The sequence below is a fragment of the Ranitomeya variabilis genome, chromosome 2 (assembly GCF_051348905.1).
Source record: "Ranitomeya variabilis isolate aRanVar5 chromosome 2, aRanVar5.hap1, whole genome shotgun sequence".
In the NCBI taxonomy this organism is placed as follows: domain Eukaryota; kingdom Metazoa; phylum Chordata; class Amphibia; order Anura; family Dendrobatidae; genus Ranitomeya; species Ranitomeya variabilis.
This window is the reverse complement of record NC_135233.1, coordinates 1,071,348,579-1,071,420,667: the sequence shown is the minus strand read 5'-3', so window position 1 is coordinate 1,071,420,667 and position 72,089 is coordinate 1,071,348,579. Positions and strand designations below refer to the sequence as shown.

The window sequence follows — 72,089 nt, the reverse complement described above, 5'->3', positions numbered from 1 at the left end:
ACGTGGCTGTGCTATATACTACGTGGCTGCTATATATTACGTGGCTGCTATATACTACGTGATAGCTATATACTACGTGGCTGTCTGTTATATACTATGTGGCTGCTATATATTACATGGGCTGTGCTATATACTACCTGGCTGTGCTATATATTACGTGGCTGCTATATACTATGTGACTGCTATATACTACATGACTGCTATATACTACGTGGCTGCTATATATTACGTCGCTGTGCTATATACTATGTGGGCTGTGCTATAAACTACGTGGCTGTGCAATATACTACGTGGCTGATATATACTACGTGGCTGCTACTGCTATATATTACGTTGCTGTGTTATATACTACATGGGCTGTGTTATATACTATGTGGCTGCTATATACTACATCGCTGTGTTATATACTACGAGTATGTGCAATATACTACGTGCCTGTGCAATATACTACGTGGCTGTGCTATCTACTACTTGGGCTGTGTTATATACTACATCGCTGTGCTATATACTTCGTGGCTGAGCTATATACCACGCAGCCGGCCGCGACCAATCAGTGATATTGCCACGAGATTTAAACACCGCTTCGGTGATTAGTCATGCCCGGCCAATCGCGACCTATCAGTGAAATGCAGTCTGGCCGCGAATTGGTGCAGGATTTCAACCATGCTTCGCTGATCAGTGATATTGGCGTGGAATTTAACCCCCACTCACAGCATGACGTACATACATGTTCTAGAATACCCGGTGCTTTAGAATCGGACCACCATCTAGTACCATTTATAACCACTCTCTGCTTTCTATCGCCAGTTACTTACCCATTTAGGCTGGTTTCACACTTGCGTTTTGATCTGCAGTGTTTTTTAAAAAAACCGCATGTGGTGAAAAAATGCATGAAAACGCATGCAAACGGTGCGTTTTTGGGGCAAAAAAAAATCGCGGCAAAATGCTGCGTTTTCCCGCGTTTACATGCGTTTTTTCACGCGTTTGCGTTTTTGAAACGCATGCTGAGAAGTGTGTGACAGCTGCCAATCATCAAAATCAACTAGAAAACACACTATTAATAGAATTAGCTAGGGTTAGGGTTAGGGTTAGGATCCCTAGGGTTAGGTTTAGGGTTAGCTTTTTATTAGAATGTCCTGGTCACCAGGTCACTGATAAGCCACCCCCCCACCATCAAGGTGATAAAGGGATCCAAACCCTAACCCTAACCCTACCCCTAACCCTAAGGATCCAAACCCTAACCCTAACCCTACCCCTAACCCTACCCCTAACCCTAACCATAACCCTTGGGATCCTAACCCTACCCCTAACCCTACCCCTAACCCTTGGGATCCTAACCCTAACCTTAACCCTAACCCTAACCATAGGGATCCAAAACCCTAACCCTAACCCTACCCCTAACCCTACCCCTAACCATAACCCTTAGGATCCTAACCCTAACCCTAACCCTACCCCTAACCCTAACCATAGGGATCCAAACCGTAACCCTACCCCTAACCCTACCCCTAACCCTATGGATCCTAACCCTAAGGGTTAGGATCCCTAGGGCTAGGGTTAGGGTTAGTATTCCTAGGGTTACTAGGGATCCTAACCCTAACCCTAACTGTTACCCTAGGGATCCTAACCCTAACCCTAAGGGTTAGGATCCTAACCCTAACCCTAAGGGTTAGGATCCCTAGGGTTAGGATCCCTAGGGTTACTAGGGATCCTAACCTTAGGGTTAGGGTTAGGGTTTGGATCCCTATGGTTAGGGTTTTCTTGTTTTTTTTTGTTTTCTTGTGTTTTTCTATAAAAACGCATGCGTTTTTAACGCAAACAAACGCATGTGCTTAAAAATGCATGCGTTTACATAGACAGCAATGCATTTTTTTGCCGCGAAAAAACGCATGCTTTTTTTGCGGCAAAAAAACGCCGCTAGAAATTACTACAGGTTGCATTTCTGCAAATGAACGCACGCGTCAAAAAACGCATGCGTTGCCGAAAACCCGTCAAAACGCATGCGAAAAAACGCATGCGTTTTTAATGTTAAGTATAGGGAAAAAAAGCATGCGTTTTTTTGCGTTTTTAGCGCTAAAACGCAGCTTACAAAAACGCAAGTGTGAAACCAGCCTTACACATTTTCCCCCAGATCCAGCATTCTCATTTTGTGTATCAACCTCTTGTGTAGCACAGTATGAATCGCTTTGGAAAAATCAAGATATACTACGTCCAATGACTTGGTCTAGTCTATAGCTTACTTCTTCATAAAAACTAATTAGATTGGTTTGACAGGAGCAATTCCTCATAAACCCATGCGGATATGGAGATAAACAGTTATTCTCATTGAGATAATCCAGAATAACATCCTTCAGAAACCCTTCCAATATTTTACCAACAATAGAGGTTAGACTTTACTGGCCTATAATTTCCAGGTTCACTTTTAGAGCCCCTTTTGAATATTGGTACCACATTTGCTATGCGCCAGTCCTGGGGAACAGACCCCGTCGCTATAGAGTCCTTAAATATAAGAAATAATGGCTTGTCTATTACATTACTTAGTTCTCTTAGTACTCGTGGATGTATGCCATCCGGACCCGGAGATATATCTATTTTAATCTTATTTAGCCGGTTTCGCACCTCTTCTTGGGTTAGATTGGTGACCCATAATATAGGGTTTTCTTTGTCCGTCAGCATTGCACCTAGCATTTCATTTTCCACCGTGAATACCGTGGAGAAGAAGGTGTTTAATATTTTAGCCTTTTCCTCGTCATCTACAACCATTCTTTCCTCACTATTTTTTAAGGGGCCTACATTTTCAGTTTTTATTCTTTTACTATTGATATAGTTGAAGAACAGTTTGGGATTAGTTTTACTCTCCTTAGGAATGTGCTTCTCTGTTTCCTTTTTGGCAGCTTTAATTAGTTTTTCTGATAAAGTATTTTTCTCCCTATAGTTTAGAGCTTCAATGGTGCCTTTCTGCTTTAGCAGTTTAAATGCTTTCTTTTTACTGTTAATTGCCTGTCTTACTTCTTTGTTTAGCCACATTGGGTTTTTCCTATTTTTTGTCCTTTTATTCCCACAAGGTATAAACCGCTTACAGTGCCTATTTATGATGTTCCTAAACATTTCCCATTTATTTTCCGTATTCTTATTTCTGAGGATATTGTCCCAGTCTACCAGATTAAGGGCATTTCTAAGCTGGTCAAACTTTGCCTTCCTAAAGTTCAGTGTATTTGTGACTTTCTGACAAGTCCCCCTAGTGAAAGACAGGTGAAACTGTACAATATTGTGGTCGCTATTTCCTAGATGCCCGACCACCTGAACATTTGTTATTCTGTCAGGTCTATTAGATAGTATTAAGTCTAAAAGTGCTGCTCCTCTGGTTGGATTCTGCACCAATTGTGAAACAACATTTTTCTTTGTTATTACCTGTTGCCTTTATGGGTTTCGCAGGTCTCTTTTTCCCAGTTAATATCCAGGTAGTTAAAGTCCCCCATAACCAGGACCTCATTATGGGTTGCAGCTTCATCTATCTGCCTTAGTAGTAGACTTTTCATGATTTCTGTTATATTTGGGGGTTTGTAACAGACCCTAATGAGAATTTTGTTACTATTTTTCCCTCCATGAATTTCGACCCATATGGAATCGACATCCTCATTCCCTTCCTAATATCCTCCCTTAAAGTAGACTTTAGACAAGACTTTACATAAAGACAAACCCCTCCTCCTCTCCGATTTTTGCGATCCTTTCTAAACAGACTGTAACCCTGTACGCTAACTGCCCAGTCTGTTGTGAATTCCGCTCTTGGGCTCCCTCCGGTGGCTGTAAGTGGCACTATTATGAGTTCTGTTCTTGGGCTCCCTCCGGTGGTTATAAGTGGTACAGCTGCTCCTTGGATTTAGCAGTCAGCAGCTGCTTCCACTGATTGTCTATTTGGGCTCGGCTATTTAGCCTGGCTCTATCCTTCAGTTAGTGCCAGTTGTCAATGTTCCTGGTTGGATTCACATCTCTGCTTGGATTTCTCTGCTATGCTGACCAGATCATCAAAGATAAGTCCTGACTTGGTTCTTTGCAGTCCATATGTTGTGGACTTAATAGTTCAGTACATTCTATGTTTTTTCTAGTCCAGCTTGTCAGTATGGATTTATTCAGTTAAGCTGGAAGCTCTGGAGAAGCAGATTTACCCTCCACACCTTTAGTCAGGTGGTGGAGATTTTTGTAAACTCTGTGGTGGATTTTTCTAGTATTTTAATACTGACAGCACAGTATTCTGTCCTGTCCTATCTTTCTAGCTAGATTGGCTTCCTTTGCTATATCCTGGTTTCATTCTGTGTATGTCATTTCCCTCTCCACTCACAGTCAATATTTGTGGGGGGCTGTCTATCCTTTGGGAATTTTCTCTGGGGCAAGATAGCTTTCCTGCTTCTATCTTAAGGGGTATTTAGTCCTCCAGCTCTGACGAGGTGTCTAGGGAGTAACAGGAACATCCCACGGCTACTTCTAGTATTGTGTTAAGTTCAGGGTCTGTGGTCAGTAAAGGTACCACCTCCTACAGAGCACGTCCCATGTTGCTCCTAAACCACCAGATCATAACAGTACAATTGGCCAACAATGAGTTAAATGCATCTCCAAAGAAGGAAAAAAAAGTTCTGAGCCATTTTTTTTTCTGCAGTTTGTTATGTCTTTTTTTCCCTCTTAATCTCTGGGTGGTTCAGGATTTTGGCGCTGGCATGGATGTTCAAGGTTTGTTTTCTCGTGTGGATCAACTTGCTGCAAGAGTACAGAGTATTCAAGATTATGTCGTCCAGACTCCGGCTTTAGAGCCTAGAATTCCAACGCCTGACCTGTTTTTTGGGGACAGATCCAAGTTTTTGAACTTTAAAAATAACTGCAAATTGTTTTTTGCTTTGAAACCCCGTTCCTCTGGTGATTCCATTCAGCAGGTTAAAATTGTCATCTCTCTGCTGCGTGGTGATCTCCAGGACTGGGCATTCTCCCTTGAATCAGGGAATCCGGCATTGCTTAATGTAGACGCATTTTTTTCAAGCGCTAGGATTATTGTATGACGAACCTAATTCAGTGGATCATGCAGAAAAAACTTTGTTAACCCTGTGTCAGGGTCTGGAAGCGGCAGAATTATACTGCCAGAAATTTAGAAAATGGTCTGTGCTAACTAAATGGAATGAGGATGCTCTGGCAGCAATTTTCAGAAAGGGTCTTTCTGAAGCCGTTAAAGATGTTATGGTAGGGTTCCCCACGCCTGCTGGTCTGAACGATTCTATGTCTCTGGCCATTCAGATTGATCGGCGCCTGCGCGAGTGCAGAGTTGTGCACAATATGGCATTATCCTCTGAGCAGAGTCCTGAGCCTATGCAATGTGATAGGATTTTGACCAGAGCAGAACGGCAGGGATTCAGACGTCAGAATGGGCTGTGTTTTTACTGTGGTGATTCTGCTCATGTTATTTCTGATTGCCCTAAGCGTACTAAGAGGGTCGCTAGGTCTTTTACCATCAGTACTGTACAGCCTAAATTTCTCTTATCTGTGACCTTGATTTGCTCATTATCGTCATTTTCTGTCATGGCATTTGTGGATTCAGGCGCTGCCCTGAACTTAATGGACTTAGAATTCGCCAAGCGTTGTGGTTTCTCCTTGCAGCCTTTGCAGAGCCCTATTCCTTTGAGGGGCATTGATGCTACACCATTGGCCAAGGATAAACCTCAGTATTGGACACAGCTGACCATGTGCATGGCTCCAGCACATCAAGAAGATAGCCGTTTTCTGGTGTTGCATAATTTGCATGATGTTGTTGTACTGGGTTTTCCATGGTTACAGGTACATAATCCTGTGCTCGATTGGAAATCTATGTCTGTGACTAGTTGGGGTTGTCAAGGGGTTCATAGTGACGTTCCTTTGATGTCTATTTCCTCTTCCCCCTCTTCAGAAGTTCCTGAGTTTTTGTCGGATTTCCAGGATGTATTTGATGAGCCCAAGTCCAGTTCCCTTCCTCCACATAGGGACTGTGATTGTGCTATTAACTTGATTCCTAGCTGTAAGTTCCCTAAGGGCCGACTTTTCAATCTGTCTGTGCCAGAACATGCCGCCATGCAGAGTTATGTTAAGGAGTCTTTGGAGAAAGGGCATATTCGTCCATCTTCGTCACCATTGGGAGCGGGATTCTTTTTTGTTGCCAAGAAGGATGGCTCCTTGAGACCCTGTATTGATTATCGCCTTCTTAATAAGATCACGGTCAAATTTCAATACCCTTTACCTTTGCTTTCTGATTTATTTGCTAGGATTAAGGGGGCTAGTTGGTTTACTAAGATTGACCTTCGAGGGGCGTATAATCTTGTTCGTATTAAACAGGGTGTAGAATGGAAAACTGCATTTAATACGCCCGAAGGCCATTTTGAATACCTTGTGATGCCTTTAGGGCTTTCTAATGCTCCATCTGTTTTTCAGTCCTTCATGCATGATATTTTTCGCAATTATCTTGATAAATTCATGATTGTATATTTGGATGATATTTAGATTTTTTCCGATGATTGGGAGTCTCATGTGAAGCAGGTCAGGATGGTGTTTCAGATCCTTCGTGATAATGCTTTATTTGTGAAGGGGTCTAAATGCCTATTTGGAGTTCAGAAGGTTTCTTTTTTGGGTTTCATTTTTTCTCTCTCGTCTATAGAAATGGATCCTGTTAAGGTCCAAGCCATTCATGATTGGATTCAACCCACATCTGTGAAGAGCCTTCAGAAATTTTTGGGCTTTGCTAATTTTTATCGCCGTCTCATTGCCAACTTTTCTAGTGTGGTTAAGCCCCTGACCGATTTGACGAAGAAAGGCGCTGATGTGACGAATTGGTCCTCTGCGGCGGTTGACGCCTTTCAGGAGCTTAAACGCCGATTTACTTCTGCCCCTGTGTTGCGTCAGCCGGATGTTTCTCTTCCTTTTCAGGTTGAGGTTGACGCTTCTGAGATTGGGGCAGGGGACGTTTTGTCTCAGAAGAATTCTGATGGTTCTTTGATGAAATCGTGTGCCTTCTTTTCCAGAAAGTTTTCGCCTGCGGAGCGCAATTATGATGTCGGCAATCGGGAGTTGTTGGCTATGAAGTGGGCATTTGAGGAGTGGCGACATTGGCTTGAGGGAGCCAAGCACCGCGTTGTGGTCTTGACCGATCATAAGAATCTGATTTACCTCGAGTCTGCTAAGCGGTTGAATCCTAGACAGGCTCGATGGTCCCTGTTTTTCTCCCATTTTGATTTTGTGGTCTCGTATCTTCCGGGATCTAAGAATGTTAAGGCTGATGCCCTCTCTAGGAGTTTTTTGCCTGATTCTCCGGGAGTCCTTGAGCCGATTGGCATTCTCAAGGAGGGGGTGATTCTTTCTGCCATCTCCCCTGATTTACGGTGGGTGCTTCAGGAATTTCAGGCTGATAAACCTGACCGCTGTCCAGTGGGGAAACTGTTTGTTCCTGATAGATGGACCAGTAAGGTAATTTCTGAGGTTCATTGTTCGGTGTTGGCTGGTCATCCTGGGATTTTTTGTACCAGAGATTTGGTTGCTAGGTCCTTTTGGTGGCCTTTCTTGTTGCGGGATGTGCGTTCTTTTGTGCAGTCCTGTGGGACCTGTGCACGGGCCAAGCCTTGCTGTTCCCGCGCCAGTGGGTTGCTTTTGCCTTTGCCGGTCCCTGAGAGGCCTTGGACGCATATTTCCATGGATTTTATTTTAGATCTTCCTGTTTCCCAGAAGATGTCTGTTATCTGGGTGGTTTGTGATCGGTTTTCTAAGATGGTCCATTTGGTACCTTTGCCTAAATTGCCTTCTTCCTCTGATTTGGTTCCCTTGTTTTTTCAGCATGTGGTTCGTTTGCATGGCATTCCGGAGAATATTGTGTCTGACAGAGGTTCCCAGTTTGTTTCTAGGTTTTGGCGGTCCTTTTGTGCTAGGATGGGCATTGATTTGTCTTTTTCTTCGGCGTTTCATCCTCAGACAAATGGCTAAACTGAGCGAACTAATCAGACCTTGGAAACCTATTTGAGATGCTTTGTGTCTGCTGATCAGGATGATTGGGTGGCTTTCTTGCCATTGGCCGAGTTTGCCCTTAATAATCGGGCTAGTTTGGCTACTTTGGTTTCGCCTTTCTTTTGTAATTTTGGTTTTCATCCTCGTTTTTCTTCAGGGCAGGTTGAGCCTTCTGATTGTCCTGGTGTGGATTCTGTGGTGGACAGGTTACAGCAGATTTGGACTCATATAGTGGACAATTTGACGTTGTCTCAGGAAAAGGCTCAACGTTTTGCTAACTGCCGTCAGTGTGTTGGTCCCCGGCTTCGGGTTGGGGATTTAGTCTGGTTATCTTCTCGTCATGTTCCTATGAAGGTTTCTTCCCCTAAGTTTAAGCCTCGATTTATTGGTCCTTATAAGATTTCTGAGATTATCAATCCGGTGTCTTTTCGTTTGGCCCTTCCAGCCTCTTTTGCCATCCATAATGTTTTCCATAGATCTTTGTTGTGGAGATATGTGGTGCCCGTTGTTCCCTCTGTTGATCCTCCTGCCCCGGTGTTGGTTGAGGGGGAGTTGGAATATGTGGTTGAGAAAATTTTGGATTCTCGTTTTTCTAGGCGGAGGCTTCAGTATCTTGTCAAGTGGAAGGGTTATGGCCAGGAGGATAATTCTTGGGTTGTTGCCTCCGATGTTCATGCTGCCGATTTGGTTCGTGTCTTTCATTTGGCTCGTCCTGATCGGCCTGGGGGCTCTCGTGTGGGTTCGGTGACCCCTGCTCAAGGGGGGGTACTGTTGGGAATTCCGCTCTTGGGCTCCCTCCGGTGGCTGTAAGTGGTACGGCTGCTTTTTGGATTTAGCAGTCAGCAGCTGCTTCCACTGATTGTCTATTTGGGCTCGGCTATTTAGCCTGGCTCTATCCTTCAGTTAGTGCCAGTTGTCAATGTTCCTGGTTGGATTCACATCTCTGCTTGGATTTCTCTGCTATGCTGACCAGATCATCAAAGATATGTCCTGGCTTGGTTCTTTGCAGTCCATATGTTGTGGACTTAATAGTTCAGTACATTCTATGTTTTTTCTAGTCCAGCTTGTCAGTATGGATTTATTCAGTTAAGCTGGAAGCTCTGGAGAAGCAGATTTACCCTCCACACCTTTAGTCAGGTGTTGGAGATTTTTGTAAACTCTGGTGGATTTTTCTAGTATTTTAATACTGACCGCACAGTATTCTGTCCTGTCCTATCTTTCTAGCTAGATTGGCCTCCTTTGCTATATCCTGGTTTCATTCTGTGTATGTCATTTCCCTCTCCACTCACAGTCAATATTTGTGGGGGGCTGTCTATCCTTTGGGAATTTTCTCTGAGGCAAGATAGCTTTCCTGATTCTATCTTTAGGGGTATTTAGTCCTCCGGCTGTGACGAGGTGTCTAGGGAGTGACAGGAACTTCCCACGGCTACTTCTAGTGTTGTGTTAAGTTCAGGGTCTGTGGTCAGTAAAGGTACCACCTCCTCCAGAGCACGTCCCATGTTGCTCCTAAACCACCAGATCTGTTGTGATTTTGCTTTTTGCTCCCTCTAGTGGTCATTAGTGATTTGACTCTGGAGCATCTGTCTTTTCCTATATCCTCACCTGGGCCGTTAGTTCAGGGGCGTTGCTATATAAGCTCCCTGGACCTTCAGTTCAATGCCTGGCATCGTTGAAATCAGAGCTAATCTGTTGTGCTCTTGTCCTCTGATCCTGGTTCCTGTTTTTCAAGCTAAGTCTGCTTCTTTGCTTTTTGCTTTTGTTTTGTTTGGTATTTTTGTCCAGCTTGTTCCTATCTGTATCCTGACCTTTGCTGGAAGCTCTAGGGGGCTGGTGTTCTCCCCCCGGACCGTTAGACGGTTCGGGGGTTCTTGAATCTCCAGCGTGGATTTTTATAGGGTTTTTGTTGACCAGATAAGTTATCTTGCTATATTCTGCTATTAGTAAGCTGGCCTCTCTTTGCTGAACCTGGTTCATTTCTTTGTTTGTCATTTCCTCTTACCTCACCGTTATTATTTGTGGGGGGCTTGTATCTTGCTTTGGGGTCCCTTTCTCTGGAGGCAAGAGAGGTCTTTGTTTTCTTCTCCTAGGGGTAGTTAGATTCTCCGGCTGGCGCGAGTCATCTAGCGATCACCGTAGGCATGATCCCCGGCTACTTCTAGTGTTGGCGTTAGGAGTAGCTATTTGGTCAACCCAGTTACCACAGCCCTATGAGCTGGATTTTTGTATCTTGCAGACTTACACGTTCCTCTGAGACCCTGTCCACTGGGGTCATAACAGTATGCCAGGCCAGTATTAAATGTTTAATGCATTGCAGAAGTGGGATTATAAGAAAGAAAATTTTGAGTTTTTTTTTTCCCTCTCTCATTTTTTTTTTTCTTTTCCCCTTTACCTCAGAGTGGCTTAAGCTTGCTGCAGACATGAATGTCCAGACCTTGATTACAAGTGTGGACCAGCTTGCCGCTCGTGTGCAGGGTATACAAGATTATGTTACCAGAAATCCTAGGTCTGAACCCAAGATTCCGATTCCTGAACTGTTTTCAGGAGACCGATTTAAGTTTAGGAATTTCAGGAATAATTGTAAATTATTTTTGTCCCTGAAACCTTGTTCGTCTGGAGACTCTGCTCAACAAGTAAAAATTGTTATTTCATTCTTACGGGGTGACCCTCAGGATTGGGCTTTTTCGTTGGCGCCAGGAGATCCGGCATTGGCTGATATTGATGCGTTTTTTCTGGCGCTCGGTTTACTTTATGAGGAACCCAATCTTGAGATTCAGGCAGAGAAAGCCTTGCTGGCTATGTCTCAGGGCCAGGACGAGGCTGAGGTGTATTGCCAAAAATTTCGGAAATGGTCCGTGCTGACACATTGGAACGAGTGTGCACTGGCCGCTAATTTTAGAAATGGCCTTTCTGAGGCCATTAAGAATGTTATGGTGGGTTTTCCCATTCCCACAGGTCTGAATGATACCATATCCCTGGCTATTCAAATTGACCGGCGGTTGCGGGAGCGCAAAACCGCAAATTCCCTCATGTTGTTGTCTGAACAGACACCTGATGTGATGCAATGTGATAGAAAAACCGCAAATTCCCTCATGGTGTTGTCTGAACGGACACCTGATTTGATGCAATGTGATAGAATCCTGACTAGAAATGAGAGGAAAATTCATAGACGCCGGAATGGCTTGTGCTACTACTGTGGTGATTCTACACATGTTATCTCAGCATGCTCTAAACATATATCTAAGGTTGTTAGTCCTGTCACCGTTGGTAATTTGCATCCTAAGTTTATTCTGTCTGTAACTTTGATTTGCTCACTGTCATCTTATCCTGTCATGGCGTTTGTAGATTCGGGTGCTGCCCTGAGTCTTATGGATCTCTCATTTGCTAAGCGCTGTGGTTTTATTCTTGAACCATTAGAAAATCCTATCCCTCTTAGGGGTATTGATGCTACGCCATTGGAAGGCTATGTCAGTGTCTAGTTGGGGCTGTCGTGGTATTCATGAGGATTCCCTGCCTGTGTCTATTGCTTCTTCTACGCCTTCGGAAGTTCCGGAGTACTTGTCTGATTATCAGGATGTCTTTAGCGAGTCCAGGTCCAGTGCATTGCCCCCTCATAGGGAATGTGACTGTGCAATAGATTTGATTCCAGGCAGTAAATTTCCTAAGGGAAGACTGTTTAATCTGTCGATACCTGAACATACCGCTATGCGTTCATATATCAAGGAGTCTCTGGAGAAAGGACACATCCGTCCGTCTTCTTCCCCTCTTGGTGCGGGATTCTTTTTTGTGTCTAAAAAGGACGGATCTTTGAGGCCTTGTATTGACTATCGGCTTTTAAATAAGATCACTGTCAAATTTCAGTATCCTTTGCCGCTGTTGTCTGACTTGTTTGCCCGGATTAAAGGTGCCAAGTGGTTTACCAAGATAGACCTTCGTGGTGCGTACAACCTTGTGCGCATTAAGCAAGGGGATGAATGGAAAACCGCATTCAATACGCCCGAAGGTCATTTTGAGTACTTGGTGATGCCTTTTGGGCTCTCTAATGCCCCTTCAGTTTTTCAGTCCTTTATGCATGACATTTTCCGGAACTATCTGGATACATTTCTGATCGTTTATCTGGATGATATTCTGTTTTTTTCTGATAATTGGGACTCGCATGTGGAGCAGGTCAGGATGGTCTTTAAAATTTTGCGTGAAAATTCTTTGTTTGTCAAGGGCTCAAAGTGTCTTTTTGGTGTACAGAAGGTTCCCTTTTTGGGGTTCATTTTTTCCCCTTCTGCTGTGGAGATGGACCCAGTCAAGGTCCGAGCTATTCTTGATTGGACTCAGCCCTCGTCAGTTAAGAGTCTTCAGAAGTTCTTGGGTTTCGCTAACTTCTACCGTCGTTTTATCGCTAACTTTTCTAGCATTGTGAAACCTTTGACGGATATGCTCAAGAAGGGCTCCGATGTGGTTAATTGGGCTCCTGCTGCCGTGGAGGCTTTCCAGGAGTTGAAACGTCGGTTTACTTCGGCGCCTGTTTTGTGCCAGCCTGATGTCTCGCTTCCCTTTCAAGTTGAGGTGGATGCTTCAGAGATTGGAGCAGGGGCCGTTTTGTCGCAGAGAGGCCCTGGTTGCTCTGTTATGAGACCTTGCGCCTTTTTCTCTAGGAAGTTTTCGCCTGCGGAGCGAAATTATGATGTGGGCAATCGGGAGTTGTTGGCCATGAAATGGGCATTTGAGGAGTGGCGTCATTGGCTCGAGGGTGCTAAGCATCGTGTGGTGGTCTTGACTGATCACAAAAATCTGATGTATCTTGAGTCTGCTAAACGCCTGAATCCTAGACAGGCCCGCTGGTCATTGTTTTTCTCCCGATTTGACTTTGTTGTCTCGTATTTACCAGGTTCAAAGAATGTGAAGGCCGATGCTCTTTCCAGGAGCTTTGTGCCTGATGCTCCTGGAGTCGCTGAACCTGTTGGTATTCTTAAGGATGGTATTATCTTGTCAGCTATTTCTCCTGATCTGCGACGTGTGTTGCAGAGATTTCAGGCTGATAGGCCTGATTCTTGTCCACCTGACAGACTGTTTGTGCCTGATAAGTGGACCAGCAGAGTCATTTCCGAGGTTCATTCCTCGGTGTTGGCAGGTCACCCAGGAATTTTTGGCACCAGAGATCTGGTGGCCAGATCCTTTTGGTGGCCTTCCTTGTCTAGGGATGTGCGGTCATTTGTACAGTCCTGTGGGACTTGTGCTCGAGCTAAGCCTTGCTGTTCTCGTGCCAGCGGGTTGCTCTTGCCCTTGCCTGTCCCTAAGAGACCTTGGACACATATCTCCATGGATTTCATTTCTGATCTTCCGGTGTCTCAGGGCATGTCTGTTATCTGGGTGATATGTGATCGCTTCTCCAAGATGGTCCATTTGGTTCCTTTGCCTAAACTGCCTTCCTCTTCCGATCTGGTTCCTGTGTTTTTCCAGAACGTGGTTCGTTTGCACGGCATCCCTGAGAATATTGTGTCAGACAGAGGATCCCAGTTCGTTTCCAGATTCTGCCGATCCTTTTGTAGTAGGATGGGCATTGACTTGTCGTTTTCGTCTGCTTTCCATCCTCAGACTAATGGACAGACGGAGCGAACTAATCAGACTTTGGAGGCTTATTTGAGGTGTTTTGTCTCTGCTGATCAGGACGATTGGGTGACCTTCTTGCCGTTAGCTGAGTTTGCCCTTAATAATCGGGCTAGTTCCGCCACCTTGGTTTCGCCGTTTTTCTGCAACTCTGGTTTCCACCCTCGTTTTTCTTCGGGTCATGTGGAACCTTCTGACTGCCCTGGGGTGGATTCTGTGGTGGATAGGTTGCAGCGGATCTGGAATCTTGTGGTGGACAACTTGAAGTTGTCACAGGAGAGGGCTCAGCGCTTTGCCAACCGCCGCCGCGGTGTGGGTCCCCGACTACGTGTTGGGGATTTGGTGTGGCTTTCTTCCCGCTTTGTTCCTATGAAGGTTTCCTCTCCCAAATTTAAACCTCGTTTTATTGGTCCTTACAAGATATTGGAAATTCTTAATCCTGTATCCTTTCGCCTGGATCTACCTGTGTCGTTTGCTATCCACAACGTGTTTCATAGGTCCTTGTTGCGGCGGTACGTTGTGCCTGTGGTTCCTTCTGCTGAGCCTCCTGCTCCGGTGTTGGTTGAGGGCGAGTTGGAGTACGTGGTGGAGAAGATCTTGGATTCTCGTCTCTCCAGGCGGAGGCTTCAGTACCTGGTCAAGTGGAAGGGCTATGGTCAGGAAGATAATTCCTGGGTGGTCGCCTCTGATGTTCATGCGGCCGATTTAGTTCGTGCCTTTCACGCCGCTCATCCTGATCGCCCTGGTGGTCGTGGTGAGGGTTCGGTGACCCCTCACTAAGGGGGGGGGGTACTGTTGTGATTTTGCTTTTTGCTCCCTCTAGTGGTCATTAGTGATTTGACTCTGGAGCGTCTGTCTTTTCCTATATCCTCACCTGGGCCGTTAGTTCAGGGGCGTTGCTATATAAGCTCCCTGGACCTTCAGTTCAATGCCTGGCATCGTTGAAATCAGAGCTAATCTGTTGTGCTCTTGTCCTCTGATCCTGGTTCCTGTTTTTCAAGCTAAGTCTGCTTCTTTGCTTTTTGCTTTTGTTTTGTTTGGTATTTTTGTCCAGCTTGTTCCTATCTGTATCCTGACCTTTGCTGGAAGCTCTAGGGGGCTGGTGTTCTCCCCCCGGACCGTTAGACGGTTCGGGGGTTCTTGAATCTCCAGCGTGGATTTTTATAGGGTTTTTGTTGACCAGATAAGTTATCTTGCTATATTCTGCTATTAGTAAGCTGGCCTCTCTTTGCTGAACCTGGTTCATTTCTGTGTTTGTCATTTCCTCTTACCTCACCGTTATTATTTGTGGGGGGCTTGTATCTTGCTTTGGGGTCCCTTTCTCTGGAGGCAAGAGAGGTCTTTGTTTTCTTCTCCTAGGGGTAGTTAGATTCTCCGGCTGGCGCGAGTCATCTAGCGATCACCGTAGGCATGATCCCCGGCTACTTCTAGTGTTGGCGTTAGGAGTAGCTATTTGGTCAACCCAGTTACCACAGCCCTATGAGCTGGATTTTTGTATCTTGCAGACTTACACGTTCCTCTGAGACCCTGTCCACTGGGGTCATAACACAGATCATAACACCAGTCATAGCTTTTATCTAACCATGTCTCGGTTATGTCATAGTTACTTGTAGATATTTCTGCTTCTAGTTCTTCCATCTTGTTTGGAAGGCTTCTGGCATTTGCGAGCATGCAGTTTAGAGGATTTTGTTTTGGTACAATCTCCTCCCTGTGGATTATTTTAGACATTTTCTTACCTCTCTTCATAGTATGTTGTCTTGGGTCTTCTTTGCCACACCTCATATCCTTCATCAGTATATTTTCTGGCTTCACGTTCGAGTCTGTTTTTCTTCCCATCCCCTCTTCTTCTAGTTTCACGCCCTCCTGATGATTGTAGTGAGTCTTCTGGCGAATGTGTGTTTCCCAGGTTTGTTGAGGTGTAGTCCATCTCTGGCTAGGAGTCCTTCGTACAGGTAGTTCACACCGTGGTCCAGGAATCTGAATCCTTCTTGACTGTGCCATCTTCTTAGCCAGTTGTTCGCATCAAGGATCCTGTTCCATGTCCTGGTCCCATGCCCATCTATTGGAAGGATAGAAGAAAATACTACCTGTGCATCCAGTTCCATTACTTTCTTCCCAAACTCTTCAAAGTCTTTTCAGATTGTCGGTAGGTCCTTCCTTGCCGTGCCATTGGTGCCAACATGTATCAAGCTTAGGAAGATGACAGTCCATTCAGGTACAAGGCCAGTTGAACTGAAGGTCACAACCTGGCTTCTCTGAAAATCTCCATGGAGCCAGGTGACCAGCAGGTCCCAATCCTGGCTTTTCTCCAAACATATCCATGAATTCATGATGGTCAATAGAGCAGATTTGTATTCCTCCAGCCGGGGCTGAGGTCTGCTAAGCTGGCATCCTGTAGAATAATAAATCTGTATCCTTCGTGATGGAGCCATAATGTATTGGCTGCTGTCCTGTAGAGACTCTCTGGATGTCTTGGCTGAATCTCTATCTCTCTACACAGAGGCATATAACCTCTTTTTATAATTAACAAGTGCACTTCATTCAGTATTTACAGGTAATGCTGTGCTACCCTAAGGGCAGCACAGTGGCTCAATGGTTAACACTACAGCCTTGCAGCGCTGGAGTCCTGGGTTCAAATCCCACCAAGGACAACATCTGCAAGGAGTTTGTATGTTCTCCCCATGTTTGTGTGGGTTTCCTCCGGGTACTCCGGTTTACTCCCACATTCCAAAAACATACTGATAGGCAATTTAGATTGTGATCCCCATTGGGGACAGATATGATAATGTATGTAAAGCGCTGCGGAATATGTTAGCGCTATATAAAAACAAAGATTATTATTATAAGATCAACTTGCATTGTTTGACTATGCAATCTATTTGCATAGATTTTCCTCCTCTGTTTTGAATGCCAACAAACCGGCTGTCATGGACAATGTATAATTAGCATATCAGCAAACATCACTAGTCATCCAGGATAAGAGCACTGTATGTTACATCAAATGTCAACTTACAAAACAATATTACAGGCTTACACAAGGAAAAGTCTGTTTTCTTGACCAACCAGAACAAAACACATCTATACTCAATGGCTTGCTAAAAAGATGTCTGGTTAATTAAGATACAATGCTGTGTCTCCACATTGCTCCCCTTAGATCTTAATTAGACAGATGTGATAGGATTCCGATCATCCATCTCCACTTATTGGGAACAGTCCACAGCATGTCTTTAAGCAGTCACGAATGTAAGAGGTCTCACCTTTATGACAACAAAACTTTGTATTATCCAGTTTCTTCAGAGCATATTCCATGCTCTCATTGCATAAATAATCTCCACATGTAATTGAGGAGAAATGACTTGTATCCATTGTGTCCACACATGGCGTCCTCCGCATCCTGTGGTTCCTGGATTGAATCCCATTCAGTCTGTTGAAGCTGGCACAGCTCCTGTAGTTTCTGTTTCCTGTTAAGGTCATACATCTATTCTGGTCTTCTTCCCAAGGCCGAGTTGGTGGGGTTGGACATAGTGGCATCCAAAACCTGTAGTGTATGCCTCACCAATGGTCAGCTGGGTCTGTCTGCATACCTACCTGGTTGTGAAGCCTTGGACGGTATCTGAGAACACCGGTCTTCTGCAGCTCCCTCTGTTCTGCCGGGCTGTGTAGTATCCCACTGCTGCCACCATAATGTGGAGACACAGGGGTCAGAGGGGTCAGCTAGCCAAAACCACATGGACCAGGGAATGTCCCACTGAACGCCCGCTCTCCTTTTAACGTGATGTAATGCTACTTAGACAACACAGGTTTAGAGTAAAACAGTGTGGCAATACTTTATTGAACTTCAAAACAGACAGGTAACATGTAGAACAGTCCCCGCAAAATACCCTAAGATGATGCACATTGCAGAGTCTCACCCTTCCACTGACTCGCTGGGATAATAGAAGCTGTTTATTCAGAGCCTCCAGGGGCGACTACCCCACCTGTGGCATGTACACAGAGAAGGTAACGACAAGATTAGGAAGACGACAGTCCATTCAGGTACAAGGCCAGTTGACTGAAGGGTCACATCCTGGCTTCTACGAACATCTCCATGGAGCCAGGCGACTGGTGGGTCCCAATCCTGGCTTTCTCCAAATGTATCGATGGATTTGCGATGGTCAATGGAGCAGATCTGTATTATCATCAAATATTAACTTACAAAACAATACTACAGGCTTACACAGGCAAAAATGTGTTTTCTTTACAAACCAGAAAGAAACACATAAATTCAAAAGTCAACATATAGTGTTGTGAATTTGGATTCTGGGCTCCCCCGGTGGCCGCTTGTGGAATTGGACTTGTCATCCTCTTTCCTGTTTCACCTGGTTCCATCAGTAGTGGGTGTCGCTATTTAGCTCATTTCTCTGGTGGTTTCTTGCCGGTCAACAATGTTATCTGATGCCTCTCAGTGCTTGTTCCTGCTTCTGACAACTACTAGATAAGTTGGACTTTTGTCCATGTTTCGTTTTGCCTATTTGTTCCAGTTCACAGCTGAAGTTTTGTTACTGTGTCTGGAAAGCTCTCGTTGATCAGGGATTGCTACTCTGGCGTTATGAGTTAATGCCAGAGTTTAAGGTAATCTCTGGATGGTGTTTTGTTAGTGTTTTTCTGCTGACCATGAAAGTATACTATCTGTCTTCTGCTATCTAGTAAGCGGACCTCAAATTTGCTAAGACTATTTTCCTGCTGCGTTTGTTGTTTCATCTGAACTCACCGTCATTATATGTGGGGGGCTACTGTCTTCTTTGGAATATTTCTCTAGAGGTGAGCCAGGTCTTATATTTCCCTCTGCTAGCTATTTAGGTCTTAGGCCAGAGCTGGGCACCTAGCGATAAATAGGAAATGCTACCTGGCTATTTCTAGTTGCGCGGCAGGCTTAGTTCATGGTCAGTATAGTTCCATCTTCCGAGAGCTTGTCCCTCTATAGTCTTGCTATGATCTCTGCCTGCAGAGATCATGACAGTTTGACCGGCCACTTAAGTGTTAAAGACCCAGGTTGAGAAAGGAGAGTTATAAGAAGTCTGCTGGAATTTTTTTTTTTTTTTTTTTTTTTTTTCCAGTTTGCCTTGCTGCAGTCTTTTTTCTCTCTCTCCTCCTAATCTCTGTATGGCTCTGTGTGCACCTGACAATAATGGATCTTCAGAGTGTAACTGCGGGTTTGAATAATCTCATCACGAAAGTACAAAATTTACAAGATTTTGTGGTACATGCTCCAGTATCTGAGCCGAGAATTCCTTTGCCGGAGTTCTTCACAGGGAATAGAGCTAGCTTCCAGAATTTCCGAAATAATTGTAAGCTTTATTTGTCCCTGAAGTCTCGTTCAGCTGGAGACCCTGCTCAGCAGGTTAGGATTGTGATTTCCTTGCTCAGGGGTGACCCTCAAGATTGGGCCTTCTCATTGCCAGCAGGGGATCCTGCGTTGCGCGATGTGGATGCGTTTTTTCTGGCCTTGGGCTTGCTTTATGAGGAACCTCATTTGGAACTTCAGGCAGAAAAAACTTTGATGGCACTATCTCAGGGGCAAGACGAAGCTGAGGTTTACTGCCAAAAATTCCGTAAATGGTCTGTGCTTACTCAGTGGAATGAGTGCGCCTTGGCGGCAACTTTCAGAGAAGGTCTCTCTGATGCCGTTAAGGATGTTATGGTGGGGTTCCCTGTGCCTGCAGGTCTGAATGAGTCCATGACAATGGCTATTCAGATTGATAGGCGTCTGCGGGAGCGCAAACCGGTGCACCATCTGGCGGTGTCTATGGAAAAGACGCCAGAAAGTATGCAGTGTGATAGAATTCTGTCCAGGAGCGAGCGACAGAATTTTAGACGGAAGAATGGATTGTGCTTCTATTGTGGGGATTCTACTCATGTTATATCAGCATGCTCTAGGCGTACAAAGAAGCTTGATAAGTCTGTTTCCATTGGCACCATTCAGTCTAAGTTTATTTTGTCTGTAACCCTGATTTGCTCTTTGTCATCCATTGCCACGGACGCCTATGTTGACTCTGGCGCCGCTCTGAGTCTTATGGATTGGTCCTTTGCCAATCGTTGTGGTTTTGATTTAGAGCCTTTGGAGACTCTTATTCCTCTGAAGGGGATTGACTCCACCCCATTGGCTAATAATAAACCACAATACTGGACACAAGTAACCATGCGTATCAATCCGGATCACCAGGAGATTATTCGTTTCCTGGTGCTGTATAATTTACATGACGATTTGGTACTGGGATTGCCATGGTTGCAGTCTCACAATCCAGTCTTGGACTGGAGAGCAATGTCTGTGTTGAGCTGGGGATGTAAGGGTATTCATGGGGACTTACCTTTGGTTTCTATTTCGTCGTCCATTCCCTCTGAAGTCCCTGAGTTCCTCTCTGATTATCAAGACGTCTTTGACGAACCCAAGCTTGGGTCGTTACCTCCGCACCGTGAGTGCGATTGTGCCATAGATTTGATACCGGGTTGCAAATATCCAAAGGGTCGTTTGTTTAATCTGTCTGTGCCGGAACATGCTGCTATGCGGGAATATATAAAGGAGTCTTTGGAAAAGGGACATATTCGTCCATCTTCTTCTCCCTTGGGAGCTGGGTTTTTCTTTGTCTCAAAAAAGGACGGCTCTTTGAGACCATGTATTGATTATCGGCTTCTGAATAAGATCACTGTTAAGTACCAATACCCATTGCCATTGCTTACTGATTTGTTTGCTCGTATAGAGGGTGCTAAGTGGTTCTCTAAAATTGATCTTCGTGGGGCGTATAATTTGGTGCGGATCAGGCAGGGGGATGAGTGGAAGACCGCATTTAATACGCCCGAGGGCCACTTTGAGTATTTGGTCATGCCTTTTGGTCTTTCTAATGCCCCTTCAGTTTTCCAGTCTTTTATGCATGATATTTTCCGCGATTTTTTGGATAAATTTATGATAATATATCTGGATGATATTCTGATTTTTTCTGATGACTGGGACTCTCATGTCCAGCAGGTCAGGAGAGTTTTTCAGGTTCTGCGGTCTAATTCTTTATGTGTGAAGGGGTCTAAGTGCGTTTTTGGGGTCCAGAAAATTTCCTTTTTGGGGTATATTTTTTCTCCCTCTTCCATTGAGATGGATCCCGTCAAGGTGCAAGCTATTTGTGACTGGACTCAGCCCTCCTCTCTTAAGGGTCTTCAGAGATTTTTGGGCTTTGCCAACTTTTACCGCCGATTTATTGCTGGTTTTTCGGATGTCGTTAAACCACTGACTGATTTGACCAGACATGGCGCTGATGTTGCTAATTGGTCCCCTCATGCTGTAGAGGCCTTTCAGGAGCTTAAGCACCGTTTTGCCTCTGCCCCTGTGTTACGTCAGCCTGATGTGAATCTGCCTTTTCAGGTTGAGGTTGACGCTTCGGAGATCGGAGCTGGGGCAGTATTGTCGCAGAAAGGTTCCGACTGCTCCGTCATTAGGCCTTGTGCCTTCTTTTCTCGCAAATTTTCGCCCGCAGAGCGGAATTATGATGTTGGGAATAGGGAGCTTTTGGCCATGAAGTGGGCGTTTGAGGAGTGGCGCCATTGGCTAGAGGGGGCTAAGCATCAGGTGGTGGTATTGACTGACCACAAAAATTTGATTTATCTTGAGACTGCCAGGCGCCTGAATCCTAGACAGGCGCGCTGGTCTTTATTTTTTTCTCGCTTTAATTTTGTGGTGTCATACCTACCGGGTTCTAAGAATGTTAAGGCAGATGCCCTTTCTAGGAGTTTTGACCCGGACTCTCCTGGTAATGCTGAACCCACAGGTATCCTTAGGGAGGGAGTAATTTTGTCGGCCGTTTCTCCTGATCTGCGGCGGTCCTTGCAAGAGTTTCAGGCGGATAGACCGGATCGTTGTCCGCCTGATAGACTGTTTGTTCCGGATGATTGGACCAGTAGAGTCATCTCTGAGGTACATTCTTCTGCATTGGCAGGTCATCCCGGAATTTTTGGTACCAGGGATTTGGTGGCAAGATCCTTCTGGTGGCCTTCCCTGTCACGAGATGTGCGAGTCTTTGTGCAGTCATGTGACATTTGTGCTCGGGCCAAGTCTTGTAGTTCTCGGGCTAGCGGACTGCTGTTGCCCTTGCCTATTCCTAAGAGGCCTTGGACACACATCTCGATGGATTTTATTTCAGATCTGCCTGTTTCCCAGAAGATGTCTGTCATCTGGGTGGTCTGTGACCGTTTCTCTAAAATGGTCCATTTGGTTCCTCTGCCCAAGTTGCCTTCTTCTTCTGAGTTGGTTCCTCTGTTTTTTCAGAATGTTGTCCGATTGCACGGTATTCCTGAGAATATTGTTTCTGACAGAGGTACCCAATTTGTGTCTAGATTTTGGCGGGCATTCTGTGCTAGGATGGGCATAGATTTGTCTTTTTCATCTGCTTTTCACCCTCAGACTAATGGCCAGACCGAGCGGACTAATCAGACCCTGGAGACATATCTGAGGTGTTTTGTCTCTGCTGACCGGGATGATTGGGTTGCTTTTTTGCCATTGGCAGAGTTCGCCCTCAATAATCGGGCCAGCTCTTCCACCTTGGTGTCCCCGTTTTTCTGTAATTCGGGGTTTCACCCTCGATTTTCCTCCGGTCAGGTGGAATCCTCGGATTGTCCTGGAGTGGATGCGGTGGTGGAGAGATTGCATCACATCTGGGGGCAGGTTATGGACAATTTGAAGTTGTCCCAGGAGAAGACTCAGCGTTTTGCCAACCGTCATCGTCGTGTTGGTTCTCGGCTTTGTGTTGGAGATTTGGTGTGGTTGTCTTCTCGTTTTGTCCCTATGAGGGTCTCTTCTCCTAAGTTTAAACCTCGGTTCATCGGCCCTTATAGAATATTGGAGATTCTTAATCCTGTTTCTTTCCGTTTGGACCTCCCTGCGTCCTTTTCCATTCATAACGTTTTTCATCGGTCGTTGTTGCGCAGGTATGAGGTACCTGTTGTACCTTCAGTTGAGCCTCCTGCTCCGGTGTTGGTTGAGGGTGAGTTGGAGTACGTTGTGGAGAAAATTTTGGACTCTCGTGTTTCCAGACGGAGACTCCAGTATCTGGTCAACTGGAAGGGTTACGGCCAGGAGGATAATTCTTGGGTCAATGCATCTGATGTTCATGCTTCTGATCTTGTTCGTGCCTTCCATAGGGCTCATCCTGGTCGCCCTGGTGGATCTGGTGAGGGTTCGGTGCCCCCTCCTTGAGGGGGGGGTACTGTTGTGAATTTGGATTCTGGGCTCCCCCGGTGGCCGCTTGTGGAATTGGACTTGTCATCCTCTTTCCTGTTTCACCTGGTTCCATCAGTAGTGGGTGTCGCTATTTAGCTCATTTCTCTGGTGGTTTCTTGCCGGTCAACAATGTTATCTGATGCCTCTCAGTGCTTGTTCCTGCTTCTGACAACTACTAGATAAGTTGGACTTTTGTCCATGTTTCGTTTTGCCTATTTGTTCCAGTTCACAGCTGAAGTTTTGTTACTGTGTCTGGAAAGCTCTCGTTGATCAGGGATTGCTACTCTGGCGTTATGAGTTAATGCCAGAGTTTAAGGTAATCTCTGGATGGTGTTTTGTTAGTGTTTTTCTGCTGACCATGAAAGTATACTATCTGTCTTCTGCTATCTAGTAAGCGGACCTCAAATTTGCTAAGACTATTTTCCTGCTGCGTTTGTTGTTTCATCTGAACTCACCGTCATTATATGTGGGGGGCTACTGTCTTCTTTGGAATATTTCTCTAGAGGTGAGCCAGGTCTTATATTTCCCTCTGCTAGCTATTTAGGTCTTAGGCCAGAGCTGGGCATCTAGCGATAAATAGGAAATGCTACCTGGCTATTTCTAGTTGCGCGGCAGGCTTAGTTCATGGTCAGTATAGTTCCATCTTCCGAGAGCTTGTCCCTCTATAGTCTTGCTATGATCTCTGCCTGCAGAGATCATGACAATATAGATAACAGTCTATTCTCATTGGCTTACTAAAAATAGATGTCTGGTTAATTAAGATACAATGCTGTGTCTCCACATTCCCCTCATTTGCTTCGTTTTTTTTCTCCTCATTTCTCTGATCAGGCGTTATTGCTCCTCTTCCTGTACAAAAGCTCTTTACATGTATTTATTCAAACCTCTTCATCATGACCAAGAGCAAAAGCTTGGTTTTGCCAATTATGGACCTGTACCTTTGAACAAATAGATCGACATTCTTACATACACTTGATACACTTTCTACCATAAAATGGATTGACAGCTAATTAAAGTCCTTTTGATTCCTGCTCAATGTCTCATTTTTCTAGGGATGCTGTTCATCAAGGTCCAGGAAAAAGTTATCCTTCCAGATGACGGGATGTCTGCTTTCCAAACCAGCATCTGTTCCCTCAGACATACCTCCCAAATTTCCCATATGCTTCTGCATAAGCTAGATGTAGATTGTAAGCTCTCATGAGCAGGGTCGTCTTATTTTGCTTTAGTTATTGTATTGTTAACATTGTTACTTATGACTGTTGTGTTTGAAACTGTTAAACTGTAAAGCGCTGCGGAATATGTTGGCCCTATATAAAGATTATTATTATTATTAGATGGTGATGTTCATCAACACCCTTTGCTGAGTTCCATATTAGGACCTTGGAGAATGGCGTCCTCTCTAGTTGCGACAAGACTATCTTCTCCCCAAATCGCCTTATCATTATGCCTCCCTGTGTCAGTTTGGCAATGCCACCGCTGTGGCATTGCATCATCCACAATGCAAAATGCTGGATCATCCAGACCTACTTTCCCATGGTCCCATCTTCCACCTGTTTGGAGATCGCTCACATTAATGTATTGGTTGTTATATCCACAGTCATGAAGTCTTCTGCTTTTCCAATCATTCTATGTTTAGAGCATAGATACCCTCCTTGTCAATTTACTTTCTTCATTCTTGGAAGGCATTTTTTTTGTTGGTGTGTCTCCAAAGATGTTGCCCCAATGCCCATTTCTCTTATGGGTCTTCTTTGTTTCATGCCGCCAGGTCATACAGTATGTCTGGAATGGCTTCATGGAAGGGACAGGTTTCTTCTCTGTCTTCTCCTTTTCATAAGCATCTGGCTTCCAGTGCCCTTATCAGGTCTTACATTCTGGGTGAGACTCACTCAGTTCCTCTTTTCCAGTCCCCTTTCAATGCCTGGTATAATGACACACCATTTTTTCTTAATTATGCCAGACTTAAATTCAGTAGGCCCAAAGACATAGGCTATTGTGTGAATGTTGACTGTCATGATTCCCAATGGCAGGGACACGGGCAAAAACGGACTAGCTCTAGGAAGATGGTATCTCAGGTAACCGCGATGCTGAACCTAACACGCAAATAAAAGCAGCCAGGGGGTGTGCCCATGTTTTATCCCTAGACACCTCGCGCCAGCCGGAGATCTAGCCGCCCCTAGAAGAGGAATACACAGACCTGGCTTGCCTCCAGGGAAACCCCAAAAGTCACAGCAGCCCCCCACATATAATAACGGTTAGGTAAGAGGAAAACACAAACGCAGTATGAATATAGATTCAGCAAAGTGAGGCCCTCTGACTAGATAGATGAAAATACAAAAGAGGACTTCGCGGTTACCTCAAAACCCTAAGGAGCCATCCTGAAACTACCTTGACTCCGTTATCAACTCATGACACCGGAGTAGTAATTTCAGATCACTAGAGCTTCCAGCAGCACGAGAAATACAAATGCATGCTGGACAAAACAAACACAAAAAATGCCAAAAAATTCAACTTAGCTGAATTGCAGACTTGGAGCAGGTAGCAAGCAACAGAGGTGCTCTGGTAACATTGATTGCCGGCGCTAGAGTGACTGAGAAGCCAGACTAAATAGGAAACTCCCAATTTCCTGATGAAAACAGGTGCACTGGAAACACAAGACAAAAGTCAACCAGTACCACCAGTAGCCACCAGAGGGAGCCCAAAAACAGAATTCACAACAGTTGACTAGTTAATTTGTGTTAATTTCTTTGTTTTGTCAAGAAACATGGACTATTGTCATATTGTTTGAATGGTGACTAGTGATGAGCGAGTGTGCTCGTTACTCGGGTTTTCCGAGCATGCTCGGGTGGTCTCCGAGTATTTATAGCGTGCTTGGATATTAGGTTTGTGTCTCCGCAGCTGCGTGATTTGCGGCTGCTTGACAGCCTGAATACATGTGGGGATTCCCTGACAAACAGGCAACCCCCATATGTATTCAGGCTGTCAAGCAGCGGCAAATCATGGAGCTGCAGCGACACCAACCTAATCTCCGAGCACACCAAAATTCTCGACCACCCGAGCATGCTCAGAAAACCCGAGTAACGAGCACACTTGCGCATCACTAATGGTGACACTTGACTTGATGTATATGGAACTGATTGTCTGGAGGACAGGAACGCAGGGTCATGGAACAATAGATGTTTATTAATATGTTGTTTACACATTATACCAGGCTAGCTAGATTGTTGACCTGCAAAACAGAAAAGGACAAACTAGGCAGATTGATTAAATGCTCAATCAATGAGAGTTAAACTCATCCCACCTCCCCCCTGACCAGTGGATGATGATCTGGGCCACAGATATGGGCATAAAAAGGTAGGTCTGTCATTCTGCAAGTAGAATGAGATGTTCCAAAACCACAGCTAGGAATATTCTACAGGATGTCAGCTTAGGGGACCACTGCCCCAGCTGGAAGAACATAGATCTGCTCTGTTGACCATCGCTGAACCCTCAGAGACATCTTGAAAAATCCAGGTTGGGACAATCAGGTCACCTGGCCACATACAGTTGTGGCCAAAAGTATTGACACCCCTTCAATTCTGTCAGATAATACTCAGTTTCTTAATGAAAATGATTGCAAACACAAATTCTTTGTTATTATTATCTTCATTTAATTTGTCTTAAATGAATAAAAAAACACAAAAGAGAATGAAGCAAAAAACAAAACATTGATCATTTCACACAAAACTCCAAAAATGGGCCAGACAAAAGTATTGGCACCCTCAGCCTAATACTTGGTTGCACAACCTTTAGCCAAAATAACTGCGACCAACCACTTCCGGTAACCATCAATGCGTTTCTTACAATGCTCTGCTGGAATTTTAGACCATTCTTCTTTGGCAAAGTGCTCCAGGTCCCTGATATTTGAAGGGTGCCTTCTCCAAACTGCCATTTTTAGATCTCTCCACAGGTGTTCTATGGGATTCAGGTCTGCACTCATTGCTCGCCACCTTAGAAGTCTCCAGTGCTTTCTCTCAAACCATTTTCTAGTGCTTTTTGAAGTGTGTTTTGGGTCATTGTCCTGCTGGAAGACCCATGACCTCTGAGGGAGAACCAGCTTTCTCACACTGGTCCCTACATTATGCGGCAAAATTTGTTGATAGTCTTCAGACTTCATAATGCCATGCACACGGTCAAGCAGTCCAGTACCAGAGGCAGCAAAGCAACCCCAAAACATCAGGGAACCTCCGCCATGTTTGACTGTAGGGACCGTGTTCTTTTCTTTGAATACCTCTTTTTTTCTCCTGTAAACTCTATGTTGATGCCTTTGTCCAAAAAGCTCTACTTTTGTCTCATCTGACCAGAGAACATTCTTCCAAAACGTTTTAGGCTTTTTCGGGTAAGTTTTGGCATATTCCAACCTGGCTTTTTTATGTCTCGGGGTAAGAAGTGGGGTCTTCCTGGGTCTCCTACCATACAGTCCCTTTTCAATCAGACGCCCACGGATAGTACGGGTTGACACTGTTGTACACTCGGACTGCAGGGCAGCTTGAACTTGTTTGGATGTTAGCCGAGGTTCTTTATCCAACATCCGTACAATCTTGCGTTGAAATCTCTTGTCAATTTTTTCTTTTCTGTCCACATCTAGGGAGGTTAGCCGCAGTGCCATGGGCTTTAAACTTCTTGATGACACTGAGCACGGTAGACACAGGAACATTCAGGTCTTTGGAGATGGACTTGTAGCCTTGAGATTGCTCATGCTTCCACACAATTTGGTTTCTCAAGTCCTCAGACAGTTCTTTGGACTTCTTTCTTTTCTCCATGCTCAATGTGGTACACACAAGGACACAGGACAGAGGTTGAGTCAAGTTTAATCCATGTCAACTGGCTGCAAGTGTGATTTAGTTATTGCCAACACCTGTTAGGTGCCACAGGTAAGTTACAGGTGCTGTTAATTACACAAATTAGAGAAGCATCACGATTTTTCGAACAGTGCCAATACTTTTGTCCACCACCTTTTTATGTTTGGTGTGGAATTATATCCAATTTGGCTTTAGAACAATTCTTTTTGTGTTTTTTCATTTAAAACAAATTAAATAAAGATAATACCAAAGAATTTGTGTTTGCAATCATTTTCAGGAAGAAACTGAGTATTATCTGACAGAATTGCAGGGGTGTCAATACTTTTGTCCACAACTGTACCTCACTACCCTCGGTCAGCTTCCTAAGTTTGTTGTTACCTCCTTTCTATGGCTGCCCACCAAAAGCGGGGTGCCAGTAGTCGGAGTAGTCGGCCCTGGAAGCCCTTGAATCGCAGCTAATCCTGGCGAGTCATCGGAAGAGTGAGACTAATTTTGCACCATCTTGGACATTTTGCTGGGACTGCTATGTTATTGTCTGCTTTGTAGTTCAATATAGTATTTCCACACTGTTTTACCCTCACCCTGTGTTGTCTGAATAGTACTATGCACGCGGGAAAAGAAAGTAGGTGTTCACTGGGAAGAGCCCTGGTCCATGCGGTCTCAGGCCAGCGGACGCGAAAACCCACTGACCCCCCACGTCTCCACACATGGGCTCTCATCCTGGCTATTGATGCCTTTCAGTGCTCTTTCTTCGAACTTATCAGGGAGATCTCCCTGTTCTTGATCTACTGATAGGTTGCATTCCTAGCAGCGGCGCTGGCATCTCTGGACACATATAATCACCATGCGGGCCAGCGTTTGACACGTATGCCCTAAGGTAACTAAGGTTCTACCTTCCTTCTATCCTTCTCTCTCCGATCTATTTGTGATGTTTACACAAGTTGGACATTTCAGTGATGGCCTCATTTAGATGTTCAGGCTCTGTCTGACCTTCTGAAAGATCTTGTCGAGGTCTCTAAGGCATCCATCACTTGCTGGATATGTTCTGCCATTCTGGAAGTGTATACGGCTAAGGACAGAGTGTCTCCACCGCAAGTTAAAGCTTACTCCACCCAGGCGGTGGTGACCTACAGGACCATTCGACATCAAGTAAGACTGTAACTTGTTCCTCTGTCTACACGTTCATACCTTTGAGTCAGGTAACATGAGTCTGGGTAGAAAGGTTCTTCGAGAGGCAGTTGCCCAGGTTACGGCCTGAGGGACCTTACTATCCCTTTATCTTGGTTGCTCTGGCATTCTCTGGGACTGCTTTGGGATCTCCCATGGTTTCCTGTGTCCCCCCAATGAAGCGAGCGGGGAAAGAGGTTTTCTGGTACTTTCCATGAAATCTTTCTCGTAGCCTTCAGTGTTGGAGCCAGCACCCGCCCTTATGGCCCTCCGGGATCTTTTATTTCCATTGTGGCCTAGGACTTCCATAATGGGTGGTGTGACCGTGCCCTGTCCTGCCAATGACCAGTCCAGACCGGGGTGTAAACGTCAAAAATCACAATATTTAAGTGCAAGTGTTCAGTTGTGCACAAAAAAACACAACTTATTAAGGTGTTTCCGGCAGATAGCTGACACCTGCAGCTTAGTGAATCGCCGCCTTTGTCTTTGTTTTTCTCCCACAACTTTTAAGCACCAAAACTCAGAAATCTCATAAAAAGTTGTATATTTAAAAAAGGTTCAATACTGAAAACTCCTCCAGAACCCGTACAGCAGGCACAAAAATAATGTACTAATGTGACATCTGATTATAAACTGGCGCAAAGGGTAGAGAGAATAAGGCGCAAATACAAAAGCTACTAAAAGGAGCAAATGACTCCAGAAGGGCGGAGAGACGCCATGTTGGATCGGGGCCGCTGCTACCTGCACGGACAGTTGCGGCCTCCGGCAGCAGAGGGCGCTGTACGGATCACTCTCCTCTCATCTGCTTCGCCGCTCGCTTCCTCCCTCGGACACAGCGCGTCTCTGCCAACCACAAGAAGCGGCCGCGGGTCGGCGAGTTCCCGGTGCGGACAGATTCCCGGACGCTTCAGTGACAGAGCCCGCACACCGCAGCCATGCCGCGCATCATGATAAAGGGAGGCGTGTGGCGGAACACGGAGGTGAGGAGGGCGGGCGCACGGCCGGGGGAGGCCTCCGTACTGAGGGGCTCTGCGGCCTGCGGGCTCCCTACAGCCGGGGATAGGTCGCACACAGCTGCTGCAGGGTGCGGAGCATGCTGGGACTAGTAGTGCTCCCCCTGCAGCACCGCCTTTGCTGTGAGGACATGCTGAGACAAGTAGTGCTTCCTCTGGTGTGAGAGCATGCTGGGACTAGTAGTGCTTCCTCTGGTGTGAGAGCATGCTGGGACTAGTAGTGCTTCCTCTGGTGCGAGAGCATGCTGGGACTAGTAGTGCTTCCTCTGGTGTGAGAGCATGCTGGGACTAGTAGTGCTTCCTCTGGTGTGAGAGCATGCTGGGACTAGTAGTGCTCCCTCTGGCGTGAGAGCATGCTGGGACTAGTAGTGCTTCCTCTGGCGTGAGAGCATGCTGGGACTAGTAGTTCTTCCTCTGGTGTGAGAGCATGCTGGGACTAGTAGTTCTTCCTCTGGTGTGAGAGCATGCTGGGACTAGTAGTTCTTCCTCTTGTGTGAGGACATGCTGGGACTAGTAGTTCTTCCTCTTGTGTGAGGACATGCTGGGACTAGTAGTTCTTCCTCTTGTGTGAGGACATGCTGGGACTAGTAGTTCTTCCTCTGGCGTGACAGCATGCTGGGACTAGTAGTTATTCCTCTGGCGCGAGAGCATGCTGGGGCTAGTAGTTCTTCCTCTGCGAGAGCATGCTGAGGCTAGTAGTTCTTCCTCAGATGTGAGAGTGCTGGGACTAGTAGTTCTTACTCTGGTGCGAGCGCATGCTGGGACTAGTAGTTCTTCCTCTGGCGCGAGTGCATGCTGGGACTAGTAGTTCTTCCTCTGGTGTGAGCGTATGCTGAGACTAGTAGTTCTTCCTGGGGCGCGAGTTCATGCTGGGACTAGTAGTTCTTCCCCTGCAGCACCGCCTCTGGTGTGAGAGCATGCTGGGACTAGTAGTTCTTCATCTGGTGTGAGAGCATGCTGGGACTAGTAGTTCTTCCTGTGGTGCGAGTGCATGCTGGGACTAGTAGTTCTTCCTCTGGCGTGAGAGCATGCTGGGACTAGTAGTTCTTCCTCTGGTGTGAGGACATGCTGGGACTAGTAGTTCTTCTGGTGTGAGAGCATGCTGGGACTAGTAGTTCTTCCTCTGGCGTGAGAGCATGCTGGGACTATTAGTTCTACCTCTGGCGCGAGCGCATGCTGGGACTAGTAGTTCTTCCTGTGGTGCGAGTGCATGCTGGGACTAGTAGTTAATCCTCTGGTGTGAGAGCATGCTGGGGCTAGTAGTTCTTCCTGTGGTGCGAGAGCATGCTGGGGCTAGTAGTTCTTCCTCTGATGTGAGTGCTGATGTGAGTTCTTCCTCTGGTGCGAGAGCATGCTGAGACTAGTAGTTCTCACTCTGGTGCGAGAGCATGCTGGGGCTAGTAGTTCTTCTTTTGGTGCGAGAGCATGCTGGGGCTAGTAGTTCTTCCTCTGTTGTGACTTCTATACATGATTTCTGTTGTTTGTACTGCAGCCATTGGTCTGAAATCTGCCATGACCCATCCGCTGGCCTCAGAGCTTGCTGGGAGTTGTAGTTTGAAAGCATACAGAGAAGTAAATTAATATCGTGTCGCCCCCTACAGTCAGGTTATACAAACTTTATTTCAGTCTTTGGACTACATCCGCCAACATGGCCGCTGTCGCCGCTCACACGTCTTTTCCGGGATGCTGAGCGGTAAATCTATGTGTTGTGCATCTTCTACAATCCCCCCCCCCCCCCACTACAGATTGGCCATTCGGGGGTCTGGGAAAGCAGAGTTAGAGCAGATTCCACGTGAGATTGCAGCAGAACCACATGTACGGACAGTCTGCACAGTGCACAAGTCTTTAGAACCTGAGAAAATAATGGCCGATTTCAGAATCGGCGCCACCACTGACCATGGGTTGTGCATGGTATTGCAGGTCAGCTCTATTTACTTCAGTGGGGCTGAGTTGCAGTACCAGTTGTGACCCATGGTCAGGAGTGGCCCTGTTCCTGAAAGCAGCCCATGTATTCCTCCTTCACATTTATCACCAGAGAGGTTAGAACAACACTAGAACCTGGTGCTGGGTCCCGGCCATGTTTCTTTTTCCTCTTCCTCCTGCCTTTCCTCTGTTGTTTCCCCTGGGAATCCATGAATAAGGAGGCGTCCCTGCACAGACAGACACGTGAATAAAGCTGCTTCTATTCACTGACAGCAGGCAGAGATGTCTAGACCTTGCAGCGCGCTGTATATGTGATGGTTACTGAGCGGCTGTTGTTTCTCGTGGGATGGGATGGACGCTGCCTGTATGGGCGGCTGCAGTGTACCCCGGTTATAGCCCCTTCTACCAGGCGGTGAGGCTGCCCCCCATGTTTTATGCCATGCGGTATGTATTTATTCTTCTTTCTGTTTCTTTGACAGGATGAAATCCTCAAGGCGGCGGTTATGAAATATGGCAAAAACCAGTGGTCTCGTATTGCATCCTTACTGCACAGGAAGTCGGCCAAGCAATGCAAAGCCCGCTGGTAAGGTGGTCCGTCTAGGAAAGGCATGCTAGCGTAGAGAGTAGCATAAAGGTACCTGCTAACAACTGTCCTCCTCCCCGAATGACAGGTATGAGTGGCTGGACCCCAGCATCAAGAAGACAGAATGGTCACGTGAGGAGGAGGAGAAGCTGCTGCACTTGGCCAAACTAATGCCCACCCAGTGGAGGACCATCGCCCCCATCATCGGCAGGACCGCCGCCCAGTGCCTGGAGCACTACGAGTACTTACTGTAAGTATCGCTGAGCAGGCGGGAGCGTGGGGAGCAGGCAGGCAGGCGGGAGCGTGGGGAGCAGGCAGGCAGGCGGGAGCGTGGGGAGCAGGCAGGCAGGCGGGAGCGTGGGGAGCAGGCAGGCAGGCGGGAGCGTGGGGAGCAGGCGGGAGCGTGGGGAGCAGGCAGGCAGGCGGGAGCAGGCAGGCGGGAGCGCGGGGAGCAGGGAGGCGGGAGCGCGGGGAGCTCAAAGGACCGTGGGGATTAGGTGGGAGCGTGGGGAGCATGGTAATTTATTGCGGAGGTATAGATACACACACACACACACACACACACACACACACACACACACACACACACACACACACACACACACACACACACACACACACACACACACACACACTCTAACCCCGAAGCCTCCCAAAAAAGCAATCAGAACATATGTGCCCCAAAATGTTGCCATGCAAAAACAGTCACACAGATTTTTCCCCACTAATTAGTTTGGGTGAAATAAACACCAGATCTACAAAGAAAAAGTAAGCAACGAGTGCATGAGACGTCAGGATTCTCATACACTTCAGGTTTTTTTTGCCAAATCTGCGCAGAAAGAAAATTGCCAAATCTGCAACGTGTGCACAGGCCCTTACGATGCATTTTGCCTGCACTGATTATTGTAGAGATTTTGTTTTTGTCATTGCGCTTGACACGATTATAATCCTAATAATTGTATCGTTCTTCCATCTTCAGAGACAAGGCCGCTCAGAGGGACAATGAAGAGGAGGCGGCTGATGACCCTCGGAAGCTTAAACCTGGAGAAATCGACCCGAATCCCGAGACCAAACCTGCCCGGCCTGACCCTGTGGATATGGATGAAGGTCTGTCCGCTGCAGCACTGGGTGACGGGTGCAGTCGCCTGACTACAGCCTCTGTCTGATGAATGTTGTATCGTTTACGGACGACAACAAAAATAAAATACATTTCTGTGAAGCTTTAACACTTGGGTCAAGAGATGTGATCCAGCATCGTACCAATTATCACAGACATCTGAAACAGCATTTATTACATCCTCAGAAAAAATAGTCTTTAACTAGCGATGACTCCCATGAAAATGGATGATGTGATGGAGAGTAGCAGCCTGAATCTTAGTGTAGTTTCATGGGGGACACAGAGACCACCTGTATGCTATATATATATATATATATATATATATATATATATATATATATATATATATAATTTTTTATTTTACTAAAATGTGACCACCGATCTGTATAAAACTTTCATGCCAAAGAAGCCAGTAAGTGTCTCCATAATATGCCACTTGCCCATCACCTGAATGGCTGCCATTCCTCTTACAGATGAGCTTGAGATGTTGTCCGAGGCCAGAGCGCGTCTGGCCAACACCCAAGGGAAGAAGGCCAAGAGGAAAGCACGAGAAAAGCAGCTGGAGGAAGCCAGGTCTGTACAACGTTTCCTAGCCTGGGTTCTGCCCTTACATTATGTTGTAGGCGCTGCTGCCAGTCGGTCTCCGGTGCGAGAGCTTATGATTCACGCTGCGCTTTGGAGCAATCACTTGTTGTGTGCAACTGGAAAGCTCCATTGTATCCATAGATTACATCCTATAGAATAACTGTTATTTTATAAAAAAAAAAAAATAAATATTTCCATACCCAAATACTGCGGGGAGTAGTGGATCTCGCACTTTATGGCCCGTTGATTGTTTACATGCAGCCATATATTGCTCCAGCCCAGCGGATGGTTCAGACGCATTCGTATTATCAGTCTGTGACCTCAGACATGTACACGTGCGATATACGTTTTTGCTTTGTGCCCCCCGTTGTGACTGTAAATGATCTCGTCTCCGCTGCTTGTTACTGACTATCGTGTTGCCCCCTCTCCAGACGTTTGGCCGCTCTTCAGAAGAGGCGAGAGCTGCGAGCAGCCGGGATTGAGATACAGAAGAAGAGGAAAAAGAAGCGTGGGGTGGATTACAATGCTGAGATCCCCTTCGAGAAGAAGCCGGCCCCGGGCTTTTACGACACCTCGGAGGAGAACTATGACGCCCTGAACGCCGACTTCAGAAAACTACGGCAGCAGGACCTCGACGGGGAGCTCCGATCGTAAGTGATGGCCGCCTGCTCGACTTTATCACACGCAGCCATATTTGTGGTCCCACGTAGAATACATTACTCCGCCTCAGAGGCTTTAAGACGTGAGGATCACCGAAGTAGGGGTCTGACTTCTGTCCAGGGAGGAGAGGCGGAGATGGACTCTTCTGCCACACAGAATGGCAACTTACGAGTTTCCGGTGTCTGGAGCAACAGTAGACTGCTCGTCCCAAGTTATTCCCTTTTATCACAACTTTATTTCATTATTTTGTTCCCAGAGAGAAAGAAACAAAAGACCGAAAGAAGGACAAGCAGAATATAAAGAGGAAGAAGGAGTCGGACCTGCCGGCAGCAATCCTCCAGACGACCGGCGGCGTGTCTGAGCTGACCAAGAAGAGAAGCAAATTAGTTCTGCCTTCACCTCAGGTGGGAGGATTAAGCAGTGCCTAAACTTCCGAAATGCTAAGGGAGGGGGATGGCATGAAGGGACGTTACTGAATCCCCCGGGAGTCTTAGGGTTTCTGCATCTCTGGGCACATAAAGGTGACGGTCCGCCTTTATTTTGTGCTTCCGCATGAAAGGCTGCTGCCTTGGTGTCTTTGTACGGGAAAGTCAACCATTGGCATTTATATTGGAAGTCTGGCCTCTCGTGGCCCATGTTTTGGCCTAGAAGAGTAGAGGAAGATGGCCGCCCGGGCCTGTACATACAAAGTTTATAGGAGTTACAGAATGGTTGTCATGTCCCATAGACTTGGACTGCAGCACATGTTATAATAATAATAATTTTATTTATATAGCGCTAACATATTCCACAGCGCTTTACAAATTACATGTTCTCTGCTTGCGCTTTCCTTCTCCACTTACAAATACATAAAAAAAAATAAAAAAATGTCAATGGTCAGAATTTCACTTTAGCAATGCAACGCCCCTGGATGTAGCTGCTACGTGTCTACACATATAGCTTCTTTGCTGGAAGCCCAGTTTACAATCTACATTTTGCAAAGAAATTCAATGATATTTTGCCATTGCCGTATACTTCCACTAGGTGGTGCTGTCTGCCCAGTATGTTTGCATTGGCTATGACAATGTTGGTTCCTTATTCAGCAATTTTTTCTTTTCTTTTTTTTTTTTTAACGGGTTTAGCAATTAAAAAAAAAAAAAAAAAATACTATGCAGCGAGGTGCCCTGATGTGAATATGCTTAAAATGCACTATAAAAGGCATAAAACTGTTTTTGTTGTTAAACCTGTAAAAAAACAGAAAAAAAAAAAAAGAATTGCCGAATAAGAAACCACCTTCAGCACTGTTTGGTTATGGAGGTTTCCTGTTACAGACTTTTCTAATGCCAATAATGCATTACATCCGGATGTTCATTTCACCATTGGGCCGTTGTCTCTGTTATTAGATTTCCGATGCAGAGTTAGAAGAAGTTGTGAAGGTCGGACAGGCCAGCGAGATCGCCCGGCAGACAGCCGAGGAGTCCGGGATCACCAACTCTGCATCCAGCACCTTATTATCCGAATATAATGTGGCAAATAACAGCATCGCCCTCAGAACGCCCAAAACACCGGCGGCCCAGGACCGCATACTGCAGGTAAGGGGCATTATGGTGTATGTCTGACCAGACGATATACACGGGGGAAGGGGGGCACGGATGGTATACCCCTGGAGTGGGGCACGGATGGCATACCCCTGGAGTGGGGCGCGGGGGCCGGATGGCATACCCCTGGAGTGGGGCACGTATGGTATACCCCTGGAGTGGGGCACGGATGGCATACCCCTGGAGTGGGGCGCGGGGGCCGGATGGCATACCCCTGGAGTGGGGCACGTATGGTATACCCCTGGAGTGGGGCACGGATGGCATACCCCTGGAGTGGGGCGCGGGGGCCGGATGGCATACCCCTGGAGTGGGGCACGTATGGTATACCCCTGGAGTGGGGCACGTATGGTATACCCCTGGAGTGGGGCGCGGGGGCACGTATGGTATACCCCTGGAGTGGGGCACGTATGGTATACCCCTGGAGTGGGGCGCGGGGGCACGTATGGTATACCCCTGGAGTGGGGCGCGGGGGCACGTATGGCATACCCCTGGAGTGGGGTGCGGGGGGCTGGATGGTATACATTTAAGGCGTTTTTAAATGTTTGGCTCTTGTGTTTTTTCAGGAAGCGCAGAACCTGATGGCACTTACTAACGTGGACACCCCTCTGAAGGGTGGTCTGAATACCCCTCTGCACGAGAGTGACTTCTCTGGTGTGACGCCTCAGAGACAAGTGGTGCAGACTCCTAATACTGTGCTGTCCACCCCATTCAGGTGCAGATTTTAAGGCAATGTCTGTGGTTGTATTCCTTTCTCTTCTGGAGCTTGGTCTCCTATAGTGTAAGGATTGGCTGCAGCGCTCATGTGAGGGCCATAAATCTATGAGTAAAGCCGCTCTTCTGAGGGAACCGGGCCCTGGATTACCAATTCAGAAACAAATGTCAATATGGTCACGTCTGTGATCTGGACATGGGTGGGTTTCTGTTGCCGCTCCCTGGCATACGTATCAATACCAAAGAAATGAACCAGGACATAAGCATACGTTGGCATAGGTGCAGTGGGTAGGAACATGTTCACATTGTGGCCATTTCACAGACAAAACCTAAGGAAAAAAAACAAACTGAGCACATACCCTTATAGAGAGTAAATAGTAATAGAGCTGATGGCACATATGTGTATCTATGTATGATCTTTACCCTTCACTTCTCTAGAACACCGTCACAAAGTTCAGAAGGACTCACCCCGCGAGGCGGTATGACTCCCAAACCGGTTATCGGCGCCACACCGGGAAGGACGCCGCTACGTGACAAGCTGAACATCAATCCGGAGGACGGATCAGTGGATTACAATGACCCCACATACATTAAACATTTGGTAAATAGTGGGGAATGTAGATTCTGTGCTGAGTCAAAACTCTATATATAAACTGTATAGCACAGGTGATCAGACGATCGCAGTTTCAAGCCTCCTGTATAAGGTGACCCAATGACTTCAGTGTTACTGGACCAGCACATTGCTGCATGCGGCCTCCTGGCTCTCACCTGACAGGTGGATGAGGATCAGGCAGTTTAATAGTGATAATAATAATAACTAATTATTTCTGAGTATTATCTTAGCGATAATCCGCCCCCACAGGAGTCAAGCATCAGCTTGTACACCTCTTCCTACCGAGACCACCCTACCAGGCGTCCATGTGAATGGGAGGGGGTGGCACACGGCTGACAGATGTAGTGTGTTGTCAGCATTATGGTGGTCTAGTAAGATACCTAAATATATAGAGGTCTAAATGGATTATAAAATCTCCTTTGTCTGAACTTTACAGTTTTATTTCACAGAGGAGCGTTGGATGTAAAATGTCAGAAAAATCTGACTTTACGATTCCTTCACCTTTCGAGTATTCTGTCCGAGCTCATGAGATTTTCTAAAAGAATTCGTAATAAATATGGAGACGCGGAGGCGTGTGATGGGATCTGATTGTCTGTGATCTGATACGCAGGAAAGGGAGTCTCGGGAACACCTGCGTCTCGGGCTGATGTCTCTGCCCACCCCGAAAAACGACTTTGAGATCGTGTTACCTGAAAATGCTGAGCGAGAACTGGAGGAGCGCGACCAAGAAGACTCCTTCATAGAGGACGAAGCGGATGTGGAGGCGCGCAAACAGGTACACGTCCGAAGTATCGCAGCGGCCTGCATCACGTCTGGGAGCCACAACTGTCCTGTGCCAGCATGTCCACCGGGGGTGTTCTCCACATACACCTCTGTGGTGGTGGAGGACGTAGAAAAATGCTGATGTTAACATGAAATTCTTTGTATCCTCAGGCAGTGAGAGACGCACAGCGGGCAAAGGAACTGAAGCAGAGGCATAAAGCCGTGCAGAAAGATCTACCACGACCCTCTGAAGTAAGTCTGCTTATTGTTCTGTTATTTCCCCCCCAGGCTCTACCGGAGCCAGCGGCCCCCCCAGCCTTTCTCCCCCAGGGGGCATTGATGCATCGGTTTACATAGATGCTGTGTACACAACTAGCTTTGTGCTTACTATTATTTTGTGGAGTTTTATGTCTGGCAGTTGTTGCAGGTTTTAAAAAATTGTTGCAAAAATCTGCACACCCTTTTTGGGAAGATCCTTCACTGCAATGAATATGGAAGATGTTTGCAAATAATCAAATACATAATCTGTTGTTTTGCGTCTGCAGCTCATACAGTGGTGTCTCCACGGCTAGAGACAAAGCACAAGAAGTTTGTAAATGTCCCCTTTAAATGTAAACCTATTGTACCTGTAGCCCTCAGGTTCCTGCAGCGAGGGGGCCGCCGGGTCAGGGGGTCACTGTCACACATGATGCTGAGATCATTCTCCGTCTGCAGGTAAATGAGACCATCCTGAGGCCGCTGAATGTGGAGCCGCCGCTCACCGACCTGCAAAAAAGCGAGGAAATGATCAAGAAGGAGATAATCACCATGCTGCACTACGACTCCCTGCACAACCCATGCGGAGACTACTCGGGGAGCAAGAAGGGGAAGGCTCCCGGCTCGGCCGCCACCAGCGTAGAACACGTGGGCTACCTGGAGCAGACGCCCTACGATAAGTTCACCGAGGACGAGCTTCGTCATGTAAGTAGCTAGGAGATGGGGGACCGGAGACCGTGCACATGATGGTGGGGGATGGGGCTGGAGATGGTGTGTATGATGGAGGGGGAGGTGATGTGTATGATGGAGGGGGAGGTGATGTGTATGATGGATGGAGAGGTGATGTGTATGATGGATGGGGAGATGATGTGTATGATGGAGGGGGAGGTGATGTGTATGATGGATGGAGAGGTGATGTGTATGATGGATGGGGAGATGATGTGTATGATGGATGGGGAGGTGATGTGTATGATGGATGGGGAGGTGATGTGTATGATGGATGGGGAGGTGATGTGTATGATGGATGGAGAGGTGATGTGTATGATGGATGGGGAGGTGATGTGTATGATGGAGGGGGAGGTGATGTGTATGATGGATGGGGAGGTGATGTGTATGATGGAGGGGGGACTGAGATGGTGTGTATGATGGAGGGGGAGGTGATGTGTATGATGGATGGGGAGGTGATGTGTATGATGGATGGAGAGGTGATGTGTATGATGGATGGGGGAGGTGATGTGTATGATGGATGGGGAGGTGATGTGTATGATGGATGGGGAGGTGATGTGTATGATGGAGGGGGAGGTGATGTGTATGATGGATGGGGAGGTGATGTGTATGATGGATGGGGAGGTGATGTGTATGATGGATGGGGAGGTGATGTGTATGATGGAGGGGGAGGTGATGTGTATGATGGAGGGGGAGGTGATGTGTATGATGGATGGGGAGGTGATGTGTATGATGGATGGGGAGGTGATGTGTATGATGGAGGGGGGACTGAGATGGTGTGTATGATGGAGGGGGAGGTGATGTGTATGATGGATGGGGAGGTGATGTGTATGATGGAGGGGGGACTGAGATGGTGTGTATGATGGATGGAGAGGTGATGTGTATGATGGATGGGGAGGTGATGTGTATGATGGAGGGGGAGGTGATGTGTATGATGGATGGGGGAGGTGATGTGTATGATGGATGGGGAGGTGATGTGTATGATGGATGGGGAGGTGATGTGTATGATGGAGGGGGAGGTGATGTGTATGATGGATGGGGAGGTGATGTGTATGATGGATGGGGAGGTGATGTGTATGATGGAGGGGGGACTGAGATGGTGTGTATGATGGAGGGGGAGGTGATGTGTATGATGGATGGGGAGGTGATGTGTATGATGGAGGGGGGACTGAGATGGTGTGTATGATGGATGGGGAGGTGATGTGTATGATGGATGGGGAGGTGATGTGTATGATGGAGGGGGGACTGAGATGGTGTGTATGATGGAGGGGGAGGTGATGTGTATGATGGATGGGGAGGTGATGTGTATGATGGAGGGGGGACTGAGATGGTGTGTATGATGGAGGGGGAGGTGATGTGTATGATGGATGGAGAGGTGATGTGTATGATGGATGGAGAGGTGATGTGTATGATGGATGGGGGAGGTGATGTGTATGATGGATGGGGAGGTGATGTGTATGATGGAGGGGGAGGTGATGTGTATGATGGAGGGGGAGGTGATGTGTATGATGGAGGGGGAGGTGATGTGTATGATGGATGGGAAGGTGATGTGTATGATGGAGGGGGAGGTGATGTGTATGATGGAGGGGGAGGTGATGTGTATGATGGAGGGGGAGGTGATGTGTATGATGGAGGGGGAGGTGATGTGTATGATGGAGGGGGAGGTGATGTGTATGATGGATGGGGAGGTGATGTGTATGATGGAGGGGGAGGTGATGTGTATGATGGATGGGGAGGTGATGTGTATGATGGATGGGGAGGTGATGTGTATGATGGAGGGGGAGGTGATGTGTATGATGGATGGGGAGGTGATGTGTATGATGGAGGGGGAGGTGATGTGTATGATGGAGGGGGAGGTCATCCTAATCCTGATAGCAGAAGGTATAACTCAGACAGACATGTTATTAGAGGTCTGCAGTGTGACCTCCCCTGTAGCGCCTGCAAGTTATTCCCTGACCATAGCCTAGAGGACGACTTGCTGATCGCTGAGGGTCTGACCTCTGGGCGCCTCCTCAGTGCCTCATCTTTAGGGGAGCAGAGGTGCACAAGCTCGACTCCATGCATCATCCTGAGACTGTGGGAACTAGCGGAGGCTGTGCGCTGCTCTGCAGTTGTCTCATGTAAGATGAGGGGAGCAGAGGTCAAGTGTGTGCATCAAGAAGGAGCTCTGCATCACCCTGACCCCATGATCCAGAGCTCCCCCAGTAATCTGTAAGTTCTCCCCTATCCTAAATCTGTAAACACCCTCTTCAAGAAACTCTGGACCAGAATCCTGCCAGGAATGTGAATAGGTCTCCTGCCCACCTTCTCTCACTGCCCTCCTCTGTTTTGTTCTTTTTTGCTCTGTGTCTCTTGCGATCTTTCTTGCCCCCTTTCCCTCTTGCTCTTTCTCACTCCCCCTTTTAGCTTTTTTTCGCCCCCTTTTAGCTTTTTCTCGCCCCTTTTAGCTTTTTCTCGCCCCTTTTAGCTTTTTCTCGCCCCTTTTAGCTTTTTCTCGCCCCTTTTAGCTTTCTCACCCCCCCTTTTGCTCGTACTCGCCCGCCCTCTTTTGCTCGTACTCGCCCGCCCTCTTTTGCTCGTACTCGCCCGCCCTCTTTTGCTCGTACTCGCCCGCCCTCTTTTGCTCGTACTCGCCCGCCCGCCCTCTTTTGCTCGTACTCGCCCGCCCGCCCTCTTTTGCTCGTACTCGCCCGCCCGCCCTCTTTTGCTCGTAGTCGCCCGCCCTCTTTCGCTTGTAGTCGCCCGCCCTCTTTCGCTTGTAGTCGCCCGCCCTCTTTCGCTTGTAGTCGCCCGCCCTCTTTCGCTTGTAGTCGCCCGCCCTCTTTCGCTTGTAGTCGCCCGCCCTCTTTCGCTTGTAGTCGCCCGCCCTCTTTCGCTTGTAGTCGCCCGCCCTCTTTCGCTTGTAGTCGCCCGCCCTTTCGCTTGTAGTCGCCCGCCCTCTTTCGCTTGTAGTCGCCCGCCCTCTTTCGCTTGTAGTCGCCCGCCCTCTTTCGCTTGTAGTCGCCCGCCCTCTTTCGCTTGTAGTCGCCCGCCCTCTTTCGCTCGTAGTCGCCCGCCCTCTTTCGCTCGTAGTCGCCCGCCCTCTTTCGCTCGTAGTCGCCCGCCCTCTTTCGCTCGTAGTCGCCCGCCCTCTTTCGCTCGTAGTCGCCCGCCCTCTTTCGCTCGTAGTCGCCCGCCCTCTTTCGCTCGTAGTCGCCCGCCCTCTTTCGCTCGTAGTCGCCCGCCCTCTTTCGCTCGTAGTCGCCCGCCCTCTTTCGCTCGTAGTCGCCCGCCCTCTTTCGCTCGTAGTCGCCCGCCCTCTTTCGCTCGTAGTCGCCCGCCCTCTTTCGCTCGTAGTCGCCCGCCCTCTTTCGCTCGTAGTCGCCCGCCCTCTTTCGCTCGTAGTCGCCCGCCCTCTTTCGCTCGTAGTCGCCCGCCCTCTTTCGCTCGTAGTCGCCCGCCCTCTTTCGCTCGTAGTCGCCCGCCCTCTTTCGCTCGTAGTCGCCCGCCCTCTTTCGCTCGTAGTCGCCCGCCCTCTTTCGCTCGTAGTCGCCCGCCCTCTTTCGCTCGTAGTCGCCCGCCCTCTTTCGCTCGTAGTCGCCCGCCCTCTTTCGCTCGTAGTCGCCCGCCCTCTTTCGCTCGTAGTCGCCCGCCCTCTTTCGCTCGTAGTCGCCCGCCCTCTTTCGCTCGTAGTCGCCCGCCCTCTTTCGCTCGTAGTCGCCCGCCCTCTTTCGCTCGTAGTCGCCCGCCCTCTTTCGCTCGTAGTCGCCCGCCCTCTTTCGCTCGTAGTCGCCCGCCCTCTTTCGCTCGTAGTCGCCCGCCCTCTTTCGCTCGTAGTCGCCCGCCCTCTTTCGCTCGTAGTCGCCCGCCCTCTTTCGCTCGTAGTCGCCCGCCCTCTTTCGCTCGTAGTCGCCCGCCCTCTTTCGCTCGTAGTCGCCCGCCCTCTTTCGCTCGTAGTCGCCCGCCCTCTTTCGCTCGTAGTCGCCCGCCCTCTTTCGCTCGTAGTCGCCCGCCCTCTTTCGCTCGTACTCGCCCGCCCTCTTTCGCTCGTACTCGCCCGCCCTCTTTCGCTCTTCCTCTTCCTTACACACTTCCATCTCCGTACTTAACTCTTTTATTTCTTTTAAGTTTTACATGTTTCTAATAGAACATAAATGAATTGTGCTGAGAACTCACCAGGACGTGCGACTTCTCACATCTGAGGGTTTGCTACAGTTGTATCCACAATAGCAGCAGAAGTCTGTCCTGCTCTGTATTGGGGGCATTGTCCTTACTACGTTCGTCTGTGTGAGCTGAGGAGCAGCTGTCCTGGGCAGTGCAATAACCTAGGTAATCATGTGTCATCGCTCAGGCGGAGCAGCTCCTGCAGCAGGAGATGGAGGTGGTGAAGCAAGGCATGGGCCATGGAGACCTGTCCCTGGACGCCTACAACCAGGTGTGGGAGGAATGCTACAGTCAGGTGCTCTACCTGTCCGGACAAGGGCGCTACACCCGAGCCAACCTGGCCAGCAAGAAGGACAGAATCGAGTCTCTGGAGAAGCGCCTGGAGGTGAGTCTGTCCGAGCGGCCGCAGTCTCTGGTGCTTGGTGGAGACGCTGCTTCTGCTCAGCTTCACCTCTAGATGGCAGTGATGTTCTGCACAACTGCAGTAATGGCAATACTTTTAATCTTGGCAGTTTCTTAGACATTTTCACCTCTTCTGTTACTTATCAGCTCGTGATGGTAATGTGGAGAGCTCCCGTAATCACTAGGCCAGAATCATGTCACGTATTCATCACGCAGCCTTAAAGGGATGGTGCGTCACACTGTGAACGTCCTGTAGGATGCCATCCACAAGATGTGTCATTAATATGCCCCTAGGACCAGTTAAGACCCCCATTTCACACCACTGAATTTAGAAGCCGCTGAACAGGCACAGCTCTCGTCATTAACAAACAAAAGAGGGGAACAAATCACAAATAGAAAACACATGAATATACCTGCTAGGGGTGGGGACAACGCTCTGTGCCCCCTGCAGTTGCCATGCAGGGGTCCGATGGTTGGAGTGGGGTCTGATCACAGGTGATGGAACCGCTAGAACGTTCTCTTGTTTGTTTTTTTTCGGTAGGTAAACAGAGGTCATATGACTGCGGAAGCCAAAAGAGCTGCAAAGATGGAGAAGAAGCTGAAGATCCTGCTGGGCGGCTACCAGTCCCGAGCCATGGGGCTCATTAAACAGCTGAATGAAGTGTGGGATCAGTACGAACAGGCCAGCCTGGAGCAGAAGACGTTCGAGGAGCTGAAAAAACACGAGGACATGGCCATTCCCAGGAGGATAGCGGTAAGCATGTCATTACTGTCATCTCACTGGCCAAACATCTAAGGACAAGAGGAGGGATGTACAGACGCATATACCCATCCACTAATAATAACTGATCCCGAGTTACATCCTGTATTATACTCCAGAGCTGCACTCACTATTCTGCTGGTGCAGTCACTGTGTACATACATTACATTACTGATCTTTAGTTACATCCTGTATTATACCCCAGAGCTGCACTCACTATTCTGCTGGTGCAGTCACTGTGTACATACATTACACTACTGATCCTGAGTTACCTCCTGTATTTCCTCCAGTTTAGTGATTGCTGCTCTGGAGTTTATAACCAGTTTTAATTCGCAGTGAGATTTTCTATGAGATAAGTGGGGTACAGATTGTTGGAGGGCTGTCCCTTGGTCCGTGCAGTCTGGTCCTGTCTGTGGCCCCCGTGCTGTTAGTACATGTGCCAGCAGTGCTCACATCTGTGCCGTCAGTAGACTCCGATCTGAGTTTTGGAAACGTTTTCTCTCTGCCCAGGAATTTATATCTGTCCAAAAAGCAGCTGCTCTTTTGGGAGAGTCCTGGCAGCCATTATTTCATCATCGCCCCGACATCCCGAGCCTCCCTGCTGCTGTCAGCCATCACTAAGCCCTCACCCCCAGCCTGGTAATCTCCATACTGCTGGCTGCCCAGTTGCAGATAATGAGTAACATGAGTGTCATTTCTCACCATCCTGCTTCTGCAAATTGGAAGGAAAAGAAATAGAATCTGAGGAGCCTGCAAGTTGGATTATTGCTTTTATCTAAGCAGTTGGATGTCATGGCCACTTTAGACCACGGCATCTTAGGGGTTAATGCCTGTGACTGGAGCTAGCTCCGATCCGGCAGGAAGGTGCCTGTTGGATGTTACAGCTGCTACCTACTGTATATTCGGGTCCTGATTCAGGAAAGTGCTGAAAATCTCATCCTAGGTTTGTCTTTTTGTTGGCAGGGTTTAAGTGGTCGAGGCAGTTCCCGGCAGTTTTGTTTAAAGCTTACAGGGGACCTCCGCTGTTAATTTTTTTCCGCAAAACCCCATCGGTGACTTCTCGGGCCGGGGCCTAGTTTCCTGGTCTGTGTATGCCCATAGCAGTAGGGAGAGCTCCTGCAGCCAGGTGCCTTACAGAAAACTGCTCATCTGCTGGTGGCACAAGGAATTGTATAGTTTTCCATACGATATGCAATTCATTATTTCTTTGTTTTTATTTTCTCCTTAGTTTCTCAAAGAAGACGTGCAGAGACAGGAGGAAAGAGAACGGGAGCTTCAGCAGCGATTTGCAGAACTTCTCCTAGAGAAGGAAGAATCGGTACCTAAATACTGAAGCCGAGGCTGCCGCTTGCCACGTGTGCATGTGCTCATCCAGCCGCCTGTGATCACTACCGCTCTGCTCCTCCGTGTGCCGGCCGTTGTCCTTCTGTTGTGAGACGAGCTTAATAATAAACCCGAAGTCCTTTCTGTGTGCGGAACGAGGTGCGTCTGGTTTAAAGATGAGGAAACGTTGAGAACAATGACGGATAATTTTATTTTGTGATACTGAGAACTCTTTAATTTCCCCCCATGGATCCATCTGGCGGTGTAAGGTCTCCTTGTCAGCGGGAGACCCCATTTTCACCAGCTTGTATATGTTTTTGTTTTTTTTTTTACTAGTCTTGGCGAATTATTCATTCCATTGAATGTAGGTAGCAGCGACGTTGTCATTCTGTATCATGGAGGTTGACATTGCCTGCAGATTATTGGTGTACAATAAATAAAGTCTGACAACGTTGTGTCCTTCACTGACTAAACACACAACAATATAGTGAGATAATTCAATGACGGGAAGGTCTGAATGTTCCAGTTGCGGTCGGGAACCATTATGGAACGAGCACGTCCACAGCTCAGCTTTTGCAGCAAGCCGATCAAGTCTAGACGATCTTCTGTGAGTTTTATACAATGTTCCGTCTGAAGGGAACTCCATGAATGATTCACTGCGAAAATGTTAATTGTGGTATTTGTTAGCTGATGTCAATGGAAACCAAAGTCAATGAACGACTGTGGGCCGGATTCCAAATTTGAATAAACTTTATCTGGACGACAGTTGGTTTCTGGTCTGAGGAACGTAAGGTCCGATGAATTGCATCGAGAGGTTTGTCTTTACAAGATCTGTCTCTGCACTCTGGCTACATGAGGCCATGCATTATCCTCCACCAGGAGGAACCCACAGCACCAGTGTCAGCTTGAGTAATGGCTCTGAGGATTTCATCACCATGTCCAGTTAAAGTCAGGGCTCTCACGGAGGTTTCTGCAACTCTTTAAGGATGATTTTTTTGCCGGTCAATTACTGAATCACTAACGGGACTGTTCAAGGTAGATGATGACTATTTCACGTTTGTCACGCATGAACCTGCTCTCATCTGTGAAGAGACTAGGGCACCAATGGTGGACCTTCCAATTCTGGTGATTCCAATCGAGCCATGTGATGGTGGACTGTGAAAAGGACCAATTACAGGAGATCGGTCCCTTATGTCACCGGCATGGAGCTGGTTTCTGTCAGTTTGTCAAAGACTTATAGGTGGTCATTTTCTATCGTTCTGACAGATGCCGACCCTTTTGCTGGGTTGTTGACCTTCCACCGCTTGTCCGGCTCTACTCTTAACAGTCCGTGTCCTGGTGTCTGCTCCATGTTCTTGAGCTTTTGCTAGGAGGCTCAACAACCCTCCGTTCAATGGCACTTATTGCTGAGCCATCTTGGAGGATCTGGACTACCGATGCAACCTAAATGGGTTGCAGGTGCCATCTTCCTTACCACTAGTGACAAGGTTATCAACAAAACTAGGGAAGAATCAATGGGTAAGGATTAGGAGAAAGTTCAATAGTGGCCGCCACCTGCACCGTTCCTTTGGTTTTTTTGGTGGGAGGGTTCTTTTGCTGTTGCTCTCCAGGGCTCCTGTTGCTTCTTTCAATGGCATCAGTGCAGTTGATTGATTCACAATTGCTTGGCTCCCTGCAGGACATATTGGAATATCAAAGTGCTATGAGCGTTCCCTGATTTTTGGATCAGTAGACGTCACTAGCACAGATCAGTTTGCTGTGCTAAAAGTTTGAAATGTATTAGAAGTGAGGACAAATCGGTTCACATAGATGTGTCTACTAATGAATACATCTGCAGCAAACCTTCAGCTGTTGAGTCGTATTAGATCTGTACTGGTGGACTTGCATGTCCTGCAATTTCTAGTTACTGAAATCTGCGGTAAAATGTGCTTGCCTTGCGTAGAGCGTACCTTGTAAAGGATGAAATCAAGAGCAAGTTGTCATTTATAGCATGCACTAAACTATTGCACGCCCATGTTGCGTTGTGTCTTCCTGCTGCGAGAGAGGCACATGGAGCTGCTTGGTTCAGGATCACCGATCTGCGCTCTATTCAGCTGCAGAATCCTTAAACGGGTTGTCCGAAATCAAAGATATCAAATTTAATAATTAACCTCTTTTCTAGTATACTTCAATTAAGTTTCCTATAGTTCCCCCTCTACTCTAACGTCCTGCGTGGTTTTTTGTTATATATACTTCTGATGACGTTTTGTTTGCGTATCTATCTCAGCTTGTGGGGATTCTCAAACTGAGATTCATTCCTTTCCACTTCCTGCCGACTTCAACTCAAAAATATTGCACGAATCCGTTCATTCCTCAACCAAGAATCTGCAAAAACCCTAGTCCATGCCCTCATCATCTCTCGTCTTGACTACTGCAACCTCCTGCTCTGTGGCCTGCCCTCAAACACTCTCGCACCCCTCCAATCTATTCTAAACTCTGCTGCCCGACTAATCCACCTGTCCCCCCGCTATTCTCCGGCCTCTCCCCTCTGTCAATCCCTTCACTGGCTCCCCATTGCCCAGAGACTCCAGTACAAAACCCTAACCATGACGTACAAAGCCATCCACAACCTGTCTCCTCCTTACATCTGTGACCTCATCTCCCGGTACTTTCCTACACGCAACCTCCGATCCTCACAAGATCTCCTTCTCTACTCCCCTCTTATCTCCTCTTCCCACAATCGTATACAAGATTTCTCTCGCGTATCACCCCTACTCTGGAACCCTCTACCACAACACATCAGACTCTCGCCCACCATCGAAACCTTCAAAAAGAATCTGAAGACCCACCTCTTCCGACAAGCCTACAACCTGCAGTAACCACCGATCAACCAACCGCTGCACGATCAGCTCTATCCTCACCTACTGTATTCTCACCCATCCCTTGTAGATTGTGAGCCCTCGCGGGCAGGGTCCTCACTCCTCCTGTACCAGTTATGACTTGTATTGTTCAAGACTATTGTACTTGTTTTTATTATGTATACCCCTCCTCACTTGTAAAGCGCCATGGAATAAATGGCGCTATAACAATAAATAATAATAATAATAATAATAATAATAATTAGAGGGCCGGGGCAGCTGTCTCTGACCTTGCTGGGTCTTAAGGAAAGTGGTGAGATGGCAAGAAAGCGCACTGTCAGTGCATATTAAAAAAGGATAGATTGCCGAGAGCAGGGAGAACAGAGACCAGCCCCCGAATAAATGTCATCGGTGACGTCCATTTCATGGGTTGGGTCTCTGCTCGCCGTGTTTTTTTTTTTCTTCAATACTCCCTGACAGTGCGCTCTCTTTCCTTCTTGTCACTTCTCTTTAGACTTGACAAGGAAGTGCAGTATCCGTGCGAAGGAAGTGCAATATCAGTGCGCAGGAAGCTCGTACTGAGGATGTCGGACTGGACTAACAAACGGGCAATCACTACGTCTGTCGGACAGCCGCGAGACATGCATCTTTGGGGACTCGAATGTGTTTTTCGAACACGCTGAAGACACTCGGTTAGCACCCGAGCATGCTCTGATGAACAGACATGTATTTGTGGTCTTCATTCTCTAAACCTAGTAATTCATTAAGTAAAACCTGTTGATTTTTTTTTTCCAAGGGACTAAAGTTACTGAGTAGGGGTGGTTAATTTTTTGTGTTAATGTCTTTGTTTACACCCCTTCTAAATCCATAATATTAGGCTCCAATTTGATCTTTTACACCAAGCACAATTATTTCCAGTATCTTTTACAGACCAAACTTCATATTTTTACTCTCCCTCCTCCTATAACTGCATATTATAAAGTATTAATGCCATAGTCCTCACACCCCAGCCCAATGATAGGCTTGATGTTTTCAAGATTGTACCAAAGCAAACTTCCACCATAACGATCTGCATACCTTCTACGACGTGTGACTGGCACCGATCACAACTATTTTTTTTTTCCTCTTGTCCTTTGTTCACAGCAGAAACTGCAAATAAATTTCATCTTCTCGACCGAACGTGGGGCGGCTCCGAGCTCCCCTTAATTCTGTGTAATGTGAACCAGACGTGAGGACAGATTCTTCATAAGCTGAACAGTCGGAAACTTTACAGCAGAAATCGAAAGAAGCAGCTGGACGTCACTGTATGCAGGATGAGGCAGATTACTGGTCCCAGTTCACTATAATAACTGGTCTTGACCTGTTGGTGCATGATTACTTTTTACAGCATGTGTAGGCAACTGTTCGAGAGGAACTTCTATCGTAATTTGGGAGGGTCTTCAGCTCTACGTGTCACCATTCACCCCGCACTCCGTGCCATCTCTTGTTGGGATATGCTCTCTTTCTTTATGCTCTCCATCTGACCCAGACCACCATTACGCTTTCTCCAGTCATGATCCATGTATATAAATACGTACACAATGCCTAAAAAAACATGTACCAGACTACCCCATAGTCATACCTCCCAATCCCGGAGTGACAGTAACTCAAGAACATGCAAAAGGTATCAAACAGCAGAAATGTGGCAAGGAGGAGGATGCAGCGGGGCACAAGAATGATACTAAATAACATCTTTTGCATCCTACGGATTGGATAAAGTTTTAACTGGTGTCTGTCACGTGATGAACGAGCTGCAGACCCTTAACGTATATTTTTATTAATTTTTTAATCGCAGCTGTTTTGACATATATAGGATTTTACAGGTGCCAGATTATTTCTGGACCCACAATAGACTATAAACGTCTGGGTGGTCCACACTTTACTCTGCAGTGACGTTCTAAAATGTCAATGCGTAGTAAGCAACTTGCACAAGATTGTGCAACTGTGGAGTCAGGAAGCCAGTTGTCAGACACAGCCAGGCTCCTCACAGAGAAGATAAACATGATTTATTACCATGTTTGCCTTCCTGTTTGCATTGTTTATACAGATCAGGACTCACTGAGAGTGCTTCCGTCTCTGGACCCTGTAGTCATGTGATTGATGGGTGTAGACAGGAAGCAGAAGCTGCTGCGTCCTGACAAACCCAACTAGTTTAGCTACAGCCAGGAGGCTGAATTTTCCCCTGTAACTGGGGCTAATATACCAGTTACAGGGGAAATCGTCAATAAAAATAATGTGTTCATATGCCTCCCATAAGATCTGATGTCAGGCACAGTGTGTAAAAAAAACAAAAACCAAACATTCTGGATCGCTATTATTAAATCCTATATATGCCAAAACATATTTTAAATCACTGTTTCTAGCTACGCTCCTAAGAAAAAGATGTCTAATATATCAAAATAATTTCTATGCAAATGGGGAACATAATTTGAAAGTTTTTTCAGCTGTTCTTTGTGGTTTTAAAAAGAATTTTAAAAAAAGTGTGACAATCAGAAATTATCATAAAAATGAATCCCTGTGTATCGTGGAGAAAAGGCAAAAACTGTTTATCCAAATGAGAAAAAAAAGTGCAGTTAAAAGTACGGTAAAACATGAACTTGTGTCCGAGCAGGAACGGGGGAAAAAAATGGCCTGGTCGTGAACTGGTTAAATATTCTAGATTATTGGGCTGCAAGTGTGGCTGTTTTTGAAGTTGATGAGTTGGAAGCAGGAAAAATGGAGAACCATGAAGATTAGTAATGAGAGAACGTACTCGGAGAAGGTTCCGAGCATGCTCGTGTGCTAACGCAGGTCATGCCAAGAGAAAATAAAGACAACGTATATAGCAAGAGGAGTCCAAGAAAATATAATTCCAATTATATTGGACAAAAAGGATAAAAGATAGAAAAATGCAATAAAGAAAAGTAAAAAAAAAATATACCCATCACTACACTATAACAAAAGGTTATGGTTAAGATAACCCTGACCACACAATATAAGATGCCTGGTAAAGAAATCAATAAAGCCAATGAAAAACAGGAAGAAATCTTACAAAAATTGATAAAGAACTACGGTGCCATTGTGCATAAAGGAGTAAAATTAATTAAAAATAAAAACTATGTAAAAAATTCCAGCCATATGTGAAATACTCCAATCATCACAAAACCTAGCAATAATATATATCATGCACAAAAATAAAGGGATCAAATACCCAGCTGAAAGACAAGGCAGAAAGAGAAGAGTATGGACTATGGAAAGCGCACCACGGGTTTCGCCATTGTGGCTTCATCAGGGGTTCAAAACACAAGGAAGATCTCAGCTTGCTGCGTAGCCTGAGACGGGTCAAAGTGCCCATGTTGATCCCTGTCCGCCGCCAAAATGCCCATTATTCTAAATTGAGCAATATGGCACCCAAGGACATGAAAGTCCCATTCTGATATAATGAGTGCGCAAAATAGACCTATCCAGACAAACGTCTTGAGAAAATTACTATACTTGCTAGGTAGAAAGCTTAATTAAAGGGGTTGCCCAACTTTGGAGACATTTTTTTTTTTTTTTTTTTTTTTAATTTTTTAATAACGTTTCTACAATTGGGTTTCATTAAAAATGTTGCACCGTTTGCCTTCGGTAGCCTCTGTGTTGCGCTGACTAATGCTGGCTGCAGAATGAGTTAATGGAGGATCCATCAGTCAGACCATTATGACTGGCTAAGCAGAGAGTTTTTAACTCTTTTATCTGTTTTTTTTTCTGAGCTCCTCTCAGCTGATTTAAGACCACAGACCACATCAAAGTTGAGCGTGCAAGGAAACAAAGGTTCTGTAAAGGTCAAACGGTGCAACATTTTTAATGAAAATATTTTTTAGCCACAGATACATACATTTAAGTAAAAAAAAAAAAAAAGTCCCCAAAATATCCCCAAAGGTGGACAACCCCTTTAATGGGAATTTTTTGCATATAAAACCCTTTTGTGCTTTTCCACATGAGGTTTTTGTGTTCCAGTATTAAACACTTTATTCTTATGGTGTTCCTGGCAGGTGCATGTAATTTTTTTTCTGGATACTACAGTGACAATTACTTGCTAGGGAGTCGGTGTTATAAATTTTGTGTTATTTTTAATTGTTTTTTAATGCTGCTTTTGTAGCGGTATATATTATGTAATTGTACAAATGTGAATATGGCGCCAAGTAAAAAATTGTCATTTTTCCAAATTTTTGGGAGCCAAAAGTTTCGCACAATGGCATGCAAATGCACCAAAGTTCTGGTGCACTCAAAAATATACAGTGGGGGAAAAACTAATTTAGTCAGCCACCAATTGTGCAAGGTCTCCCACTTAAAGGGAACCTGTCACCCCCCACCAGGCGTTTGTAATTAAAAGAGCCACCTTGTGCAGCACTAATGCTGAATTCTGACAAGGTGGCTCTTTTAGTTCTTGCTCCTGGCACTGCTGAAATAATCGTTTATGAAATTTGTCCCTCATACCTTGAAATCGTCCGGGGGCGGGTCTTTCCCCCCCCTAATACAGACGCACCACAGCCGTCACTCAGGGCCTTTGTGTGCCTGGCGCCGCCTCCTCTTCCTTCATTAGCATCCCCGGCGCCTGCGCTGTAAGTTCGAAGGACAGCATGCCTGAAAAAAAAAATTACAGGCAGGCGCCAGGAATGCTAATGAAGGAAGAGGAGGCGTTGCCCGGCATGCAGAGGCCATGAGTGGCGGCTGTGCTGCATCTGTATTAGGGGGGGAAAGACCCGATTTCAAGGTATGAGGGACAAATTTCATAAACGATTATTTCAGCAGTGCCAGGAAGAAGAACCAAAAGAGCCACCTTGTCAGAATGCAGCATTAGTGCTGCACAGGGTGGCTCTTTTAGTTACAAACACCTGGGGGGAGAGGGGGGTGACAGGTTCCTTTTAAAAAGATGAGAGAGGCCTGTAATTGACATCATAGGTGGACCACAACTATGAGAGTCAAAATGAGAAAACAAATTCGGGAAAATCACCTTGTCTAATTTGACAAGATATATTTTGCAAATTATGGTGGAAAATAAGTATTTGGTCACCTAAAAACATGCAACATTTCTGGCTCTCACAGACCTGTAACTTCTTCTTTAAGAGGCTCCTCTGTCCTCCGCTCATTACCTGTAGTAATGGCCCCTGTTTGACCTTCTTATCAGTATAAAAGACACCTGTCCACAACCTCAAACAGTCACGCTCCAAACTCCACTATGGTGAAGACCAAAGAGCTGTCAAAGGACACCAGAAACAAAATTGTAGCCCTGCACCAGGCTGGGAAGACGGAATCTGCAATAAGCAAGCAGCTTGGTGTGATTAAATCAACTGTGGGAGCAATAATAAAAAAATGGAAGACATACAAGACCACTGATAATCTCCCTCGATCTGGGGCTCCACGCAAAATCTCACCCTGTGGGGTCAAAATGATCACAAGAACGGTGAGCAAAAATTCCAGAACCACATGGGGAGACCTAGTGAATGACCTGCATAGAGCTGGGACCACCGTGACAAAGGCTACCATCAGTAAGACACTACACCGCCAGGGACTCAGATCCTGCAGTGCCAGACGTGTCCCCCTGTTTAAGCCAGTAAAGAGAGAATGTCATATTGTCTGATGAAACCAAAGTAGAACTGTTTGGTAGAAACAAAACTCGTTGGGCTTGGAGGAGATAGAATGCTGAATTGCATCCAAAGAACACCATACCTACTGTGAAGCATGGGGGTGGCAACATCATTCTTTGAGGCTGTATCTCTGCAAAGGGACCAGGACGACTGATCTGTGTACATGAAAGAATGAATGGGGCCATGTATCGTGAGATTTTGAGTGCAAACCTTCCATCAACCCGGACATTGAAGATGAACCGTGGATGAGTCTTTCACAATGATAATGATCCCAAGCACACCTCCAGGGCAATGAAGGAGTGGCTTTGTAAGAAGCATATGAAGGTCCTGGAGTGGCCTAGCCAGTCTCCAGATTTCTACCCATGGAAAACCTTTGGAGGGAGTTGAAAGTCCTTGTTTCCCAGTGACAAGCCCAAAACATCACTGCTCTAGAGGAGATCTGCATGGAGGAATGGGCCAACAAACCACCAATAGAGTGTGCCATCCTAGGATAAATAACAAAATATTGAGATGAACTTTTGTTAATGACCAAATACTTATTTTCCCCCCAAATTTGCTAAATAAATCTTGCCAAATCAGACAAAGTGATTTTCTGGATTTGTTTTCTCATTTTGACTCTCATAGTTGTGGTCACCTATGATGTCAATTACAGGCCCCTCTCAGCTTTTTAAGTGGGAGAACTTGCACAATTGGTGGCTGGCTAAATCCTTTTTTCCCCACTGTACATGGTGGGGAGGACTGGAGTGGAGTTGCGCCAAGTTTTGCAACTTTTTTAGAAGTTGTAATTTATGAATCAGGTTAAAACATCTGGAATTGTTAAACTATGCCCAAATAGTAGAAAACAGGAAAAAAACATGTAGAGCACATATACTTAATAAAAAGGAGCAAATAGAATAATGAATTGGTTATAAGCATAAAAAAGGCAAAAAACACACAAAACTAGCCAAAAAAACAGGCGCAAAGGCGATGATGCATCGGTGCCATCCGCCATACTTTTTTCTGGCTGACTTTTTAAACTGCGATATTTTCTACTCTAAAATAAAAAAAAAGTAGTAGCTGGGGACAATGTATATTAGCTAAAAAAAAGATTAAATAAGTCTCCTGCTACTTAGGCCTCATTCAGACATCAGCGATTTTCCCGTAAGAAAGAAAAAAGTGTTTGGTTAATTTGTCCTTTTTTTTTTTGTCATAACTGATTTTCTCATATACTTAAAGGGAGCTTGTCAACTCGTGAAACGCTATTTTCCTGCAGCTATAGGGTTAATCTTTGGGTTAATAGGGCTACAATGCTGCCCGGCTGCTTTACTGAAAGCGAAGCTACAGGACGAATATGAACTTGTTTCCTCCCAGGAGCCACCGGTTTTCAGTCAAAGGGGCGTGTACTGCTATGTTGTGAGCGGCAGTTGAAAGCACATTGATTGACAGCCTGCACTGCAGAGCCGACTGTCGAAGTGCCAATGCTTTCTTACAGTAGTGCTCCATGCACTGTCTGTGTGAGCGGTGGTCCGGTAGGTGCACCACTGCTCAATTCACTGGGTGCATGGGCCCCCTAGCGATCATATATCTATCCCCCATGCTGTATAGAAGTACACATTTTGGCCAAGGCTCCATGATATGGCCTGATGGAAACTCCTGACACTGCGAACATGCACATGCAACGTTCAGAGGCCCATACGATGAAGGATTACGTCCTGATGCTAGCCAGAGCATTAGGATGCACTTTGTGGGTGGAGTCAGCGCTCTCTTAGCTCCCGTCCCACAGATGATGACAGCAGCCTTGGTGCCTGCTATGTGATGCTCCAGCCCCAGTCTCTTCTATGTGATGTATATTCTGCAGCCCCACAGTCTGCTAAGTGATAAATACACTCTAGCCCCTCTGTCTCCTATATGATAATATACTTCATTCCCATCTCTTATGTGATGTATATGCTCCAGCCTCTGTGTCTCCTATGTAATGCATATGCCCCAGCATCTCCTATGTGATGTAGATGCTCCAGCCTCAGTCACTCCAATGTGATGAATATATACCAGCCCCACTGGCTCCAATATGATATATATGCTCCAGCCCCACTGTCTTCTATGTGATGTACATTCTCCAGCCTCAGTGTCTCCTATGTGATGTTCATGTGCCAGCATCTCCTATATGATGAATATGCTCCAGCCATGACATCTCATTTGTGATGTATATGCCCAAGCATTTCCAATGTGATGTACAGTGCCTTGCAAAACTATTCGGCTCCCTGGAACTTTTCAACCTTTTCCCACATATCATGCTTCAAACATAAAGATACCAAATGTAAATTTTTGGTGAAGAATCAACAACAAGTGGAACACAATTGCGAAATTGAACGAAATTTATTTTGTTATTTAAATTTTTGTGGAAAAAAAAGGGTACCAAAGAATGAAGAACTGAACGCGTTTCGAACACTCCGTGTGTTCTTAGACTCAGTTTTGATTGCACAGCAATCTCAGTGTCTTCTATGTGATGTCTATACAGTGTAGATACAGCGGTCTTGGTGTCTCCTATGTGATATACAGCTCTGGCAAAAATTAAGAGACCACTGCAAAATGTTCAGTTTGTCTGATTTTTCTCTTTATAGGTATATTTTTGAGTAAAATGTAAATTGTTCTTTTATTCTATAAACTTCTGACAACTAGTGTTGAGCGATACCGTCCGATACTTGAAAGTATCGGTATCAGAAAGTATCGGCCGATACCGGCAAAGTATCGGATCCAATCCGATACCGATACCCGATACCAATACAAGTCAATGGGACTCAAGTATCGGACGGTATTCCTGATGGTTCCCAGGGTCTGAAGGAGAGGAAACTCTCCTTCAGGCCCTGGGATCCATATAAATGTGTAAAAGAAAGAATTAAAATAAAAAATATCGCTATACTCACCTGTCCGACGCAGCCTGGACCTCAGCGAGGGAACCGGCAGCGTTGTTTGTTTAAAATTCGCGCTTTTACTTGGTTACGTGAAGTCCCGGCTTGTGATTGGTCAGGGCGGCCATGTTGCCGGGACGCGGACCAATCACAGCAAGCCGTGACGAAATTACGTCACGGCTTGCTGTGATTGGTCCGCGTCCCGGCAACATGGCCGCCATTAACCAATCACAAGCCGTGACGTCACGGGAGGCTGGACACGCGCGCTTTTTAAAATGGGCGCGTGTCCAGCCTCCCGTGACGTCCCGGCTTGTGATTGGTTGCGCCGCGGTCAACCAATCACAAGCCGGCAGGCTGGACACGCGCGCATTTTAAAATTTTAAAATGGGCGCGTGTCCAGCCTCCCGGCTTGTGATTGGTTGACCACGGCGCAACCAATCACAAGCCGGGACGTCACGGGAGGCTGGACACGCGCCCATTTTAAAATGCGCGCGTGTCCAGCCTCCCGTGACGTCACGGCTTGTGATTGGTTGCGTCTTCCATGTGACTGCGACGCAACCAATCACAAAGCCGGGACGTAATTTTAAAATCCTTAAGGACCTGAAATTACGTCACGGCTTGCTGTGATTGGTTGCGTCTCCCATGTGACTGCGACGCAACCAATCACAACGCCGGAACGTAATTTTAAAATCCTGAAGGACCTGAAATTACGTCACGGCTTGCTGTGATTGGTTGCGTCCCAGTCACATGGGCGGCAGGCAACCAATCACAAGCCGGGACTCACGTAAAGGAAAGAAAAGCGCGAATTTTAAACAAAGAACGCTGCCGCTTCCCTCGGTAAGGTGCAGGCTGCGTCGGAGAGGTGAGTATAGCAATATTTTTTATTTTAATTCTCTCTTTTACACATTTTTACATTAATGTTGTTTCGATACCGATACCCGATATCACAAAAATATCGGATCTCGGTATCGGAATTCCGATACAGCAAGTATCGGCCGATACCCGATACTTGCAGTATCGGAATGCTCAACACTACTGACAACATGTCTCCGAATTTCCAATCAATACATTTTGTATTTTTTTCTGACAAAGAAAAATGGTCAAAATAAAAAAAAACCCCAGTGTTCAGACGTCAAATAATAGAAAAAAAACACGTTCATAATCATTTAGAAACAACAATACTAATGTTTTAAGTTGGGAAGAGTTCAGAAATCAATATTTTGTGGAATAACCATGATTTTTAATCACAGCTTTCATGCGTCTTGGCATGCTTTCCACCAGTCTTTCACACTGCTTCTGGCGCAAAAATTTAAGCAGTTCTTCTATGTTTGATGGCTTGTGACTATCCATCATCCTCTTGATTACATTCCAGAGATTTTCAATAGGGTTCAGGTCTGGAAATTGGGCTGCCCATGACAGGGTTTTGATGTGGTGGTCTCTTAATTTTTGCCAGAGCTGCATATATACAGCAGTCTTTATGTCTCCTATGTGATGTAAATACAGCTGTCTCGATGCCTCCTATGTGTTGTATATACAGCAGTCTCTATGTCTCCTATGTGATGTATATACAGCCGTCTCGGTGTCTCCTATGTGTTGTATACACAGCAATCTTGGTGTCTCCTATGTGATGCATATACATCATCATTGGTGTCTCCTATGTAATGTATATACAGCAATCTTGGTATCCTACGTGATGTATATACAGCAGTCTCAGTGTCTCCTATGTGATGTATATAGAAATTTCAGTATCTCCTATGGAATCTATATATAGCAGTTTCAGTGTCTCATATGTGATGTATATACTGCAGTCATGATGTCTCCTAGGTAATGTATATACAACAATCTTGATGTCTCCTACATGATCGATATACAGCAGTCAAACACTTGCTTGCAGTTGCTGCTACAGGTGGTCCAACCAGTTATTAGGTTTAGGGGACAATCATTTTTTCACACAGGGCCCTGTAGGTCTGGATTTCTTTTTCCCGTAATAATTAAGACCTTCATTTAAAAATGCATTTTGTATTTACTTGTGTTATCTTTGTCTAATATTTACATTAGTTTTGTGATCTGAAACATTTAAGCGTGACAAACGTGCAAAAGAATAGGAAATCACAAAGGTGTAAACACTTTTTCACACAACTGTATATACAGCAGTCTCAGTGTCTCCTATGTGATGTATACTGGAGACCTCCCACTGCTATAAAGGTAATAGGAGTAGTGAGAAATTTCCCTAATTGAGGAGATTTGCAGTGTAATATACATGTGTGTTTAGAACAACTTACTGCTGAAAATTCTTTACAAAACTTATCATCACATAGAGTTGACTGCGGAAAAAAAATGGGTTTGTTTTTTTTTGGCAGTGGTTACATGCTTGTTGGTAAAGTTTTTTCCATAAACAAACATTAAATGGAATCTGTCAGCAGATTTTCGCTATGTAATCTAATAGCAGCATAATGTTGGGAAGAGATCCTAATTCCAGTGATGGGCCACTTCTTAGGCTACTTTTCTGTGCTGTAGATGTAACAGTGGTTAGAATGCTGAGCTGTGTATAACCCCGCCCACACCCCTGATAGGCAATTTTCAGTGTACACTGTCAGCAAGCCGCCCAATCAGTAGTGGGGGCGGGGTTACACAGATTAGCTGGACTACCTGGCACCTGACACCTAGTCAATGATAATCTACCGCTAATAAAACACTGATTGTATTGAAACTACAGCAAGCTGCTGAGCAAGTGACACATCCCTGTGTCTCTGCCCCTATATTATGCTGCTCTGAGATTAAATAGCTAAAAACTTGCTGACAAAATCCTTTTAAGGTCACATGGTGGTTGCTGTAATTTATTGATTTTAGCCCTGGCTTTAAAATAACACAAACAGTTGCATCAGGCTGTGGACAAACCCTTATTTCCTCAGCAAGAGGAGCAGCCGGGACTTGATTGAACGATCTTTACGCCGTCAGAACAGAAAACATGGCTCCAGAGCCGATGCGGTTACGGTTCCTCTGCGCGTTCTCTTGGCTTGGCTTTGGCTCACGTATTGTTATCCGGGGGAGATCTCTGGTCAACAAAAATGCAGCTTTTATGTAGGAGTCAAAGGTTTTCCCTAATCCGATAAAACAGGCTTGTCCTGCCGGCTCGTGAGATCATTCCTATATTTGCAGCTTGTAACAATGTTACAAAGTATTTCATTTGCCATTGTGTTTCTATCCCTAGGGGTAGAGGGAGGCTAAAAAACAAAAAAAATATCTATCCTTCTCAGATCATTTATGGGCAGTGGTAACATTTATGAGCTGTCCTGGGAAGCAAAGAGCCCATTTGTCATGTATGCAGCTCATTCCTCAGCTCCGCTGCCAGCTCTGTGTCACAGGTAAGAGCCATTTCGCATCTGACCCAACGCAACTTGTCTTTGACATCAAGGACTGTCTGATCACGAGGTCCTCCAGAAGAAAATGACCCGAAATGTGATTCTAATCAGCTCTGAATCAATCGCTGCACGATTTCACAATACGGGGCGAGCTGTCAGACTATTCACTACAGACTATAGGAAATACACCCAGATTTCCCAAAAAATATTCTTAATGATCCAAATAACCAAGAAAACTTTCTGTTGATCCTGGAAGCCCAGACCTCTGCTTACCGCACAGGATTTCTCCACTCCCGGTGACATGTCACCAGCAAACTTTGGTTATAATGCCCAAAGGGGTGTGACAACATGGATAGAGGGCTGTCTAGTCTGGGGCAACTAACGCCTCATCAACTAATCAAAGCCCAAACAGGGACATTATAAATGCTTTTTTTATAACTTGCTTTAAATCAACAACCTTATGCAGGGAATTTGCTCATAAATAGGTGAATGCTGCTGGGTTGGACGGCATGGAGGACCTGACATTGCAGTTTCCAAATTTATTCATACACACGGAGGAGAATGCCCCAGAGGTGTATCTAGTGTTTCTGGCACCCGGGGCAAGAATTCATTTTGGCGCCCCCCCCCAAGGACATATGCCCCCCATCAGCCCCATCATTGTCCTCCCCTCCTCCACCATCCCCATCATTGCTCTCTCCCCGTCAGCCCCATCTTTGCCCTCTCCTCCCCCCACACACACACCATTCACTTCTCTGCACATTCCCCTGCAGCGCGATACACACACACCCAATACTGAGCCACACACACACATACACACACACACACACATATTCACACACACACAAACACACACACACACATACAAACACACACACACACATTCACATACACACACACACACATACAACCACACACACATTCACACATACACACACATACACACATTCACATACACACACATTCACACACACCTCTCACCTCTCCTCGCGCTCTGCCGCAGCAGCTCCATCGCCTTCCTCTCACACAGCCGGCCGCTGAATGATGATGTCATCCAGCGGCACGTCTGTGTGAGAGGAAGCAGGAAGACAGATCGCTGGGCAGCGGAGCTGCAGGGATTTCTCCCTGCCCGCCGCAGCCACTCTGCAGGGGCTCCCCTCCTCCTCTGCACACATTGGGAGCCGGCACTCTGCAGCTTCTCTGTGCCGGCTATCAGCTTGACAGTCGGCACAGAGAACAGCTGACTCCCAGACCGGGGGCGGCAAAATGCAGCCGCCGGGGGAGACACTGCGGACTGCCGAATTAGGCGGCCCGACTGTGCCCCACTGCCGGCTGCGCCCGGGGCACATGCCCCGGCTGCCCCCCCCCCCCCCCCTAGATACGCCACTGGAATGCCCAATGCTCTGCATTATTTTTTATGTGAAACTTTAAGTAATTTCTGTTCAAAGTGGATCTGTCACTAGATTTCGCAATATAAACTGCATATACAGTGCAACTAACTACAGTGGCTTCTGAAAGTATTCTAACCCCCACCAACCCCTTGGTATTTTCAGTGTTTTTCTACCTCACAACCTGAAATTTCACTGTTTTTTGGAGGGTTTGCATCAGTTCATGTAAAAGGTATATATTTGCTCTCGGTTCAATCCCTCATTGATTCCAGGGATAGCCCATCATAATAGTAAGACCTTATTAATAATAATCTTTATATAGCGCTAACATATTCCACAGCGCTTTACAGGTTGCACACATTATCATTGCTGTTCCCGTTTGGGGCTCACAATCTATATTCCCCATCAGTATGTCTTTGGAATGTGGGAGGAAACCCACGCAAACACGGAGAGAACATACAAACTCCTTGCAGATGTTGTCCTTAGTGGGGTTTGAACCCAGGACTCCAGCGCTGCAAGGCTGCTGTGCTAACCACTGCGCCACCGTGCTGCCCAACCTTGTACGTATATAAATAATGGCAGAGGGTTAGAATCGTGCTGTGCCTATATTTCACGTGACCAATAAGGCTAAAATGTGAGTTAAAAAGATGAGGGCACTTAAGTTAAAAACTGGATTAGATTACCTGTTCCGAAACGATGTTTAATGAATCACTAAGTGCTTCCAGTTCTTTAATACCATCGTAGCAAAAATCCGTGCTTAGTGGTCGGAGGTTTTCTCTTGAGTGTGAAGACCCTGGGCGCTGCCCCGGCCGGTGGCAGATATCACCCAGGAGTTGTCACCAGCGTGGAGCAGAAAAACGATGCCGCTAGGTTCACTGTAGGTACAGGACCTTGCGTGACGTCACGGTCACGTGATTACTCACATGACTGACTATAGGAACAAAGTGGACCAATTCCTACGCGTTTCGGAATAGATGTATTCCTTCTTCAGGGATGACTCCTGGGTGATATCTGCCACCGGCCAGGGCAGCGCCCAGGGGCTTCACACTCAAGAGAAATCCTCCGACCACTAAGCACGGATTTTTGCTACGACGGTATTAAAGAACTGGAAGCACTTAGTGATTCATTAAGCATCGCGGCGAAACAGGTAATCTAATCCAGTTTTTAACTTAAGTGCCCTCATCTTTTTAACTCACATTTTAGCCTTATTGGTCACGTGAAATATAGGCACAGCACGATTCTAACCCTCTGCCATTATTTATATACTATAAGGTCTTACTATTATGATGGGCTATCCATGGAATCAATGAGAGATTGAACCGAGCGCAAATATATACCTTTTACATTTGTCTATAGATAGTGGGACAAAGGAGTAGTATTGTCTCCAGCTACGTTAGCGCCACTGGTGATTATTTATTCATATAAAGAACATGCCTACAACTGTGAACATTTGGTTTTCTTTTTATTGTGAAGCAAACAACAAATACGACAAATAACTGAAAACTTCGTGATTCACCCCCCCCAAAGTCAATATTTTGTAGCGCCTCCTCTTGCAGCAATTATAGCTTCAAGACGCTTTGGATAATTCTTTATGAACTTTCCACATCTTGCCACAGTGATTTGTGCCCATTCCTCAAGGCAAAACTACTCCAGGTCCTTCCAAGTTAGATAATTTTCTCTGGTAAACAGCAATCTTCAACAGAGATGGACGAACCCGAGCAGTAACCTGTGGGGTCTGTACCGAATACCTAGTGTTCTTGCACGAAGCCTGAACACGGACTTCTCACTAAGTCCGTGTTACTGTTCGGTTTAGTAATCCAAATATCGACTGTTTCCCACGCCGTCATGTGCATCGCAGCATGAGAAATGCAGGTGGCTCTGTCAGAGAGCTGCGGTTCCCACGCTGTCAGATGGCAGCGTGAGCCAGCAGTTTTGATGGGCGGTGAAAAGGTTACCTCTGGTCCCAGTCGTAGGCTGATGAGAGTACTACTCCCATCAGTCTACGCCTGTTGCTGATAACACTGAGAGCAGACAACACTGATGAGAGTATTCATCACCTGGTGCTTGTGCACTACAAATAAATTAATTTAAAAAAATGGCTCGGATCCTCTCCATTTTTGATAGCCAGGCAAAACTGATAGCTGCAGGCTGCAGCACAGAGCTGTCAGCTTTATCATGGCTGGTTATCTAGAATAGAGGGGCTTCACTTCGTGTTTTTAAATTACTGAAATAAATAATAAAAAAAGGTATGGGGTCCCCCATATTTTTGACAACCAGCTAAGCCAAAGCAAACAGCTGGAGGCTAGTATCCTCAGACTGGTAAGGGACCATGGATATTGATCCCCCAGCCTAAAAATAGCAGCCCTCATCCACCCCAGAAAAGGTGTATTTATTAGATATGTGAATTCTGGTACTTTGCCTGGCTCTTCCGACTTTCCCAAGTGGGGTAATATTTGCGGGTTTGATGTCAGCTGTTTTATAGCTGCTGATATCAAGTCCACTGGTTAGTAATGGAGATTAGTCTGTAAGACACACCCATTACTAACCCCATAGTCATATTGTAAAAAAAAGTATATGATTGTTTATTATTATTTTATTTTTTTTACAGGTGACATGGGCTTCAATGGATTAGGTGTAAAGGAGAGTATAACCGTACTTTTTTATTTTTATTTCAGGTAAAGGTGTCAGCATCTTTCTTTCAATTAAAGAACTTTTTTCAAGCTGTGTCTTTTTTACAATCTAACGATGGGGTCAGTAATGGAGCCATCTTTTAGATGCCTCGACATTACTAACCACTGGACTTGATGTTATCTGCCAATAGAAAGCTGACATCAACCCCACAAATATTATACCACTTGCCACTGCACCAGGGCAAGTGGGAAGAACAAGAAAAAGTTCCAGGTTTGAAGCATCTTATTGATTTAATCTGGGAGGGGGCTAATATTCATGACCCTTTTTTAGGCTATTAATATCAGCTTGCAGCTGACTTCACAGCCTTTGCTGGTTATTGAACATAGGGGGAACCCCACATAATTTTTTTTTGGGGGGAGGCTCTCCCCTATAATAACCAGTGAAGGCTAAGCAAATAGTTGTGAGCTGATAGTACTAGCGCCATCCAAAAATATTAACATTTACCGTCAGCTGACCCTCTGTTGTTTATAAAATTTATGGGGGGCTGTACGCCATTTTTTTTATTTATTAACAAGTACAGTAACATATACGCCCAAGGTAACCTTAGTTCACAGCCTCCAGGTGTTCCAGCAGTTGGAAACTCCAGTAACCTTAAAATGTCCCTCGAAATTTCCCATTAGGTTTCCGGGCCTTGCAGCTGCCAGGAGACCTGATGGCTATGAACTCCAGTAACCTTAAAGGTTACCTGCGTTCCAGCCACCGTGTCTCACAAATGTTCCAGTGCTGGAATGTTGAATGCCGGAGTGATAAGCATTCTCCCATACACGACCCCCACACTGTATAGTACCCCACAGTATACTGAACCCTTAGTAGCCCCCAACCTGTTTGATGGCCACAACACTGTATAATGGCCCACACACTGTACAAAGATCTCACATTAGCTCCCACACTGTATGATAGCCCCCTCAATTGTATAAAGTTGAATGTGTGATGACGAGTGGGGGTCCCCATAATGTCCGCATGGCAGTGCAGGGAGATCGTGTCTCCCTGCTCTACCAGAGAGTTTAACAGTTAAAAGTTGAGTAGCCTTGGGTGGTGGGCCCCTCAGAGCACAGGCCCGAGGCCCCTTAGTAGCTACATTATTAAGTAGAGCACAATACCTTCCCATAATGGCATTCAGCCCCTGACCTAGTGGGTGCCAGAAGATCAGGACCGAAGAGTCAAAAACTGATCTAAATGGAGAAGAGGACTGGGTAGGAAACTGTGGAAGGAAGAAAAGTGAGGGTCTGGCCTAGAACTGGTGAATATGATCTTTTATAATTTTGTAATCCCTTCCCAGCCCTCCATAATTAGAGAGCATAATACATTTCTTTTCAGTGTTAAGATTTAATTTAAACAAAACATTTTTTGGCCCAAATGAAATATGGAAACTGATTTTAGCTACTCTGACTGTAACAAATTTCGGGAGATTTTTACTTATCCAAGGCATCAATCAGACGTCCTTCATTTTTCATGGACGCAAAAAAAAATGGTTCTGTGTCATCAGTGTCTGGTCCGTGTGTCAATTTTTACCCTCAGTGTTTCAGCAGTGATTTTAACATGTGGAAAAAATAAACAAATGGAAAAGCTTCTCCTATACATTGTAATGTTCCTCACGGACAGCACATGAAACTATACACTGATGCCATCTGTATGGTGAATGTGATTTTCTCTGGCTCATAGACTTGTATGGGTAATTTTCATCTGTGAAGCTGATAAAAAACACGTCTCCGTGATTTCTCCTGCATACGCAAAAAACACAGGCATGTGAACAGCCTCATAGACTATAAAGGGTAAGTATCTCATCATTTAAAAACAAGCCGTCTAAATGAGGCTTAAAGGGAATCTGTCAGCAGGATCAACCCTCCTAATCCATGTATATGGATATATACAGTGGGTATGGAAAGTATTCAGACCCCTTTACATTTTTCACTCTTTGTTTCATTGCAGCCATTCTGCAAATTAAAAAAAGTTCATTTTTTTCTCATTAATGTACACTCTGCACCCCATTTTGACAGAAAAAAAACAGAAATGTAGAAATTTTTGCAAATTTATTAAAAAAGAAAAACTGAAATATCACATGGTCATAAGTATTCAGCTCCTTTGCTCAGTATTGAGTAGAAGCACCTTTTGAGCTAGTACAGCCATGAGTCTTCTTGGGAATGATGCAACAAGTTTTCACACCTGGATTTGGGGATCCTCGGCCATTCTTCTTTGCAGACCGTCTCCAGTTCCTTCAGGTTGGATGGTGAACGTTGGTGGACAGCCATTTTCACGTCACTCCAGAGATGCTCAGTTGGGTTTAGGTCAGGGCTCTGGCTGGGCCAGTCAAGAATGGTCACAGAGTTGTTCTGAAGCAGCTCCTTTGTTATTTTAGCTGTGTGCTTAGGGTCATTGTCTTGTTGGAATGTCGAACCTTTGGCCAAGTCTGAGGTCCAGAGCACTCTGGAAGAGGTTTTCATCCAGGATATCTCTGTACTTGACCGCATTCATGTTTCCTTCAATGACAACCAGTCATCCTGTCCCTGCAGCTGAAAAACACCCCAAATAGCATGATGCTGCCACCACCATGTTACACTGTTGGAATTGTGTTGGGCAGGTGATGAGCAGTGCCTGGTTTTCTCCACACATACCGCTTAGAATTATCACCAAAAAGGTCTATCTTCATCTCATCAGACCAGAGAATTTTATTTCTCATAGTCTGGGAGACCTTCATATGTTTTTTTAGCAAACTATGCAGGCTTTCTTATGTCTCGCACTGAGGAGAGGCTTCCTTCGGGCCACTCTGCCATAAATGCCCGACTAGTGGAGGGCTGCAGTGATAGTTGACTTTGTGGAACTTTCTCCCATCTCCCTACTGCATCTCTGGAGCTCAGCCACAGTGATCTTGGGGTTCTTCTTTACCTCCCTCACCAAGGCTCTTCTCCCACGATTGGTCAATTTGGCAGAATGACCAGGTCTAGGAAGACTTCTGGTGGTCCCAAACTTCTTCCATTTAAGGATTATGGAGGCCACTGTGCTCTTAGGAACCTTGAGTACTGCAGAAATTCTTTTGTAACCTTGGCCAGATCTGTGCCTTGCCACAATTCTGTCTCTGAGCTCCTTGGCCAGTTCCTTTGACCTCATGATTCTCATTTGGTCTGACATGCACTGTGAGCTGTGAGGTCTTATATAGACAGGTGTGCGCCTTTCCAAATCAAGTCCTATCAGCTTAATTAAACACAGCTGGACTCCAATGAAGGAATAGAACCATCTCAAGGAAGATCATATGGAAATGGACAACTTAAATATGAGTGTCTGAGCAAAGGGTCTGAATACTTACGTGTTATGATCTGGTGACCTTGGAGCCGCATGAGAGACTTTCGGAGTAGGTGGTACCTGTACTGACCGCAAACCCTAATCTAACACCGCAACTAGAAGTAGCTGTGGGATGTACCTAACACGTCCTAGACATCTCGACACAGCCGGAGGACTAAATACCCCTATAGATGGAAATGGGAATTCTATCTTGCCTCAGAGCAGAACCCCAAAGGATAGGCAGCCCCCCACAAATATTGACTGTGAGTATAAGAGGAAAGACACACGCAGGCAGAAAAACAGGATTTAGCAAAAGAGGCACTTCTAGCTAAATAGAAAAGGATAGGACAGAATTCTAAGCGGTCAGTATTAAAATCCTAAAAACATCCACAGCAGATAATACAAATATTCCACATCTAACTAAAGACATAGAAAGTATATCTGCATCTCCTGAGAATCCAGCATGACTGAAAAATCCAAACAAAGTCTAAGCTGGACAAAAACGCAATAAATTGCACTGAATTGCAAAGCACACTGCATGTGTGCACAGAGACAAAAAACCAGACACTTATCTTAGCTGAATTTGCAGCAGGGCATGAGGAGCCAGAGAGAGATGCAATCCCTCCAAGTACAATGGACAACTGGCACAGACTCATGGAGCCTGCACACCTAAATACCTAATAGAGCTGCAATCAGCAGAGACACCTGCCTGGATTACAACCCCAAGACAACTGCACTACCACCAACAACCACCGGAGGGAGCCCAAGAGCAGAATTCACAACACTTATGACCATGTGATGTTTCAGTTTTTTTTCTTTTTTATTAAATTTGCAAACTTTTTCAGGATGGGGTGCAGAGTGTACATTAATGAGAAAAAAAATGAACTTTTTTGAATTTACCAAATGGCTGCAATGAAACAAAGAGTGAAAAATTTAAAGGGGTCTGAATACTCTCCATCCCCACTGTAGGTCATTTAAGGCTGAATAAAAGGATATTTTGATATCTGCGATCTGCGAATATGAAAATGAGCTGTTAAGATCTATGGGCCGGACAAAGATCTCCCCGTGAATCTGTCTCCAGAGTTTATTATAAATAAAATAGGCGTTACCAGTGTGAGACATGTAATGACTGACAGTCTGCTCTCCTGATCCACTTGTCTCACACTGGTTTTGTCCCCCTTTCATTTTCCAGGAAATATTTTCAACCCAGGGAAGATCCTTGAACAAATTATTAAACAGCATGTATGTAATTACTTGGATAAGAATACAGTAATTAACTAGAGCCAGTATGGGTTTGTAGCAAACAAGTCATGCCACTGACTGGGTGGATCAGAGAAATGCAGTAGATATAGTATATCTAGGAGTGATAGCTAACACTAGAGAAGACAGAGAAAGGATTCATACGAATTTAGATAAACGTGAAGAATGGGTGGCGACCAGTACAATGGTATTTAACAGGGAGAAATGCAAGATTCTACATCTGGGCAAGAAAAATGAAAATGACATCTATAGAATGGGAGGAATAGAACTAAGCAACAGCACGAGTGAAAAAGACTTGGGTATACTAAAAGATCACAGACTGCATGAGTCAACAGTGTGATGCAGCAGCAAAAAAGGTAAACCCAGTTCTAGGATGTATTAAGAGAAGCATAGAGTCAAGATCAGGTGAAGTAATTATCCCCCTCTACTCCTCCTTGGTCAGGCCACATCTGGAATACTGTGTCCAGTTCTGGGCACCACAGTTTAAAAAAGACATAGAAAAACTGGAGCACATTCAGAGAAGAACTACCAGGATGGTGAGCGGACTGCAAACTATGTCTTATGATGAACGGTTAAAGGATCTGGGAATGTTTAGCCTGCAAAAAAGAAGGTTAAGAGGATACTTAATAGCAATCTACAAATATCTGAAGAGCTGTCACAGTGCAGAAGGATCATCTTTATTCTTATTTGCACATGGAAACAAGAAAAGCAATGGAATGAAACTGAAAGGGATAAGATACAAATTTGATATTAGTAAAATCTTTTTGACAGTGAGGGAGATCAATGAGTGCAACAGGCTGCCATGAGAGGTGGTGAGTTCTTCAATGTAAGTCTTTAGAGGCTGGACAGACATCTGTCAGAGATGCTTTAGTGAATCCTGCATTGAGCAGGGGGTTGAACACAATAATAATAATAATCTTTATTTATATAGCATTAACATATTCCGCGGCGCTTTATAGTTAAACAGTTTCAAACACAACAGTCATAAGTAACAGCGTTAGCAATAATATAATGATTAAAGCAAAATAAAACAACTCTGCTCATGAGAGCTTACAATCTACAATCAGGTGGGGGAGATACAAAGTACAGGTGTGTATTTACAATGATGTATTTACAATGATGGTCCAGCCATCTTCAGGGGGTGGGGGTTAGATGGAAGTAGTGAATGGGTAACACAAACAAGCATAAAATGACTTTGGGAACGTGGTAGGCCGCTCTGAACAAATGTATTTTGAGGGAGCGCCTGAAACTGTGCAAGTTGTGGATGGTCCTAATGTCTTGGGGTAGAGCATTCCAGAGGATTGGTGCAGCACGGGAGAAGTCTTGGAGTCAGAAGTGGGAGGTACGGATTAGTGCAGAGGTTAGTCGGAAGTCGTACGCAGAGCGCAGCGATCGGCTAGGCCGATAGACAGAAATGGGGGAGGAGATGTAAGGGGGTGCCGCACTGTGGAGAGCTTTGTGGGTGAGCTTTGAATTGTATCCTGTAATGAATGGGCAGCCAGTGTAACGACTGGCGAAGAGCGGACGCGTCCGATTAACGATTAGCTAGATACACAACCTTGGCTGCTGCATTAAGGATAGACTGGAGAGGGGAAAGTCGAGTAAGGGGGAGGCCAATTAATAGAGCGTTACAGTAGTCCAGGCGGGAGTGGATCAGGGCAACAGTGAGGGTTTTTGTTGTTTCCATGGTGAGAAAAGGGGGAATTCTATAGATGTTCTTTAGGTGTAAGCGGCATGAGCGGGCAAGATATTGTATATGGGAGGTGATGGAAAGATTGGTGTCAAACAAAACACCCAGTCAGCGCGCCTGCTGCCGGGGTGTTATTATGCTTCCACCAACGGAAGGGAAATGTCAGATTTAGGGAGGTTAGTAGACAGCGGGAGTAGAAAAAGTTCAGTTTTGGAAAGGTTGAGTTTCAGATACAGAGTGGACATGATGCTGGAGACGATGACCCTGAAGGTCCCTTCCAACTCTAACATTCTATGATTCTATAAAATGATCTCAAGAGGCAGATTCTCCAGGAGATATGTATCCCGCCCATAGATTGCAACAGCTAATTTGCATTTTAAGAAAAATGTTGATTTCTCTGGAATAATTCATCGGATCGCAGAAATCAAGGTATCATTTTTTTCAGTTTCCTATGACCTACATGCCCATGTAGGCGGCTTAGAAGGGTTGATTCTACTGACATATTCCCTTTAAGGGGGAAATTTAATTTTACCATGCCCTTTTGTGTGTATGCATTTCATTGCATGTACAAATGTTTTATACCCTTTTAGAAACGCAATTCATTCCTTAGTTGTGTAGAGTAATGCTTATGCCACATCCAAACTCATGGCATTGACCCGTTTTTGGCCTTAATCCCAACATGGCACATGATGAACTCTCTACGATGTCTTGGAATTGACATTGATAGCGATTGAGCCAAATTGATGAACCGGCCAATTCATTAATCATCTGAATGAAGGTTTACACATCCAGAAGGAATGCGAGTAACTTGCTTATCTGTGCATCTAATAATCATCCACCTATTATACCAGATCTCAGTAAATTCCTGGCCCTGACAGGACCCGACAGAAAGCCGGGGATATATCCATCATCTGAATTTGTAGGAAATCAAGCAAGCGCCTATTGTGCAGTGATAGCCCTGCAAAACCCTGCTACTTCCTAATAATCAGCCTCTGAAGACAATGATTAAAGGAATTTAGGAGCCTCAGGGCATGATGATATGACTTAATAGCTGGCT

At 45.9% G+C, this 72,089-nt stretch overlaps 1 protein-coding gene across 1 annotated transcript; it reads left to right on the top strand.

Moving 5' to 3' along the window:
- The first annotated feature begins 29,548 nt into the window (after window positions 1–29,548).
- Window positions 29,549–46,445, top strand: CDC5L (cell division cycle 5 like). Its single transcript, XM_077291576.1, has 16 exons — window positions 29,549–29,822; window positions 32,258–32,361; window positions 32,450–32,611; window positions 33,341–33,468; window positions 33,952–34,051; window positions 34,495–34,713; window positions 34,980–35,127; window positions 36,106–36,294; window positions 36,864–37,012; window positions 37,450–37,612; window positions 38,235–38,399; window positions 38,558–38,638; window positions 39,101–39,346; window positions 43,698–43,895; window positions 44,454–44,666; window positions 45,901–46,445. The coding sequence occupies exons 1-16, from the start codon at window positions 29,778–29,780 to the stop codon at window positions 46,003–46,005; spliced, it is 2,415 nt and encodes an 804-aa protein (XP_077147691.1). The 5' UTR covers window positions 29,549–29,777; the 3' UTR covers window positions 46,006–46,445.
- The last annotated feature ends 25,644 nt before the right edge of the window (window positions 46,446–72,089 follow it).

Bases quoted from the DNA above. Each gene is read 5' to 3' on its own strand.
- CDC5L (XM_077291576.1), top strand. From the start codon at position 29,778: ATGCCGCGCATCATGATAAAGGGAGGCGTGTGGCGGAACACGGAG. The intron at 37,613-38,234 runs GTAAATAGTGGG...TCTGATACGCAG, and splicing joins CCACATACATTAAACATTTG to GAAAGGGAGTCTCGGGAACA. The intron at 38,639-39,100 runs GTAAGTCTGCTT...CTCCGTCTGCAG, and splicing joins ATCTACCACGACCCTCTGAA to GTAAATGAGACCATCCTGAG.